Below are 72,089 nucleotides of genomic sequence, written 5' to 3' on the forward strand. Positions count from 1 at the left end.
TCTTTCTGTTAAACCCCCCTTTGTCTTGTTTTTTCCGGATAAAGTGGTGTCGAAAAGCAGGGCGGCTTTCCTGCCAAAAGTTGTCACTCCTTTTCATTTTTCATTTTTTTTTTTTTTTAACTTTGTTTATTGTTTTTTTCTGCATCTGTTAGTAATCATTGGTACATAAATATACTCTTCCATACAGGCTATCGTTAAGGACTCAAGTTAAACATTCCAGTTGCATGTTTTGACAGTGTTATTACTTTATCTGGTTAGTCGTGATGCTATCTACCACGTACGCTTCGTATCTAGTCTCGCATGCAGTTCATGCTCGTGCATTAATTACCCCCATTTGCTCTGTGACCACCTAATCATTAAAATATCTGAACGTTAACTTTGAAGACTCAAAAGAGAAAATATATAAATAAATAAATAAAATAAAATAGAAAGAATAAAACCATGCGCAGGTAGGATAAATGATGGCATTTGAAATCCTATCTTTCCAGTGCATTTAGATCGCTCTACCATTGGGGTCCACTGGGATGTGTTCCTGTCCTTCCCTCCAAATGTAGTTTCTTCCAGCTCTAGTAGGAACCTTCCCGCCTTGTGTAGCAGAGCTCTATCTATCCGGAGGGAATTTCCAGAGTCGTCTTCCCCTCATCCAAGTTACCCTACACAACAAATTAGTGCCCGTCGCTCCTTTCCCCCTCTGCCCTCATGTCTGACCCCCACAGCCTCCTCTCTCCCTTCAACTCTCAACGCGGCCTCCTCACTTAGCATGCTGTTGTGTCCACCTTCCTGAGGTCTTGCGCACCCTCGCCTTCGATCTTCCCAGGCCTCCAGTATTTCCTTCCATAGCGGGGCTATGTGCTTAGTCCTAATCCCCCGTGCCTCCTCCCTCTGAAGCACCTGAAACTCGGCCTGGGCCCATAACGAGACATCCGCTCTCCAATCCTCAAATTTCGGCCCCATCTGGGACTTCCAGGTCAACGCTATCCGCCGCCTGTACAAGACCATTGCAAGATCTATAAACCTGCTACCCACTCTCTTGGATGCTGCACTTCCCTGCAATCCCAAAAGGCACAGGTAGGGGCTTATGTATAGTCTGATGCCAAGGGTCTCCCCCAGGTCCTCCAACACTTTGATCCATCCCCCCTAAATGCTGGTGCAGTCCCAGACCATGTGATGAAAGTCCCTGGGCTCTCCCACATATATCACTCTGAGCCTGTGTGGTGTGAGGTGTGTTTTGTGGATATAATAGTATTGGATATATTGAAACCGTGTGTTTCTAGATACTTTCCGAGGGTATGCTAACACCCTCTGCCACTCCGTATCTGTTAGTTTCCTACCCACTATCTCCTCCCATTTCCCCCTCTGGGTCTGTAAGTGTTTTAAAGTAGCATCAATATAAGCTTTGTAGCGTTTAGTGACCAGATGGCTGTTCGCTCCCCCCGTCAGTAGTAGGTGTAATATGGTATGGATCTCTGGTTCCGCGTTCACTGTTGGCCATAAGCGTCCACCGCTAGAACCAGCATTTGTTATGCCAAGAATTGGCCCGCTGGGATCACCTCCCCTTCCGCCAGTCTCACAAAGGGTCTCAGCACGCCATCCTTGAAGAGATCTCCTATCGTCAGCACCCCCGCCCGGGTCCAAGCCCTGACCTGGCCCCCACTCAGAGTGTCGCCCGACGCATTTAATGGCATCCCTTTCAGTGGTGGCCCGGGGGAATAGGCCACCTTCGCCCCTGTCTGCCTTAGGCACCTCTTCTAGCAGAAAAGTGCCGCCACCAGCAGGACCGACCTCCCGGACTTAAGGTTTCCAGCGCCTAGCAAGTCCTCCAGTAGAGCCTCCAACGATATCTCACCACTGGCCACTCTCAGTCCCGTCCGATTCCCCCCAAGACCCACCTAGCCACCCATGGGAGCTGGCATGCCTGGTAGTAAAGCTCAAAATCCGGAACCGCCAGCCCCCCTCCAGTGCAGGCCGGTGAAGAATAGGGAGCGATGTCCGTTGGCGTCCCCTGTCCCATAGAAGTCTCCTAAGGAACGCATCCAGTTCCCTGAACCAGCTCCCGGGAACTGTCACCGGTAAGTTCATAAAATAATATAGGAGACGTGGTAACATTATCATTTAAGTCAAGGCCACCTGGGCCATCATTGGAAGTCTCAGAGAGCCCCAGGACTGCACCGCAGATCGTAAACAGCGGAGGGCTGCCCCCAGATTCCCATCCCGCAGATCGCTCATATCATGGAAAACCTGGATGCCCAAATACTTAAAAGAGCGTGGTGACTAGAGGAGATCAGCAGGGCATGCGGATGGGCGTCCGGCTCCCTCAGACAGTGGAAAAACGTGTGTCTTCCTCCTATTGACCCTGAGGCCAGAAGTTGCACCGAAGCCCTTCCAGCTGCATCAATGCCCATGAGATCCCGGACTGGCCGTCTCGCAGGTATATCACCAGGTCGTCTGCGTAGAGTAAGATACTATTTTCCTCCCGACCCAGCATCACCCCTGTACCCCGTCCCTCCGTTCGAAACTGCGCTGCTAAGGGCTCAATGGCGATCGCAAACAGCAAGGGTGAATGTGTCTCATACCACAGCCTATGTGAAAAGACTCGGACACCACTCCCCCGACTCTCACCCTAACCACTGGTCAGTGGTGCAGTAACTGCACCCAGCGTATCCATTTCTCTCCCATCCTCATTCTCTTCATCACTGATCGGAGATAGTCCCACCTCACTGAGTCAAATGCTTTTTCTAAGTCTACTGACAGGAGCATGGCCTCAGGTCTTCGCTCTGCTAGGGGCCGATGCAGGATTGTGAACAATCGTCTGAGGTTCAGAGATGTGCTACGTGCGGGCACAAAGCCATTCTGATCCTCATGTACAAAATTGGGAGTGTACTGCAACAACCTGTTGGCCAGCTCCTTGCTGAGGATCTTGAAATCGAAGTCCAGCGTAGACAAGGGGCAAAAGTCAGTCACTGATCTTTCATTTGATTTTGTCTTGGGTAGCGGAACACCAGCGCCTCCCTCACGGTCCCCGGGAGGATACCACTCTCAAAGGCCTCTGCGTATAGGTCAACCATTGATGGGGCCAGTATAACTATTTATGTCTTATAGAACTGCATGGGTAGCCCATCCGTGCCTGGGGTTTTACGCGCAGCCAGCTGTGTAATGGCCGTCTTCACCTCCTCCAGAGAGATCAGCTCTCCCAGACTATCCCTGGCCAACCAAGGGAAGGGACTCCAGTTGCTCGCCCACCATCCGTGGTAATTCGGCCTCTGGGTGTCTATACAAAGTTGTGTAGTAGAATTTGAAAACATCATTGTAAGGAAATGCCTCCTTGGCATGGTTACCCCCTAACTTTTTGCCTTTGCTGATGCTAAGTTTTGATTGAAAGTGTGCTGGGACCCTGCTAACCAGGCCCCAGCACCAGTGTTCTTTCCCTAAACTGTACCTTTGTCTCCGTGATTGGCACAACCCTGGCACTCAGATAAGTCCCATGTAACTGGTACCCCTGGTACCAAGGGCGCTGATGCCAGGGAAGGTCTCTAAGGGCTGCAGAATGTCTTATGCCACCCTGGGGACCTCTCACTCAGCACATGCACACTGCCTCACAGCTTGTGTGTGCTGGTGGGGAGAAAAATGACTAAGTCGACCTGGCACTCCCCTCAGAGTGCCATGCCAACCTCACACTGCCTGGTAAGTCACCCGTCTAGCAGGCCTTACAACCCTAAGGCAGGGTGCACTATACCACAGGTGAGGGCATATGTGCACTATGCCCCTACAGTGTCTAAGCAAAACCTTAGACATTGTAAGTGCAGGGTAGCCATAAGAGTATATGGTCTGGGAGTTTGTCAAACGCGAACTCCACAGTTCAATAAAGGCTACCCTGAAATCTGGGAAGTTTGGTATCAAACTTCCCAGCACAATAAATGCACACTGATGCCAGTGTGCAATTTATTGTAACATACACCCAGAGGGCATCTTAGAGATGCCCCCTGAATACCAATCCGACTTCTGGCGTAGGCTGACCAGTTTCTGCCAGCCTGCCACACACCAGACATGTTGCTGGCCACATGGGGAGAGTACCTTTGTCACTCTGTGGCCAGGAACAAAGCATGTACTGGGTGGAGGTGCTTCTCACCTCCCCCTGCAGGAACTGTAACACCTGGCGGTGAGCCTCAAAGGCTCACCCCTTTTGTTACAGCACCCTAGGGCATCCCAGCTAGTGGAGATGCCCGCCCCTCCAGCCACTGCCCCCACTTTTGGCGGCAAGGCTGGAGGAGATAATGAGAAAAACAAGGAGGAGTCACCCACCAGTCAGGACAGCCCCTAAGGTGTCCTGAGCTGAGGTGACCCTTGCCTTGAGAGATCCTCCATCTTGAGTTTGGAGGATTCCCCCTATAGGATTAGGGATGTGCCCCCCTCCCCACAGGGAGGAGGCACAAAGAGGGTGTAGCCACCCTCAAGGACAATAGCCATTGGCTACTGCCCTCCCAGACCTAAACACAATCCTAAATTCAGTATTTAGGGGAACCCCAGAACCTAGGAAATTAGATTCCTGCAACCTGAAGAAACAAGAAAACCTTCTGACCTACAAGCCTGCAGAGACGGAGGAAGACGACAACTGCTTTGGCCCCAACCCCTGGTCTCCAACTTCGAAAACCTGAAGCCTCAGAAGACTGCCCTGGTCTAAAGCACCAAGACACTCCTGTGAGCAGCGGCCCTGCTCAAAACCAGCTAAATCTTTGCAACAAAGAAGCAACTTCCAAAGACTGCACGTTTCCTGCCGGAAGCGTGAGACTTCTCACTCTGCACCCGACGCACCCGGCTCGTGATTCAGAGAACCAACACCTCAGGGAGGACTCCCCGGGGACTGCGAGCCAGTGAGTAACCAGAGAAGACCCCCCAAGTCCCCAAAGCGACGCCTGCAGAGAGAATCCAGAAGCTCCCCCTAACCGCGACTGCCTGAAACAAGGGACCCGACGCCTGGAACCAGCACTGCACCCGCAGCCCCCAGGACCTGAAGGAACTGAACCTCAGCGCAGGAGTGACCCCCAGGCGACTCTCTGCCTAGCCCATGTGGTGGCTGTCCAGTGAAACCCTAGTGCCTGCCTACACCGCTAGAGTGACCCCCTGATCCCTCCATTGTTTTCTACCTGAAACCCGATGCCTGTTTTGCACACTGCACCCGGCCGCCACTGTGCCGCTGAGGGTGTGTTTTGTGTGCCCACTTGTGTCCCCCCCATTGCTCTACAAAACCCCGCTGGTCTGCTCCCTGAGGACGCAGGTACTTACCTGCTGGCAGACTGGAACCAGAGCACCCCTGATCTCCATAGGTGCCTATATGTTTTTGGGATCTCTTTGACCTCTGCACCTGACCGCCGCTGAGCTGCTGGTGTGGTAACTTTGGGGTTGCCTTGAACCCCCAACGGTGGGCTGCCTATGCCCCAGAACTGAGACTTGTAAGTGTTTTACTCACCTCCTAATCCAACCTTTACTTACCTCCCCCAGGAACTGTTGATTTTTGCACTGTGTCCACTTTGAAAATAGCTTATTACCATTTTTACAAAGACTGTATATGATATTGCTTTTATTCAAAGTTCCTAAAGTATCTAAGTGAAGTACCTTGCATTTAAAGTGTTTACTGCAAATCTTGAACCTGTGGTTCTTAAAATAAACCACGAAAAGATATTTTTCAATATAAAAACCTATTGGTCTGGAGTAAGTCTTTGAGTGTGTGTTCCTCATTTATTGCCTGTGTGTGTACAACAAATGCTTAACTCTACCCTCTGATAAGCCTACTGCTCGACCACACTGCCACAAAATAGAGCATTGTAATTATTTAATTTTGCCACTATCTTACCTCTAAGGGGAACCCTTGGACTCTGTGCACACTATCTCTTACTTTGAGATAGTATATACAGAGCCAAATTCCTACAATCATTAATTTCAGGCGGTGCGTAAACCTGATCCCCGGCCACCCCTCACACACTGGTTATCGGGTCGTTCCCTCCCACGGGTCGTACCAACGAAGCAAGTAGCCTGCCCGCTCTACCCTCCTCGGCCTACATGGACAACATATGCTTCTGATAATCATGGCATCTCAGTCTATCAAGTGTCTCATAAAATGCCTCTCTGGCCTTGGATGGACTGCGGTTGGTTTCCGAGTCCTCTTTCTGCTCAACCTCCCTATCATGCAGGTCCTTTTCTAGCTGAGTCAGTTCGCTAACTATAGCACGTCTGACCCCTACTGACTATCCAAGGCAATGGCCCCTGGTCACTACCTTGAGTGTCTCCCACTCCATACTGCGGGACCCCGTGGAGCCTTTATTGATCCTGATATGTTCCCTGAGGTGGGTCCGTAGCTCCTCTCTGTACGCTGGGTCCTCCAGTGCACACAGCTGGAGTCTCCACATTGGTAATAACTAGAGCACGTCTGACCCCTACTGACTGTCCAAGGCAATGGCCCCTGGTCACTACCTTGAGTGTCTCCCACTCCATACTGCGGGACCCCGTGGAGCCTTTATTGATCCTGATATGGTCCCTGCGGTAGGTCCGTAGCTCCTCTCTGTACGCTGGGTCCTCCAGTTCACACAGCTGGAGTCTCCACATTGGTACTGGGCCCTCGTCTCTGCTCTTTGCCAGGTGACCAGTAATGGGCTATGATCCGATACCGTACAGCCCAAATACTCATAAGAAACTATTTTGTGTGTAATGGAGCCTGAGCATACCACCCAATCTATTCTAGTGTGTAGGTGATGTCATCCCGAATAAAGTGAGTAGTCCCTAGTCTGTGGGTGCTGTAATCTCCATGCATCTTCCACTCCCCAATGCCTCATCCATTCTCTAAGGATCTCCACCATTCTGTGCGCCGCCGCTCCAGGCATGGGAGGGAAGGAACGGTCGAGCCCCAGATGCAATGTGCAATTAAAATCCCCCCAATTAAGAAGCGGTCTCCAGAACACCTAGCCATTCGCCCTGATAATGTGCGCCAGAAGGAGGCCTGGTCCTGATTAGGTGCATATATACAGCTCAGCACCACTAGTCTGCCTTGCAGTCTACCCTCTTACTATTACGTATCTACCTTCTGTGTCCAAGTCCATTGAGAGGGCCTCAAACGGAACTCCAGCCCAGATCCAAATCAGTGCCCCTAAAAGCAGGGTGACATTGCGGAAGATGGGAAGGGGTGCCCAGAGGTGATCAGAGGCTGGAAGCGAGCTACACCGGGGGAGGCGCCCGCCCCACTCCCTGGACCGCACTTGTACAGAGCAGGCTGAGAGGACCGTGGAGATGTGAGCGCCGCGGCTGTTGCTGGCCCCTGGGGAGGGAGCGCCCCACCGCTTGGGGCTCGATGTCGACCCAAAGTCGTAAGAAGAGTAGGCTGCAAAGGAAAGAACAAGTTGGCGGCCAAAGTACTTTGGAAATGGCTGAACCAGTGCCACATTCACTGCAGTTGACACTGGACAAGATTCTGGGGGTAATAGAGGAGTCCAAAACAACTCTTCAGCGAGAAATTTGCCAGGTGTCGGTGGAATTGGGCCTGCTGCGTGCAGACCACCAGAAACTAGCGGACAGGGTCCGCGAAGCGGAGACCACGCTTACAGGAGTGGCACCAGCGCAGCAGGTGATACAGACCACGACCTCTCCACCCTTGCGGGTTCCCTCCGGGGCTCTGTTATTAGCAGAGAATTGGAAGGCCTCAGCAGGGAGGGGCATCTACACGTCTGCCATTGCTGCCAGCCAAGCTGTCACTCCTTTTCATATAGGGCAGATCATTACCCTTCCATCTTTCTACCCTCCTCCTCACCCCTCGAAGGAGGAGGAAAAGCTCCACTGTTTGGACCCTAAAAGGGCACTTAGTTTTTATATTGAAAGGAGGAAAGACTTTTGCCTAGAGGATCAGCTGTTCGTGTGGTATATTGGACAGAGCAGTCCATAAAAGAACAATCTCCAGGTGGGTCATTCTTTGTATCAAGATCTGCTACTCGTAGGCGAAAAAAGTTCCCCCCAAGGGTATCAGAGCCCACTCCACCAGGGCTAAGTCCGCTACTTTGGCCCTGGCAAGGGGGGGTTCCGGTGGTGGATATTTGCAAGGCAGCAACTTGGGCGTCCCTCCACCCCTTCGCAAAGCATTATTGCTTGGACTCTGAGGTTAGGAGGGACGGCCATTTTGCACGATCTGTGTTGCAGGATTTCTGGTGTAATCAGGCAGGCACCCACCTCCGAGTGCGGCACTACTTTGGGACTCTGTTCATAAGGTGAGGAATCCACAGGTAGTTGTATCCATCAGAAGAACAAGTTACTTACCTTCGGTAATGCTTTTTCTGGTGGATACAATAGCTACCTGTGGATTCCTCACAAAAGCAGACTGAGTAAAATTCTACATTCATGCCAAGTATCGTGTAAAATCTATTCAGCGGCTCAGGCTGAAGGCACCCAACAACTTTCACCTTTACGCACCTACCCTCATCCCCTCCTCCCTTGAGCCTTTCTCACCCCGTCGTGCAGATCTTAACAGAACGTGGCATGCCAACATGTCTTGGGACATGCCGAGAAAGTCCCTCCACAATGTCAAAAGTTAAAGGCAAGTAAAAAACATGCAATTTTAGTGGAAAGTGTAGCATAATCCTAACTCCAAGATGGCAACCCCCTCTGTGTAATGTATATAAATATATCCAAAGCAATGACGCATACTAAAGAGACGTAATTTAAGAGCCAATTTAATCTGACATTTTCAGGTTTTTGCCTCACTTTGTGGATTAAATTAGCACTTTGTTCTCATGAGTGTGAGTCGTTGATTCACATGGAATTGCTGCTAAATTGGTGATAAAACAGGGACTTGGGCCCATTGAGGTTGCACCATTGTAGGAAAGTACCATCTTGCCTGGCATGTTACCCCCATTTTTCACTGTATATATGTTGTTTTAGTTGTATGTGTCACTGGGACCCTGGTAACCCAGGGCCCCAGTGCTCATAAGTGTGCCTGAATGTGTTACCTGTGTAGTGACTAACTGTCTCACTGAGGCTCTGCTAATCAGAACCTCAGTGGTTATGCTCTCTCATTTCTTTCCAAATTGTCACTGACAGGCTAGTGACCATTTTTACCAATTTACATTGGCTTACTGGAACACCCTTATAATTCCCTAGTATATGGTACTGAGGTACCCAGGGTATTGGGGTTCCAGGAGATCCCTATGGGCTGCAGCATTTCTTTTGCCACCCATAGGGAGCTCTGACAATTCTTACACAGGCCTGCCACTGCAGCCTGAGTGAAATAACGTCCACGTTATTTCACAGCCATTTTACACTGCACTTAAGTAACTTATAAGTCACCTATATGTCTAACCTTTACCTGGTAAAGGTTAGGTGCAAAGTTACTTAGTTTGAGGGCACCCTGGCACTAGCCAAGGTGCCCCCACATTGTTCAGAGCCAATTCACTGAACTTTGTGAGTGCGGGGACACCATTACACGCGTGCACTACATATAGGTCACTACCTATATGTAGCTTCACCATGGTAACTCCGAATATGGCCATGTAACATGTCTATGATCATGGAATTGCCCCCTCTATGCCATCCTGGCATTGTTGGTACAATTCCATGATCCCAGTGGTCTGTAGCACAGACCCTGGTACTGCCAGACTGCCCTTCCTGGGGTTTCTCTGCAGCTGCTGCTGCTGCCAACCTCTCAGACAGGCAGCTGCCCTCCTGGGGTCCAGCCAGGCCTGGCCCAGGATGGCAGAACAAAGAACTTCCTCTGAGAGAGGGTGTGACACCCTCTCCCTTTGGAAAATGGTGTGAAGGCAGGGGAGGAGTAGCCTCCCCCAGCCTCTGGAAATGCTTTGTTGGGCACAGATGTGCCCAATTCTGCATAAGCCAGTCTACACCGGTTCAGGGACCCCTTAGCCCCTGCTCTGGCGCGAAACTGGACAAAGGAAAGGGGAGTGACCACTCCCCTGACCTGCACCTCCCCTGGGAGGTGTCCAGAGCTCCTCCAGTGTGCTCCAGACCTCTGCCATCTTGGAAACAGAGGTGCTGCTGGCACACTGGACTGCTCTGAGTGGCCAGTGCCACCAGGTGACGTCAGAGACTCCTTGTGATAGGCTCCTTCAGGTGTTAGTAGCCTTTCCTCTCTCCTAGGTAGCCAAACCCTCTTTTCTGGCTATTTAGGGTCTCTGTCTCTGGGGAAACTTTAGATAACGAATGCATGAGCTCAGCCGAGTTCCTCTGCATCTCTCTCTTCACCTTCTGATAAGGAAACGACCGCTGACCGCGCTGGAAGCCTGCAAACCTGCAACATAGTAGCAAAGACGACTACTGCAACTCTGTAACGCTGATCCTGCCGCCTTCTCGACTGTTTTCCTGCTTGTGCATGCTGTGGGGGTAGCCTGCCTCCTCTCTGCACCAGAAGCTCCGAAGAAATCTCCTGTGGGTCGACGGAATCTTCCCCCTGCAACCGCAGGCACCAAAAAGCTGCATTTCCGGTCCCTTGGGTCTCCTCTCAGCACGAGGAGCGAGGTCCCTCGAATCCAGCGACGCTGTCCAAGTGACCCCCACAGTCCAGTGACTCTTCAGCCCAAGTTTGGTGGAGGTAAGTCCTTGCCTCACCTCGCTGGGCTGCATTGCTGGGAACCGCGACTTTGCAAGCTACTCCGGCCCCTGTGCACTTCCGGCGGAAATCCTTCGTGCACAGCCAAGCCTGGGTCCACGGCACTCTAACCTGCATTGCACGACTTTCTAAGTTGGTCTCCGGCGACGTGGGACTCCTTTGTGCAACTTCGGCGAGCACCGTTTCACGCATCCTCGTAGTGCCTGTTTCTGGCACTTCTCCGGGTGCTACCTGCTTCAGTGAGGGCTCTTTGTCTTGCTCGACGTCCCCTCTCTCTGCAGGTCCAATTTGCGACCTCCTGGTCCCTCCTGGGCCCCAGCAGCGTCCAAAAACGCCAAACGCACGATTTGCGTGTAGCAAGGCTTGTTGGCGTCCATCCGGCGGGAAAACACTTCTGCACGACTCTCCAAGGCGTGGGGGATCCATCCTCCAAAGGGGAAGTCTCTAGCCCTTGTCGTTCCTGCAGTATTCACAGTTCTTCAGCCTAGTAAGAGCTTCTTTGCACCAACCGCTGGCATTTCTTGGGCATCTGCCCATCTCCGAGCTGCTTGTGACTTTTGGACTTGGTCCCCTTGTTCCACAGCTACCCTCAGTCAGGAATCCATCGTTGTTGCATTGCTGATTTGTGTTTTCCTTGCATTTTCCCTCTAACACAACTATTTTGTCCTTAGGGAAACTTTAGTGCACTTTGCACTCACTTTTCAGGGTCTTGGGGAGGGTTATTTTTCTAACTCTCACTATTTTCTAATAGTCCCAGCGACCCTCTACAAGGTCACATAGGTTTGGGGTCCATTCGTGGTTCGCATTCCACTTCTGGAGTATATGGTTTGTGTTGCCCCTATCCCTATGTTTCCCCATTGCATCCTATTGTAACTATACATTGTTTGCACTGTTTTCTAAGACTATACTGCATATTTTTGCTATTGTGTATATATATCTTGTGTATATTTCCTATCCTCTCACTGAGGGTACACTCTAAGATACTTTGGCATATTGTCATAAAAATAAAGTACCTTTATTTTTAGTATAACTGTGTATTGTGTTTTCTTATGATATTGTGCATATGACACTAAGTGGTACTGTAGTAGCTTCACACGTCTCCTAGTTCAGCCTGAGCTGCTCTGCTAAGCTACCATTATCTATCAGCCTAAGCTGCTAGACACCCTATACACTAATAAGGGATAACTGGGCCTGGTGCAAGGTGCAAGTACCCCTTGGTACTCACTACAAGCCAGTCCAGCCTCCTACATTGGTTGTGCAGCGGTGGGATAAGTGCTTTGAGACTACTTACCACTCTTGTCATTGTACTTTTCATAAGAGAAAAATATACAAAACAAGGTCAGTGTATATACACATAGCCAAAAAGTTTTGCATTTCCTCTTTTCACTCTTTTCTAAGTGCTGAAAAGTACTTCTAAACTTTCAAAAAGTTCTTAAAAGTTTAAAAAGTTTTTTCTGTCTTTCCAAAAAGTTCTGAAAACTTTTTTCTCTTTGTCTATCACTTTAACTCTCTCTAAAAAATGTCTGGCACAGGCCAAAAAGTTGAACTGTCCAAACTTGCATATGATCACCTTAGCTGGAAAGGAGCAAGGAGTCTCTGCATAGAGAGAGGTTTGAGTGTAGGGAAGAATCCTTCCTTAGAACTGTTAATTAATATGCTTAGAGTACAGGATAAGGCCATAAGTGCCCAATCTGTAGAAAAAGTAGCTAATGGTTCTCAATCTGATCCAGGGACTCCCCCATGAAAAAGGTTCAGGAAAGAAACTTCTCAGCCTGCCCATTACTAGACAGTCTAGCATAGTTGGTACAGAGGTTGAATCACATCATACTGATGATGTGCTCTCACATTATGCTGGTAGCCAAGCTGTTAGGGTGCCCTTGGTAAGGGACAGGTCTCCTTCTGTTCATTCCCATCATACCTCTGTATCTAGAAATGTCCCTCCCACCCACCCTGATGACAGATTGTTAGAAAGGGAGCTCAATAGATTGAGAGTGGAGCAAACCAGACTGAAGCTCAAGAAGCAACAGCTGGATTTGGATAGACAGTCTTTAGAAATAGAGAGGGAAAGACAGAAGATGGGTTTAGATACCCATGGTGGCAGCAGCAGTATTCCCCATAGTCATCCTGCAAAAGAGCATGATTCCAGGAATCTGCATAAGATAGTTCCCCCTTACAAGGAGGGGGATGACATTAACAAGTGGTTTGCTGCACTTGAGAGGGCCTGTGCTGTACAGGATGTCCCTCAAAAGCAGTGGGCTGCTATCTTATGGCTATCATTTACTGGAAAAGGTAGGGATAGGCTCCTTACTGTAAAAGAAAATGATGCTAACAATTTCCAAGTTCTTAAGAATGCACTCCTGGATGGTTATGGCTTAACCACTGAACAGTACAGGATAAAGTTCAGAGATACCAAAAAGGAGTCTTCACAAGACTGGGTTGATTTCATTGACCAGGCAGTGAAGGCCTTGGAGGGGTGGTTACATGGCAGTAAAGTTACTGATTATGACAGCCTGTATAACTTGATCCTGAGAGAGCATATTCTTAATAATTGTGTGTCTGATTTGTTGCACCAGTACTTGGTGGACTCTGATCTGACCTCTCCCCAAGAATTGGGAAAGAAGGCAGACAAATGGGTCAGAACAAGAGTGAACAGAAAAGTTCATACAGGGGGTGACAAAGATGGCAACAAAAAGAAGGATGGTAAGTCTTCTGACAAGGGTGGGGACAAATCTAAAAATGAGTCTTCATCAGGCCCACAAAAACACTCTGGTGGGGGTGGTGGGCCCAAATCCTCCTTTAATCAGAACAAGGAAAAGAAACCATGGTGCTATTTATGTAAAATAAAAGGCCATTGGACAACAGATCCCAGTTGTCCAAAGAAAGGCACCACAGCTCCTACCACTACACCCCCTACTGCTACACCTAGTGTCCCTACTAATAGCAGTGGTGGTGGGAGCAAACCTACTAATAGCCAATCCAAGGGAGTAGCTGGGCTCACTTTTGGTAATTTAGTTGGGGTTGGTCTGATTAGGGAGACCACAGAGGCTACTTTAGTCTCTGAAGGGGCTATTGACTTAGCCACTTTGGTTGCTTGCCCCCATAACTTGGAGAAGTACAAGCAACTAACCCTAATAAATGGTGTTGAGGTCCAGGCCTACAGGGACACAGGTGCCAGTGTCACAATGGTGATTGAGAAACTGGTGCACCCTGAACAACACATACTTGGACACCAGTACCAAGTAACCGATGCTCACAACATAACACAAAGCCACCCCATGGCTGTTGTAAATCTCAACTGGGGGGGGGTATCTGGTCCAAAGAAAGTTGTGGTAGCTTCAGATTTACCTGTAGACTGTCTATTAGGGAATGATTTGGAGACATCAGCTTGGTCAGATGTGGAGTTGGAGGCCCATGCAGCTATGCTGGGCATCCCAGGGCATATTTTTGCTTTGACAAGGGCTCAGGCCAAAAAGCAAAAAGGACAGGGAAGCTTGGATCCTGGAACAATGGACCAAGTGCTCCCTAAAGCTAGGGCTAGTAGAAGCAAACCACTTCCTACTATCCCTCCCTCTACAGTGGATTCTACTTCTGAGGAAGAAGAATTCCCTCCCTGTGCAGAACCTACACCAGAGGAGCTGGAAGCAGACACTGCTGAGCTTTTGGGTGAAGGGGGGCCTGCCAGAGAGGAGCTGAGTGTGGCACAGCAAAACTGTCCCACATTAGAGGGTCTCAGACAGCAAGCTGTCAAACAGGCTAATGGGGATGTCAGTGACTCACACAGAGTTTACTGGGAGGACAACCTCTTGTACACTGAGCATAGGGATCCTAAACCTGGAGCTGCCAGGAGATTAGTGATTCCTCAGGAGTACAGAAAGTTCCTCCTAACACTGTCACATGACATTCCCTTAGCTGGGCACCTGGGTCAAATGAAAACTTGGGACAGATTGGTACCATTGTTTCATTGGCCTAGGATGTCTGAGGACACAAAAGAATTTTGTAAGTCCTGTGAAACCTGTCAAGCCAGTGGCAAGACAGGTGGCACTCCAAAGGCACCCCTTATCCCACTGCCTGTGGTTGGGGTTCCCTTTGAAAGGGTAGGGGTTGACATAGTTGGCCCCCTTGACCCTCCTACTGCTTCAGGCAATAGGTTTATCTTAGTGGTAGTGGACCATGCCACAAGATATCCTGAAGCTATTCCTTTAAGGACCACTACAGCTCCTGCAGTGGCAAAGGCCCTCCTGGGAATATTTTCCAGGGTGGGCTTCCCAAAGGAAGTAGTATCAGACAGAGGAAGCAATTTCATGTCTGCATACTTAAAGGCCATGTGGAAGGAGTGTGGTGTAACTTACAAGTTCACAACACCCTATCATCCACAAACAAATGGACTGGTGGAGAGATTTAATAAAACTCTCAAAGGCATGATTATGGGACTCCCTGAAAAACTCCGCAGGAGATGGGATATCCTTCTACCATGCCTCCTTTTTGCCTACAGGGAGGTACCCCAGAAAGGAGTGGGCTTCAGCCCCTTTGAACTTCTTTTTGGACACCCTGTTAGGGGTCCACTCACACTTGTAAAGGAGGGTTGGGAACAACCTTTAAAAGCTCCTAAGCAGGATATTGTGGATTATGTACTTGGCCTCAGATCAAGGATGGCTGAGTACATGAAAAAGGCCAGTAAAAACCTTCAGGCCAGCCAAGAGCTCCAGAAGCAATGGCATGATCAGAAGGCTGTTTTGGTTCAGTACCAACCAGGGCAGAAAGTGTGGGTCTTGGAGCCTGTGGCCCCAAGAGCACTCCAAGATAAATGGAGTGGACCCCACACAATTGTTGAAAAGAAGGGTGAAGTCACCTACTTGGTTGACTTAGGCACTGCCAGGAGTCCCCTTAGGGTGCTCCATGTCAACCGCCTGAAACCCTACTATGACAGGGCTGATCTCACCCTGCTCATGGCAACAGATGAGGGACAGGAAGAAGACAGTGATCCTCTACCTGATCTCTTCTCTTCCACAGAACAAGATGCTCTTGTGGAAGGTGTAGTTTTGGCTGATTGTCTTACTGCTGAGCAGAAAGATAATTGCATAAATCTCCTAGGACAATTTTCAGAACTCTTCTCCATTGTGCCAGGCACCACTTCTTGGTGTGAGCACACTATAGATACTGGAGACAGTTTACCTGTCAAAAGTAAGATCTATAGGCAGCCTGACCATGTCAGGGACTGCATAAAGCAAGAAGTTCAGAAAATGTTGGAACTAGGAGTGGTTGAGCACTCTGACAGTCCATGGGCTTCTCCTGTGGTACTGGTACCAAAACCCAATTCTAAAGATGGAAAGAAAGAAATGAGGTTTTGTGTAGACTATAGAGGTCTCAACTTGGTAACCAAAACTGATGCTCACCCTATACCCAGGGCAGATGAGCTTATAGATACACTGGCATCTGCCAAGTATCTAAGCACTTTTGATTTGACTGCAGGGTATTGGCAGATCAAATTGTCAGAAGATGCTAAATCTAAGACTGCATTTTCTACCATTGGAGGACATTACCAGTTTACTGTAATGCCTTTTGGTCTGAAAAATGCACCTGCCACTTTTCAGAGGTTGGTGAACACAGTCCTGCAAGGGCTGGAAGCTTTCAGTGCAGCATATTTGGATGATATAGCTGTCTTTAGCTCCAGCTGGGATGATCACCTGGTCCACCTTTGGAAAGTTTTGGAGGCCCTGCAAAAGGCAGGCCTCACTATCAAGGCTTCAAAGTGCCAGATAGGGCAGGGTAAGGTGGTTTATCTGGGACACCTTGTTGGTGGGGAACAGATTGCACCACTTCAGGGGAAAATCCAAACTATTATTGATTGGGTTCCCCCTACCACTCAGACTCAGGTGAGAGCCTTCCTAGGCCTCACTGGGTATTACAGGAGGTTCATTAAGAACTATGGCTCCATTGCAGCCCCTCTTAATGACCTCACATCCAAGAAAATGCCTAAAAAGGTATTATGGACAGCAAACTGTCAGAAAGCTTTTGAGGAGCTGAAGCAGGCCATGTGCTCTGCACCTGTCCTGAAAAGCCCTTGTTACTCTAAAAAATTCTATGTCCAAACTGATGCATCTGAATTAGGAGTAGGGGCAGTCCTATCACAACTTAATTCTGAGGGCCAGGATCAACCTGTTGCTTTTATTAGTAGAAGGTTGACCCCTAGAGAAAAGCGTTGGTCTGCCATTGAGAGGGAGGCCTTTGCTGTGGTCTGGGCTCTGAAGAAGTTGAGGCCATACCTGTTTGGCACTCACTTCATTGTTCAGACAGACCACAAACCTCTACTTTGGCTAAAACAAATGAAAGGTGAAAATCCTAAATTGTTGAGGTGGTCCATATCCCTACAGGGAATGGACTATACAGTGGAACATAGACCTGGGAGTAGCCACTCCAATGCAGATGGACTCTCCAGATATTTCCACTTAGACAATGAAGACTCATCAGGTAATGGCTAGTCTTATTGTCCTTCGTTTGGGGGGGGGTTGTGTAGGAAAGTACCATCTTGCCTGGCATGTTACCCCCATTTTTCACTGTATATATGTTGTTTTAGTTGTATGTGTCACTGGGACCCTGGTAACCCAGGGCCCCAGTGCTCATAAGTGTGCCTGAATGTGTTACCTGTGTAGTGACTAACTGTCTCACTGAGGCTCTGCTAATCAGAACCTCAGTGGTTATGCTCTCTCATTTCTTTCCAAATTGTCACTGACAGGCTAGTGACCATTTTTACCAATTTACATTGGCTTACTGGAACACCCTTATAATTCCCTAGTATATGGTACTGAGGTACCCAGGGTATTGGGGTTCCAGGAGATCCCTATGGGCTGCAGCATTTCTTTTGCCACCCATAGGGAGCTCTGACAATTCTTACACAGGCCTGCCACTGCAGCCTGAGTGAAATAACGTCCACGTTATTTCACAGCCATTTTACACTGCACTTAAGTAACTTATAAGTCACCTATATGTCTAACCTTTACCTGGTAAAGGTTAGGTGCAAAGTTACTTAGTGTGAGGGCACCCTGGCACTAGCCAAGGTGCCCCCACATTGTTCAGAGCCAATTCACTGAACTTTGTGAGTGCGGGGACACCATTACACGCGTGCACTACATATAGGTCACTACCTATATGTAGCTTCACCATGGTAACTCCGAATATGGCCATGTAACATGTCTATGATCATGGAATTGCCCCCTCTATGCCATCCTGGCATTGTTGGTACAATTCCATGATCCCAGTGGTCTGTAGCACAGACCCTGGTACTGCCAGACTGCCCTTCCTGGGGTTTCTCTGCAGCTGCTGCTGCTGCCAACCTCTCAGACAGGCAGCTGCCCTCCTGGGGTCCAGCCAGGCCTGGCCCAGGATGGCAGAACAAAGAACTTCCTCTGAGAGAGGGTGTGACACCCTCTCCCTTTGGAAAATGGTGTGAAGGCAGGGGAGGAGTAGCCTCCCCCAGCCTCTGGAAATGCTTTGTTGGGCACAGATGTGCCCAATTCTGCATAAGCCAGTCTACACCGGTTCAGGGACCCCTTAGCCCCTGCTCTGGCGCGAAACTGGACAAAGGAAAGGGGAGTGACCACTCCCCTGACCTGCACCTCCCCTGGGAGGTGTCCAGAGCTCCTCCAGTGTGCTCCAGACCTCTGCCATCTTGGAAACAGAGGTGCTGCTGGCACACTGGACTGCTCTGAGTGGCCAGTGCCACCAGGTGACGTCAGAGACTCCTTGTGATAGGCTCCTTCAGGTGTTAGTAGCCTTTCCTCTCTCCTAGGTAGCCAAACCCTCTTTTCTGGCTATTTAGGGTCTCTGTCTCTGGGGAAACTTTAGATAACGAATGCATGAGCTCAGCCGAGTTCCTCTGCATCTCTCTCTTCACCTTCTGATAAGGAAACGACCGCTGACCGCGCTGGAAGCCTGCAAACCTGCAACATAGTAGCAAAGACGACTACTGCAACTCTGTAACGCTGATCCTGCCGCCTTCTCGACTGTTTTCCTGCTTGTGCATGCTGTGGGGGTAGCCTGCCTCCTCTCTGCACCAGAAGCTCCGAAGAAATCTCCCGTGGGTCGACGGAATCTTCCCCCTGCAACCGCAGGCACCAAAAAGCTGCATTTCCGGTCCCTTGGGTCTCCTCTCAGCACGACGAGCGAGGTCCCTCGAATCCAGCGACGCTGTCCAAGTGACCCCCACAGTCCAGTGACTCTTCAGCCCAAGTTTGGTGGAGGTAAGTCCTTGCCTCACCTCGCTGGGCTGCATTGCTGGGAACCGCGACTTTGCAAGCTACTCCGGCCCCTGTGCACTTCCGGCGGAAATCCTTCGTGCACAGCCAAGCCTGGGTCCACGGCACTCTAACCTGCATTGCACGACTTTCTAAGTTGGTCTCCGGCGACGTGGGACTCCTTTGTGCAACTTCGGCGAGCACCGTTTCACGCATCCTCGTAGTGCCTGTTTCTGGCACTTCTCCGGGTGCTACCTGCTTCAGTGAGGGCTCTTTGTCTTGCTCGACGTCCCCTCTCTCTGCAGGTCCAATTTGCGACCTCCTGGTCCCTCCTGGGCCCCAGCAGCGTCCAAAAACGCCAAACGCACGATTTGCGTGTAGCAAGGCTTGTTGGCGTCCATCCGGCGGGAAAACACTTCTGCACGACTCTCCAAGGCGTGGGGGATCCATCCTCCAAAGGGGAAGTCTCTAGCCCTTGTCGTTCCTGCAGTATTCACAGTTCTTCAGCCTAGTAAGAGCTTCTTTGCACCAACCGCTGGCATTTCTTGGGCATCTGCCCATCTCCGAGCTGCTTGTGACTTTTGGACTTGGTCCCCTTGTTCCACAGGTACCCTCAGTCAGGAATCCATCGTTGTTGCATTGCTGATTTGTGTTTTCCTTGCATTTTCCCTCTAACACGACTATTTTGTCCTTAGGGAAACTTTAGTGCACTTTGCACTCACTTTTCAGGGTCTTGGGGAGGGTTATTTTTCTAACTCTCACTATTTTCTAATAGTCCCAGCGACCCTCTACAAGGTCACATAGGTTTGGGGTCCATTCGTGGTTCGCATTCCACTTCTGGAGTATATGGTTTGTGTTGCCCCTATCCCTATGTTTCCCCATTGCATCCTATTGTAACTATACATTGTTTGCACTGTTTTCTAAGACTATACTGCATATTTTTGCTATTGTGTATATATATCTTGTGTATATTTCCTATCCTCTCACTGAGGGTACACTCTAAGATACTTTGGCATATTGTCATAAAAATAAAGTACTTTTATTTTTAGTATAACTGTGTATTGTGTTTTCTTATGATATTGTGCATATGACACTAAGTGGTACTGTAGTAGCTTCACACGTCTCCTAGTTCAGCCTGAGCTGCTCTGCTAAGCTACCATTATCTATCAGCCTAAGCTGCTAGACACCCTATACACTAATAAGGGATAACTGGGCCTGGTGCAAGGTGCAAGTACCCCTTGGTACTCACTACAAGCCAGTCCAGCCTCCTACAACCATCATTCCAGGTAGAGATACCCACTCTATACAGCAAGAACTGCAAGTGTTTGCATGTATTCTCATATATGTATATAGGGCTCTGGGATCTGGTGCAGAAGAGGGATTATTCAGTCGTCGTGACTTTAATGTACAATTCTCTGAAGGAGTACAAGGATTACAGACCAATAACGTTTTAAGTTTATATAACTATGGGAACTACATTTCATTTTGTGTTTTCTGATTGTTTAGAGTTTGGAGCCAGTTAGTCAGCTCTACTCTAAGCTCTTTAATGAAGCAGAAAGAATTAGAAGGTGGAAAGGATCTATAGAATCTGAAATACAGAGCAATGAGAAAAAATTGCATGATAACAAAAGAACAATTGATGCACAGCGTAAAGCCATACAGGAGCTACAGGCAAGTTTAAAAATGTCTACAGTGCATTAGAATTTAGATTTTTGTGATTGATTAAAACGTCCGTCTTAACAATTGGTAAATATTATTATGCAGCTGTGATGTAAATGTTGTTTTTAAGAGATTCTGGAATATTCAGTTACATTATTTCAAAGTGAAACATTTTTAAGCGATCCATTGCTATTTCTGATTCATAATATGTTCCCATGGCTTCATAAGAGTAATAGCCATTATTCATCTACTCGCATATGGTGGGGGTATGAGACAACATGCTCAGTGCCTTTTATAAATTCAGAGAATTCTGAAGTGGCTTGACATTTATTTTTTAATGTGCTGCTGGGGATTTGTAATACCTAGTAATATATAGCCACACTGCTTAGCCTATTGTCCAGGTTCCATTTGTGTGGCACCTTCAGATAGTAATGTTTTTTAACCAAGAACATACCGGGATTTCTGAGTCCATATGTACATAATCTAATGATCTAATCTAAGAGTACAAGAATGTAACATTGTTGGCTAAATGCCCTGGTTTAGTTAAGTGTTCGATTTGACATGGGACCCATTATCAACTATAGAACACCAGTTTACAAGCTAGTTATTCCACGTGATACATTGCTAAATGTAATTAAATGCTTTAAATAAAACATATTCCAAAGCACCAGTGCTGAATAGTGACAACTATCTAGCGCAATCAAGTGGGAGTTTTTTACTTTTTTCCAGTCAATATAGAAGCAATATTGTCTTTTTCTATATATGTTTTTAATTTTAAACATCAGTGTATACGCTCTCAACGTGTATTTATTTGTTAATTAAATCTGACAGATAATTTAATGTGTCACACTGCAAATAAGCTCAGAACTGCTGAATAAAAGTCCACAAAATTTCAGCCGTAGGATTGCTTTACCATTCTGTGTTTTAATTTAATAGTTGGTCAACTTAATAGTATATTTCCGGTGGTAAGACAAAGGCCCTCATTATGACATTGGCGGTAAATCCCACTTACCGCCATGCTGACTGCCACCAACATACCGCGCCAGCGACAGATATCCGTTCACCATATTATGACACACACACACCGATCCGTCCCTATTCAGCCACAGACACAAGTCCGCTATTTGGAGCACAGGTGTAGCAGATATCTATAGCTAGGAAGGTGGAGCATCGTGGACAGGGTCAACTCCGTGGGACAGCACCTAAGAACCAGGGATGACATCAGAAAGATGTGGAACGACCTACGGGGGAAGGTACGTTCCATTGCAGCAAGACACCAACTCGCTGTACAGAGGACTGGCTGTGGACCCCTACCTCCTCCCCCACAACTAACAACTTGGGAGGAGTAAGTCTTGCCAATCATGCATTCTGAGGGCCAGGCCGGAGCAGGAGGAGGACTGGACTCTGGTAAGTCAACTCTATACTACTGCTACCCCCTACCTTCATGCCATTACATACCCCCACCCTCACTCCCATCACTCTGCCACTTCCCACACACCCCACCATCACATCTCACTCATTCCAATGCCAAGCCCTGCATACTTTACCAACGCATAGACACCACTCACAGCCCTGCTTGGACACCTATCACAAAAGCATGCACACTAGAGAGAATCAGCTAGCCCACCATATACCAACTTACACAAGTGAAAGCTGCCAGAGCAAATACAACAAAATAGGGCAACCCACTGATGCACAATATGTCACACACAGAAACAATAACACTTCATTTACATCCCCCAGGTATCCCTGTCACCGGAGAAGAGGTGCCAGCACTATCCAGCCCTCAGCTGAAGATGCTCACAGTGATGATAGCAACTTTGGTCTCCTGGATCTGGATGATAAACCTGCCCCATCAGGGACCTCTGGACAGTCAGTTACCCAGGCCCAGTCACACATCACTACAGAGCCTGCCCCGTCTGTAAACACCACCACAGCACCCACCCAGCATACCCACACCTCTGTCCCCAGGACACGTCAATCGGCAGTGTGTCCACCTCTACAGGGACCCCAGGTCACACCTCATACCCAAGACAATCAGGGACCTGGGGTCAGTGGCAATGGTCACACGGTTCAGGTGACAGAGGCACAGGACAACAGAGAAACTGTGAGGAGTGCTTTGTGCCAGGGGGAGGACAGGCCCAGGGAACCGACTCTCCAGGAGGCACTCACCGAGATCCTGGGAGCAGATCAACATTCCCAGGACACAATGGGCCAGATCCTGGATAACGTGCAAGAGAACAGACGGCTGCAGGAGGGACAGTACCAGGTGATCAGGGAGGACTTGCAGGTCATCAACACCACCCTGGTCTCCATTGCAGGGGTGCTGGCAGACATGGCCAACATTATGAGGAAGGCAGTCTCAGAGATGTCTGCCACTAGCCAGACATCTGCACTGCCTTCCACCTTCACTGCAACTAGTGGACAGGAGGCCCCAACACAGGACTCACAGGCCACTAGCACCCCTCTCTCTGCAGATGGAGAACCACCTCGAAAACGTTCCCTGCGTTCCAAGCAGAAGCCAGAGACTATTGCCAAGACCTCGCCAGGAAATGAGATTCCTGATTGCCACCCTTGTGTCCCCTGTCCACCTTGAACTGCCATTTCTCCCCTTCCTGTGTCCCCTTGGACAATGAACCTGTGCTACAAATAGACTGGAACAATACCCTGGACTTTCCTCCGTAATCACCCTAGCCCCTTGCACTTGCCCCTCTTCTTCATAGCACTTCATTGAACATCCTTGGGAAAAAAACAAGTATGGAGTATGTTACATTTTTTAAGTATGTATTCCCTTTAACAGGTTCAAACATTGCAAGTCAACTGTACAGTAATTGTGCACATAGGAAAGACCTGTATTTGGCTGCCCTGATCACACCAGGAGCTATTGTGAGGCACCAACATCTGTCAAATTAATTGCCAAAGGGTACAGTAAGTGGGCATAGAAGTGGGAAATAACAGCATGCCAGTGCCAAAGATATACAAAATATATAGTAACACTGTATTACCTGTGTGTCATTGGAAGCATTGTCGTATCACTGCTGTTCTGTTGTCCTCCTCCTCTGCCTCCTCATCCTCACTGTCCACAGGGTCCACTGCTGCCACACGGCCATCTCCAGCCTCCTCCTCCTGCAGAAAAGGCACATGGCGTGTCAAGGCAAGGTTGTGAAACATGCAGAATGCCACGATTATCTGGCAGACCCTCATGGGTGAGTAGCACAGGGATCCACCTGTTAGATGGAGACACCTGAACCTGGCCTTCAGGAGGCCAAATGTTCTTTTGATTATCCTTCTTGTTCGCCCATGTGCCTCATTGTAATGTTCTTCTGCCCTTGTCCTGGCATTCCTCACAGGGGTCAGTAGCTATGATAGGTTGGGGTAACCAGAGTCACCTGCAGATATCGAGGGACAACATTTAGCCACACACTATCCAATATGACCCACACCATACCCATACACCAACACCTACTGGGTGGGAACCAGGGTTCACCTATTATCCACACCCTGTGCCTCTGTAGTTGGGCCATCACATTTGGGATGCTGCTATTCCTCAGGATAATGGCATCATGCACTGACCCAGGATACGTAGCATTGACATGGGAGATGTACTGGTCCGCCAAGCACACCATCTGTACATTCATGGAGTGGAAACTCTTATGATTTCTGAACACCTGTTCATTGTGACGGGGGGGAACAAATGCAATATGAGCTCCATCAGTCACCCCAATTACGTTGGGGATATGTCCCATTGCATAGAAATCAGCCTTCACTGTGGCCAAATCCTTCACCTGGGAAAACAATGTAGCTGCACATGTATTTAATCAGATCAGACAACACTCTTGTCAGCACTATTGAGAACATTGACTGTGACTTTCTTGCTGCCAAACCCACTGTCACTTGGAAAGAACCAGTTGCCAAGAAATGGAGCACAGATAGAACTTGCACAAGAGGTGGCAATCCCAGTGGGATGACGGATAGCTGTGATCAGGTCAGGCTCCAATTGGGCACACAGCTCAGTGTTAGTGACCCTCTCAAGTCTATAGGTGAGTATTATGTGCCTGTCCTTAGTGTTGCCAAGTCCACCAGGGGTCTGTACATGGGGGTATGTCTCCATCTACTATTAATCATCACCGGTAGCAATAGAAAGGACAAAGGAGTGAGGAGCCGGTCACAAACTGAACATTGGAACCACATCAGTACAATGCATAATGTCAATTTGTAATGGGTAAGTGGGTTTTGTCCTGTATGTCCAAATTTTAACTGTGACGCAGTTATTATCCAGGGCCACCCTCCCCCCACACACACAAAATGGGATTGGCCTGTCCTGTGTGGAGGGACCGATGGAAGTGAGGTAATTCCATTGAAGTTGTGTGCCGTTACAGGAGGTAGTCGGGAACCGCCGTGCAAGTCCTCATTGGTTAACATTGGGCCCAAAGGGGGTACAGTGGCCAATGGTGATCTATGGCGTCGGTGACCGTATGCACCACTGCGGATCTGATCACTCACTTGCTACCTGACCTTAAACAGGAGAGGACCTACACTGCATGTGCTGCTGTAACCTGTGTCTGGAAACTACCATGGCCTGTGTGACTGGGGAAAGGGCCCCTGCCTTCTCCTCAGTGGATTTGGAGCGACTGGTGGATGGGGTCCTACCCCAGTACGGACTGCTGTATAGGCCTCCAGACCAACAGGTGAGTACACTGTGAGCACGATGCTTGTGGCATGAATGCATGGAGTGGTGAAAGACCTGTATTGGCTGCACTGTGTGCTGGGCCATTTGTGTGCAAATGGTGATGTGAAGGGGTATGGTGGGCCATGAGTGTAACAGGCAGGACTGTTGGATATATTTCCTGTGTGTATTACCTCTACAGGTCAGCGCCCATCAAAAGAACGGTATATGGCATGCCATCGCCAAGGACGTGCGGACCCTGGGGCTCTACAGCCGGAGGAGCACCCACTGTCGGAAATGGTGGGGGGACCTGAGACGCTGGACACAGAAGACAGCGGAGGCCCAGCTGGGGATGGTCTACCAATGAGGAAGGGTTGCCCTTCGAACCCTGACCCCCTAATGGCCCGCACACTGGCGGTGGCCGATCCTGAGCTGGATGGCCGCTTGAGAGTATCACAGAAGCCACAAGGGGGTGAGTACAGTGCCCATCATTACAACGTACGCATGGTCATGTAGTATCAGGGTGGGGAATGTGTGTCAGTGGGTGCCGCTAGCCCAGGCCTGACATTGCAGAGTAGGTCCCCTGGTGGCAAGGGTCATGAAAGAATAATCATGCTACCTAGCTCATAGGCATCAACAACTGGTCAGGGCTACGTGGGTCCCAGGTGTCCTGCATTTGGCGGTGTGTGCCACTCCCCATGCCTTGGTGGGTAGCAGAATAACTGGTAGTGCAATGCATAATGCGCAGGGCTGTTCCCTGTGTGTGAGAGTGGTGTGTACGCCAACGTTGGTGTTGGTGCAGCCATTGACCAGGTGTTTCCTTTGTCTCTTCCCCTCCCCTTTTTGTTTTGTCACACTGTCCTTATGTGCATTAGCATCATCTGGCGGAGGAGCTGGAGCACCGACGACGGAGGGAGCTGCATCCCACAGAACCCAAGAGCCAGAGTCCACCGATGGTGAGGGCACCAGTGGGATGGGCGAGGGGAGCACCACGGCGGAGACTGGAATGGACAGTAAAGACGCAGATATCTCCTCTGATGGAAGCTTCCTGGTGGTGGTGGACACCTCTGTGACCACCCCAGCTCCAGGTACAGCTGCCACCCCTGTACCAGCAGCCCCTCATCGAGTTCCCGTGCCCGCTCACCGAGGAGGGTGGGCATCTCTTTCATCCCAGGCACCTCAGTCCCTGCCCCAGTTAGCCCTGCTGCCCTAAGTGAGGAGACTATTGACCTCCTGAGATCCATCTGTGTAGGGCAGTCAGCCATTGTCAATGCCATCCAGGGGCTGGCATCCCAAATGCAACAAACTAATGCATTTCTGGAGAGCATTCACACTGGCTTGGCGGCCCAACAGATTTTGATCTAGGCTCTGGCCTCCTCTCTGATGGAAGCTATTGTTCCCACCCTCCCCCTTCCAACTGTCTCCTCCCAATCCCATTCCCCTCAACCCCAACCTATCCCAAGCACACAGGCAGACGAGCATGCACACAAGACAACATACAAGAGTAGCACTGGCAAACACAAGCACCATACATCATCCCACAGGCACTCACAGAAACACCATCCAGATGCAGGCATACCAACATCCACAATTTCCACTGTCATCCCCCCCTCCTCCTCCTCCACCTCCATCCCAGTTGAGTCTACACTGCATGCAGTACATCCTCATCCACTACCAGCATCACGACCACACCTAGCAGACCACACACCTCACTGGCAGACACCTCCACAACAGCCATGCGCATGTCCCCTGTGTCCTTTCCCACTGTGTCTGCCCCCCGCCAAAGTACACAAACGCAAGCACTCAGACACTCAACAGCCATCCACCTCACAACAGCATCCACCCCATGCACCTGCACCCAAACTCAGCAGAAAGACACCACTCCCTCTTCCTCCACTCCCAAACCTTCTCCCTCTTTCTGCCCCAATGTCCCTAAGAAGCTTTTCCTCTCCACCATTGAACTATTCCCTAGTCCTCCCCACCCCACAAACACTCCCGCCCCCTGTTCTTCGCGTCTGGCCAGGGTGGCAAAAACCTAGCCAAGCCCCTCAGCCACCCAGTTCATGGCCCTGTAGTCTCCACACCCACTCGTGGTGGGAAAGGATCCCGGGCACTTGTGCAGAGGGTGAAGAAGCCTGCACCAGGCTGCCTCAAGGAAAGGGTGCCTGTGCCAGCTGCTGCCCAGAAGGGCAAGGAGCCAGCACAACCTGCTGCCAGGAAGGGCAAGGAGCCAGCCCCAGCTGCTGCAAGGAATGGCAAAGAGCCAGCCCCAGCTGCTGCCAGGAAGGACAAGGAGCCAGCACCAGCAGGCAGGAAGGACAAGGGGCCTGGGGCAGGGGATGGGCTGCAGATTCTCCCACCAGCAGCAGCAGAACCACCACTGAGCAGCCATCCGAGGCTGCAGGGGTTGTGCAGGAGCTTCCCCCCACCAGCAGCAGCAGCACCACCACCACCACCACCACACCACCACTGAGCAGCCGTCCGAGGCTGCAGGGGATGGGCAGGAGCTTCCCCCCACCAGCAGTAGCAGCACCACCACCACTGTGCAGCCGTCCGAGGCTGCAGGGGATGGGCAGGAGCTTCACAAACCCCAGCATCCCAGGATCAAAAGCACAGGGCATGATGCCCCCTCCAGAACCAGTGGGTAAGACACCCACCAACCCCAGGGTAGGAAAGTACCATCTTGTCTGGCATGTTACCCCCATATTTCACTGTATATATGTTGTTTTAGTCTATGTGTCACTGGGACCCTGCCAGGCAGGGCCACAGTGCTCATAAGTATGTGCCCTGTATGTGTTTCCTGTGTGATGACTAACTGTCTCACTGAGGCTCTGCTAACCAGAACCTCAGTGGTTATGCTCTCTCTGCTTTCCAAATTGTCACTGACAGGCTAGTGACCAATTTCACCAATCCACATTGGCATACTGGTACACCCATATAATTCCCTTGTATATGGTACTGAGGTACCCAGGGTATTGGGGTTCAAGGAGATCCCTATGGGCTGCAGTATTTCTTTTGCCACCCATAGGGAGATCTGACAATTCTTACACAGGCCTGCCAGTGCAGCCTGAGTGAAATAACGTCCACGTTATTTCACAGCCATTTACCACTGCACTTAAGTAACTTATAAGTCACCTATATGTCTAACCTTCACTTGGTGAAGGTTGGGTGCAAAGTTACTTAGTGTGTGGGCACCCTGGCACTAGCCAAGGTGCCCCCACATTGTTCAGGGCAAATTCCCCGTACTTTGTGAGTGCGGGGACACCATTACACGCGTGCACTGTACATAGGTCACTACCTATGTATAGCGTCACAATGGTAACTCCGAACATGGTCATGTAACATGTCTAAGATCATGGAATTGTCACCCCAATGCCATTCTGGCATTGGGGAGACAATTCCATGATCCCCCGGGTCTCTAGCACAGAACCCGGGTACTGCCAAACTGCCTTTCCGGGGTCTCCACTGCAGCTGCTGCTGCTGCTGCTGCCAACTCCTCAGACAGGTTTCTGCCCTCCTGGGGTCCAGGCAGCCCTGGCCCAGGAAGGCAGAACAAAGGATTTCCTCTGAGAGAGGGTGTAACACCCTCTCCCTTTGGAAATAGGTGTGATGGCTGGGGAGGAGTAGCCTCCCCCACCCTCTGGAAATGCTTTGATGGGCACAGATGCTGCCCATCTCTGCATAAGCCAGTCTACACCGGTTTAGGGATCCCCCAGCCCTGCTCTACCGCGAAACTGGACAAAGGAAAGGGGAGTGACCACTCCCCTGACCTGCACCTCCCAGGGGAGGTGCCCAGAGCTCCTCCAGTGTGCCCCAGACCTCTGCCATCTTGGAAACAGAGGTTTTGCTGGCACACTGGACTGCTCTGAGTGGGCAGTGCCAGCAGGTGACTTCAGAGACTCCTTCTGATAGGCTCTTACCTCTCTTGGTAGCCAATCCTCCTTCCTAGGTAGCCACACCTCCTTTTCTGGCTATTTAGGGTCTCTGCTTTGGGGCTCTCACCAGATACCGAATGCAAGAGCTCACCAGAGTTCCTCTGCATCTCCCTCTTTACCTTCTGCCAAAGGATCGACCGCTGACTGCTCAGGATGCTTGCAAAACCGCAAAAAAGTAGCCAGACGACTACTAGCAACCTTGTATCGCTTCATCCTGCTGGCTTTCTCGACTGTTTCCAGGTGGTGCATGCTCTGGGGGTAGCCTGCCTCCTTCTTGCACCAGGAGCTCTGAAGAAATCTCCTGTGGGTCAACAGAATCTTCCCCCTGCAACCGCAGGCAACAAAAGACTGCATCACCGGTCCTCTGGGTCCCCTCTCAGCACGACGAGCGTGGTCCCTGGAACTCAGCAACTCTGTCCAAGTGAGTCCCACAGTCCAGTGACTCTTCAGTCCAAGTTTGGTGGAGGTAAGTCCTTGCCTCCCCACGCTAGACTGCACTGCTGGGTACCGCGTGATTTGCAGCTGCTCCAGCTCCTGTGCACTCTTCTAGGATTTCCTTTGTGCACAGCCAAGCCTGGGTCCCCGACACTCTAACCTGCAGTGCACAACCTTCTGAGTTGTCCTCCGGCATCGGGGGACTCCCTTTTGTGACTTCGCGTGGACTCCGGTTCACTTTTCTTCCAAGTGCCTGTTCAGGTACTTCTGCGGGTGCTGCCTGCTCCTGTGAGGGCTCCTTGACTTGCTGGGCGCCCCCTCTGTCTCCTCCTCCAAGTGGCGACATCCTGGTCCCTCCTGGGCCACAGCAGCACCCAAAAACCTATACCGCGACCCTTGCATCTAGCAAGGCTTGTTTGCGGTCTTTCTGCGAGGGAACACCTCTTCAAGCTTCATTGCGACGTGGGACATCCATCCTCCAAAGGAGAAGTTCCTAGTCCTCTTCCTACTTGCAGAACTCCAAGCTTCTTCCAACAGGTGGCAGCTTCCTTGCACCCTCAGCTGCCATTTCCTGGGCTCCTGCCCACTCTCGACACTGTCGCGACTATTGGACTTGGTCCCCTTGTCTTACAGGTACTCCGGTCCGGAAATCCAGTGTTGTTGCATTGCTGGTGTTTGTTCTTCCTGCAGAATCCCCCTATCATGACTTCTGTGCTCTCTGGGGGTTGTAGGTCTTGGGGTGGACTATTTTTCTAACCCTCCCTGTTTTCTTACAGTCCCAGCGACCCTCTACAAGCTCACATAGATTTGGGGTCCATTCGTGGTTCGCATTCCACTTTTGGAGTATATGGTTTGTGTTGCCCCTATACCTATGTGCTCCTATTGCAGTCTATTGTAACTTTACACTGCTTGCATTACTTCCTTTAGCTATTACTGCATAAGTTTGGTAGTGTGTACATATATCTTGTGTATATTTCTCATCCTCATACTGAGGGTACTCACTGAGGTACTTTTGGCATATTGTCATAAAAATAAAGTACCTTTATTTTTAGTATATCTGTGTATTGTGTTTTCTTATGATATTGTGCATATGACACCAGTGGTATAGTAGGATCTTTACATGTCTCCTAGTTCAGCCTTAACTGTTCTTCCATAGCTACCTTCTATCAGTCTAAGCTGCTAGAAACACCTCTTCTACACTAATAAGGGATAACTGGACCTGGCACAGAGTGTAAGTACCTTTGGTACCCACTATAAGCCAGGCCAGCCTCCTACACCCAGCCTCCCCAGGACCAAGAGCACAGGGCACGATGCCCCCTCCAGAGCATGTGGGCATGCCACCCACTTGAGAGTATGTGGCCTTGCACTCCCCAGGACAGAGCACAGGGCATGTTGCCCCCTCCAGAGCATGTGGGCAAGTCACCCACTTGAGAGACTGTGGCCTTGCACTCCCCAGGACCAAGCACAGGGCATGTTGCCCCCTCCAGAACCAGTGGTCTTGTTCCATCAACTGGCTGAGGTGCCCCCTGTTCCCCATTCCCCTGAGGTGCCTGCCTATTATCCAACTGATGCCCCTGCACTGTTCTCTCCGTGTTGGTGCCAGTGACATGTGGGGCCTTGGAATTTGGCCTGTGGGCCTGTGGACCACACACACAGAGGACTGGGCAGTGTCCCTTGAACTGTATATTTGTATGTACCAGTTACATTGCATATTTCTTATTTCTACTGTGTTGATCGTATTACACTCACTTTGGTAAAATCATGTTGTCCTTGCATTATTCATCCGAGGTACGGGTATATATGTTTTATTACTGCAGCTGATTGTGTGGGTGGTGTTAGGGGTGTGGGTGTGTGTTGTGCATGTGTCACACTCTACCCCGCCACCCCCTTGTGCACTAGGCGGCTCTACTCATCGTCATCTTCGCCGTCGTTGGTGTTCGTGTTGGAGCAGCACGTAGAAGAGCATGGGGAAGACATGCAGCTCGGGCTCCATGGCGGCGTGGTTCTTCCCTGTGTCTCCAATGGTGAGTCCTTTCACTTCTGTGCAGTGTTTCCGCCAGGTTTCTGATGTAGTTGGTACCACCCAGGAAAAGGTGACGGATTGCAGGGTCTTAATACGGTGGGCGGAACATTGGCTTCCTGGCTGTAAGCGGCTACTGGCATGGTGGCTGTTGTTTCTACCCTGGAGGTCGGTGTGGTAAAGTGGATGTATATCTGAGTTCACACCGCCATGGTCATAATTTGGAAGTAATTACCGCCAGCCCGTTGGTGGTATTACCGCCACTTTATCACTGACTGCCAGGGTTGTAATGAGGGCCAAAGTCACAAAGACATTTTGAAGTACATATAGTATACTCCTGTAGGTTAAGCATGACTTACAACGTGGTCATTACCACGTAAGGCCTTTATCACACGTAGCCTTTACCATGCAAGACTTCACCACGCATATGCCTTTACCACACATGCCTTTACCAAAAAATTGTAAGTATATATGTCTATATATATATATATATATATATATATATAATATATAATGTATGCATGGGTAAAGGGTTAAGTTTGGGTAAGGGTATTTGGGTGGGTGGCAAAGATATTTTTAGGGTTTGGGGTGGGTAAGGGTATTTGGGTAGTATGGGCATTTTTAGGGTGGGTAAGGGCATTTGTGTAGTAAGGGTGTTTTTAGAGTTTAGAGTTGGTAAGGGTATTTGAGTTGCAAAGGTATTAGGGTTTAGGGTGGTTAAGGGTATTTGGGTGGAATAGGTATTTCAGGGTGTAGGGTGGATAACGGCATTTGGAGGGTAAGGGTATTTTTAGTGTTTGGGGGTAAGGTGATTTGAGTGGTAAGCGTAGCTTTAGGGTTTTGGGTAGGTAAGGGTATTTGGGTGCTAAAGGTATTTTTAGGGTTTAGGGATGGTAGGGTATTTGGGTGCTAAAGGTATTTTTAGAGTTTAGGGGTGGGTAGTGGGATTTGGGTGCTAAGGGTGTTTTAGGATTTTGGGTGGGTAAGGATTTTTGGGTGGTATGGGTGTTTTCGGGTTTAGGCTAGGTAAAGATATTTGGATGGTAAGGGTATATTTAGGTGGGCAAGGGTATTTGGGTGGTAAGAGTTTTTTTAGGGTTTAAGGGTGGGTGAGTTTAGGACTCAATAAGGAATATAAAGATATATATATATATATATATATATATATATATATATATATATATATATATATATATATATATATTTTTTTTTACCTAGTTTGACCAATCTTCATGAAATTTTCCCAAATAATGAGTAATGGTGATTCTTCTTGCGCATGGAAAGTTTTGCAGTGGTCCGTCAAGCGGGGCCGACAAAAACGGGTGTCAAAAAAGTTGCATTTCCCATGTTAATTCCCATAGGACCTTCATACACGACTACAGCTTGAACAGCTGGATGGAATTATACCAAATTTGACAGAAAGCTAGCTTCTTGTACACAGATTGTGCTTTCCCTTATTTGGTGTAAATTTGTTTAGTAGTTTTTGACAAAATTTAGGGAAATCCAAATTTGGATCTATATTGGCGTGGCGACTTTGTGATTATTTCGCAATTATGTCACGAAAATTCATGAATTGTCACAAACGCGTGTGCAAACTGAAGCACTGTAATTGGCTGACCTCCACCTAACTAGAAAGTTGCAGCCGCCATTTTATTTCACAGGACATGGTCCCCAGGGGTGAAAATTCTAATTGAAAGTGGCACCATTTGTCAGGGTGAAGGTACCTTGACCCTAGGGGTGTGATATAGGTGTGTTGTAGAGGACAATAATTGGTTTAAAATAATTTTGCGTCACCATGCACGATATCCCCGAAAAATCGTGAATTTTCAGGAATTATTTGCAAAATATTTGCAAATGTGAAAGAAAAAACACTTATTCACATACTAGTTAATTAACTCTTACATGCACTCACGCAGAGACTCATGCGCCCACTTAAACACTCAGAAATTCATGCTCCCACCCAGACCCACTTATAGACTCACACACTCACTTTCAAACTTACTCAGTCACTCACTCACAGATCCACTGAGAGAGACAGGCCCTGTGGCCAACCTGCGTTGCGCACGGCCAAAAGCCATGCATGGCGCGGGGTTGAGTGGTTAAAAGGTATAGTAATTTAAATGAATTTACATTTAAAAAAACATAGAAATTCACTGAAAAAAACAACGGTTACAGGGACGTTATAGTTAGTTTCTGAATTTACTCATACAAAACCATTAAAATTCTGAATTTATAGTTAGAGTTCTTTCAAGTAACTATAATTTGTGTTGTAAGGTAACTATAAATTGTGCCTGTTTGTGAGTAAATTTAAAACCTACCTATAATGTCCCTGTAACTTTTGATTTTTTAAGTGAATTTCTAAGGTTTTCTGAATTCTATTTCCTAACTATAACGTCCCTGTAACCCTTGTTTTTTTTCAGTTAATTTCTATGTTTTTTTTAACATAAAGTAATTTTCATTACTATATGTTAATCCTGCTGTCGCCTTTGGCTGTAAGGCCTTTGCCCCAGGCCCTGCAGCCAACCCCTTAGGGACACCCCACCCTGTGCCTTGCAGGCCCTTTGGTCATGTGTGGCGGGGGTTGGCCACAGGGTCTGGCCTGTGGCCAGTCCCTGTGGCCAACCCCCCTAACCTCACAACCTCACGCTGCACTCAGCCTTTGGGCATGCGCACCAGGAGTTGGTGTCAGGGCTTGTCTCTCTGTGGGTGTTAGAAAAGGTGTGTTTCTATAGGTGTGAGTGTGAGTGTGGCTATGAGAGTGTCTGTCTGGGTGTGAGAGTGGGTGTGACAGGGTCTATGTCAGTGTGGGTGTGAGATTGTCTGATGCACTCTCCTCAACAAAGGACTTTAGATCGTTTTTGCAATATGGAATTGCGAGTTAAACACACTAGGTTTCCCTTCACCAAGCCCAGGAGTTAGCATCATTTTCCCTTTCTAGAAGTAAAGCTTCAACTGGGGCACCTGCTACATTTATATTTGTAAGTGCTTCCTGTTAAGGTTTCATTTCTATGAAATAAGCATTATCGTCAGAATGGAAGCCCACCTGCTTGCTTATCCCCAGTTCTGCACAAAATGTCTATCCAACTATAGCACTTTCTACTGATTAGGAACTAAGTGCTACCTTGTTGGGTGAATAACCAGTGTGAGGGAGGGTGGACCCTATCCCCCATGGCTCGGTCTTAGCACATTTTGACTTTTTTTTTGGGGGGGGGGAAGGGAGGTACCTCCCGCCCTAGTCCAATTGTAGCCTCGGGGACCCCATCCCCTAGGCCACAGCCATCTTTCCTGGGTGCCCTCCAGGGCACCTAGTGTGGAATGGGACTGTGGTCCCAGCTGACTCCCCGCCTCCTGCGGGAGCCAGCATTGCTGTCACAGACAGGAAACTGCTAAACATGCAGCTCCCTGCCTGTGAGAGCAATCATTTCCTATGTTTCCCTGCCTGCATCCCTGCAGGCAGGGAAACAGAGGGAACCTCCACTTCCAGCAAGCGAGTGCTGTTTGACAGCTGTCACTTGCTGGAACTGGAGTGTTTGCTGTGACTTGGGGAAGCTGTGAAACAGCTATTTCCCGGGGGTGGGAACCCTGGGACATAACAGGAGCCAGCCCTGGGGGTTGGCGGTGCCCAGCGTCATTATTGGCTGCGCCCCCCCACTCCCCCAAACACTTGAATTTGTCCCCGGGGCCAGGTCCACCCCTTATTTTCAAACAATTGCCAAGGGGAGGTGGTGGTCTCCGGGATGCAGGCCCGGGAGGTGGCAGTCCCTTGGGAATAAATAGGCCCAGGAGAGGGGCCCGTGCATCCCCTCCATTATTTTTTACATGCCCAGAACCTGGCGCACCCAGAGGCTTTATTAAAGCAAGCATGGGAGACAATGCTTGTTTTTTTCTTTTTTTTAATCGTCTTCGCGAATTCGCTGTAAAAGAAAAGTGCTTTTTTTTTTTGTTGCTCTGTCAGGTTACTTCTAGGACCCCATCACCAGAGCGTAGGGGTCAGGGTGTCTCTTCCCTGGCCCCTTTTCTTTTTTTTTTTCACTCTTTTTCTACAACTCGCCCAAGTCCCAAGATGGCTGCCAACACTTCCTGGTTGAAGTGTTGGAAGCCAATTAGAACTTTGCAGATCTCTGCACAATCTCTTATTATTCTTGAAGTTGTTGCAGAGGAACTGCAGCCCTAGATATACAAGTTTGGTGTTTTAATTTTTCTTAAACTACTGAATGGATTTATACCAAATAACAAAAAAGCATAATCTGTGGACCAAAATCTACCTTTCTCCCAAATTGGGTGTAAGTCCGTCTAGAGGTTTGAGATGTAGTCGTGTTCAAAACTCCTTTGGTAACTAAAATGGGAAACACACGTTTTTTGACTCCCCCTTTTTCTCAGCCCCGCTTGATGGATCACCCTGAATTTTCCGTGCACAACAAGAATCACCAGCTCACTTTTTTTGGAAAAGTTTGTGATGATTCGTCAACCGATGCCAAAGATATAGGCAAGTCAAAAAACTATATTTCTATGAAAACATGGTCCTAAGTATAACTGGCTATTGGCGACCACCAGTAAGATGAATATATATGTGTATATATATATATATATATATGTGTGTGAGATGTTATAGTTAGATTCATATTGTACACGCACAAAACCATAGAAATTGAATAGTTATAGTTATCTCAAGAAACCATAATATGTGCCCTAAGACAAATATAACTTGCACCGCCGCCACGCACAGTTTTAACAGCACTAATTTTATTGCAAATTTAGCAGTTATATTAGGAAAGATGTCATACAAGATGTCATTAATTATGTAATATGTGTGGCAAGTAGCAGTGCATGGCGAGGGCATGAGTTAAAGTTTCATGACTATCCACTGTCACCTGGAGCCTGGCCACTTGGTCCTGGGTGCCCTGTTCCCGTCCAGGGCATGCAGTGAGCAGTGTTTGGGACAGCAGGGGGAGCCTTAATCCCTTGTTGTACCTGCCGGTTTCTTGCCTCCAGCTGGCATTACTCCTACACACAGGTAGCATTAAAAAATGCTACTCCCAGCGTGCAAGAGCAATTCTTTTGTCTGTTGTCCTTCCCACTTGACAGTGGGCAGGGAAACAGCTGAAAAGTCTACTCCCAGTGGGTGGGAACAGTTTTCCTGCTCCTGGTCGCTGAGAGCAGACTTACTGTTTGCTCTCACTTGGCGAGATCCGTCAAATCTCCCAGCAGCGACAGACAACAACTGTATCCCGAGGGTGGGCACCTCAGGACATAGGGAGCCAGCCCTGGAGGTGGTGGTCCCCTAGACCCTATAATATGTATATATGCCTTACTTACCTGATATTTCCTTAAATTTTGTGGTAAAGGCATTGCATGATAATGGGCGCATGGTAAAGGCATGCGTTGTAATGACATTTGTTGTATTGTCATACAACCCTCCTGTAGTACTCTTTCACATACTTTTACATTATGAACTGGTACCAAAAAATCTAGAATTGCACTACTTATATACCAGAAGTACAAATAGAAAGGACTGCGCCCACTTTGCACTTTTACTAATTGGGAGTTGAATATTTGTGGCTCAGTGACAAACACATTAAGGGGGTCATTCTAACTCTGGCGGGCGGCGGAGGCCGCCCGCCAGAGTTCCCCCGCCAGAACACCGCTCCGCGGTCCGAAGACCGCCGCAGTGATTCCGTGTTTCCCGCTGGGCTGGCGGGCGACCGCCAGAAGGCCGCCCGCAAGCCCAGCGGGAAACCCCTTCCCACGAGGAAGCCGGCTCCGAATGGAGCCGGCGGAGTGGGAAGGGTGCGACGGGTGCAGTTGCACCCGTCGCGAATTTCAGTGTCTGCTAAGCAGATTCCTGAGGGCAGCGGAAAACAGGCGGGAGACCGCCGGTTTTCCCTTTCTGACCGCGGCCAAACCGCCGCGGTCAGAATGCCCTTGAGAGCACCGCCAGCCTGTTGGCAGTGCTCTCGCGGTCGTTGACCCTGGCGGTCAATGAATACCAGGGTCAGAATGACCCCCTAAGATACCTAAGAGTACTGATGTAGTTATACTTACTGTACTCACATGCTTTTCTGAATCGGTCCCGATTCAGAATGTGCACTGTCAACAATTTTTTTTTTTTAAATGACATTTGATATGTTGTGGACAACTGCTCTGCTTTTGCACACTGTTTGACTATATAAATCACCAAGTTTGAAATAAGCACATACTAGAACTTATTGTATTATCTATCTACATAAAAGACTTTAGGTCAGGCACAGTACAGTGTGGGTGTTAGCAAGCTTATGCACAAAGAATGTGGCACATATAAACGAGCTGATCATCCTAGGAGAAGCCCTCTACTTGGAAAGGACATTAGTATTGAACATTAGTACAGGGAGTGCAGAATTATTAGGCAAGTTGTATTTTTGAGGATTAATTTTATTATTGAACAACAACCATGTTCTCAATGAACCCAAAAAACTAATTAATATCAAAGCTGAATATTTTTGGAAGTAGTTTTTAGTTTGTGTTTAGTTTTAGCTATGTTAGGGGGATATCTGTGTGTGCAGGTGACTATCACTGTGCATAATTATTAGGCAACTTAACAAAAAAAAATATATACCCATTTCAATTATTTATTATTACCAGTGAAACCAATATAACATCTCAAAATTCACAAATATACATTTCTGACATTCAAAAACAAAACAAAAACAAATCAGTGACCAATATAGCCACCTTTCTTTGCAAGGACACTCAAAAGCCTGCCATCTATGGATTCTGTCAGTGTTTTGATCTGTTCACCATCAACATTGCGTGCAGCAGCAACCACAGCCTCCCAGACACTGTTCAGAGAGGTGTACTGTTTTCCCTCCTTGTAAATCTCACATTTGATGATGGACCACAGGTTCTCAATGGGGTTCAGATCAGGTGAACAAGGAGGCCATGTCATTAGATTTCCTTCTTTTATACCCTTTCTTGCCAGCCACGCTGTGGAGTACTTGGACGCGTGTGATGGAGCATTGTCCTGCATGAAAATCATGTTTTTCTTGAAGGATGCAGACTTCTTCCTGTACCACTGCTTGAAGAAGGTGTCTTCCAGGAACTGGCAGTAGGACTGGGAGTTGAGCTTGACTCCATCCTCAACCCGAAAAGGCCCCACAAGCTCATCTTTGATGATACCAGCCCAAATCAGTACTCCACCTCCACCTTGCTGGCGTCTGAGTCGGACTGGAGCTCTCTGCCCTTTACCAATCCAGCCACGGGCCCATCCATCTGGCCCATCAAGACTCACTCTCATTTCATCAGTCCATAAAACCTTCAGTGGTGGTCGTCTTTCAGCCTTTCTTACCTTGGCCATGTCTCTGAGTATTGCACACCTTGTGCTTTTGGGCACTCCAGTGATGTTGCAGCTCTGAAATATGGCCAAACTGGTGGCAAGTGGCATCGTGGCAGCTGCACGCTTGACTTTTCTCAGTTCATGGGCAGTTATTTTGCGCCTTGGTTTTTCCACACGCTTCTTGCGACCCTGTTGACTATTTTGAATGAAACGCTTGATTGTTCGATGATCACGCTTCAGAAGCTTTGCGATTTTAAGAGTGCTGCATCCCTCTGCAAGATATCTCACTATTTTTGACTTTTCTGAGCCTGTCAAGTCCTTCTTTTGACCCATTTTGCCAAAGGAAAGGAAGTTGCCTAATAATTATGCACACCTGATATGGGGTGTTGATGTCATTAGACCACACCCCTTCTCATTACAGAGATGCACATCACCTAATATGCTTAATTGGTAGTAGGCTTTCGAGCCTATACAGCTTGGAGTAAGACAACATGCATAAAGAGGATGATGTGGTCAAAATACTCATTTGCCTAATAATTCTGCACTCCCTGTATTCTAATTAGCGTGTGTATAAGCCAATTTGCTTTTGTGCTAATTGGAAAATTTAGCCTATTCAAGTCTTAAAAGTGAACATTTATTAAAAAGATAATCACATTGATTTCCATAACCAAAATCTGTCTGCCTTGGTACATGTGTGTGGATCCTGCAAACTTGGATATGCAACAGTAAAAAAAAAAAAAACTTCTGAGTTGATCATTTGCCTTTGAATGGGCCAATGCTTGTTTGCTGAGACCAGTGCTTGTTGGAACTAATGCTTGTAAGAGACCGATGCTTGTTTGGGAAGGTGTTGCACAAGCCTTCACCATCCCTGTGACTTAGACTGGGTGTGGCTCCCTATGACTCAGATTGGGTGTGGCTGGAAGCAGCATGTATTTAAACCACACCTGGTCTGAGTGAATTGTTTGCTGTAACGGTCACCGGCTGTAGAGAAGGAATGTCCCCTCCACTTTTGATCTTCACGTTCTGTCCAGCATCTTGGAGGCCGCATCTGGAAAAAGAAGAGACTGAGGGAATTAACCCTTAAAAAGGCAGTAATACGTTGCACGCAATTTAAGAACATTTATTGCTAAAACTTGATACTTGCTCACTTGAAACTTGATAAGTGAATATTCCAGGATCAGATACGACAAAAAGGGTACATCTTTGGTTTTTAAGGTCATTGGGATGTTCGCCGCTTGTCATGCTATAACGCTTATTGTAGTTGCTTCATTATACCACAGAAAAGAGCTTCTATTGAACAATTATTATGAAAACAAGATACTATGAATACGTTTATTATTGCTGAGTTTAATGTGGCATTACTCTTGTTGTTAGCAATATGATGTTCTGTGAATATGTTTATTATCACTGAGTTCAAAGAGGCATTTGCATTATTTCAAATTGTTGCTGGAGATGCGGAGCATTCTGTGTTTGGCGCTTGAAGGAAGTTGAAGCTTATCTTTGCCATGCTCAAAATTGCGCTGTGATGTAACTGTAATAAGCCGGTTGTCCATGAAGTTGAACACTGTTGATTAACCCTATATTTTCATAGTAATACAACGTGAACCTTAATCCTTGATATTAACCCTGTGTTTTCAGTGTGATATAAACACTGAATTGCATTCCTCGCAATACTAGCACAGTACAATGATTAATCCATGAATATCTGTAGAAACTAATTCCCTGACAGTTTGTTGTTATTATTGTTGCCTATGTAAATATCTTTGAGTCGAGTCAGTCTGCATCTTGGGAAATGTTATCACGGAGAAATACACAAGATATCCACTGAACGTCAAGGAACATCTAGGTAGTCTTAATTGAGGTGACAAGGGACTAATCTGGGATGATACTGGGAGTAGTTATAGACAGTATAGGAGATTCAGGGCTCTTATTTAATTACAGGTATTCCATTTTGTTTCCAATTCCTAGAAAGAGGGAGAGCCATAAAAAGTGGGAAAGGGGACCCCGTTAGGTACATCTAGCTTGCACATCGTTAAGATGGGGCCACTCACCTGAAAATCAGGATGTCTGCATGGGTGATGGTATGGCCCGACCTCCTGGAACACATCTCAGCACTTCCTGCTGGACACAGAAACCCCAGCAGGTGTCCCAAAAGGAAAGGGGGAGTGGAAGAGAAAGAGACAAAACACTGCCATGTCTTGCCGGTCCAGCCTGGCACCCTGTATCTTTGGGAGGGCAGGTTGTTGTTGACAGAGTGATGATAGAGTTAGTGCACTCAGCTTCCTTGAAACTGAATCTCTCTTTCTGATATGGGCATGGGAGCGGAAGAATAATACCGGGATGCTCCAGCACTTTTCTTGGATAATAACTGTTGGCACAATTACTAACACTGTATTATCAAAAACCCGAACTGAGTACCATAACAATAAGTACTGTGACACTAGGGCTGGCTTCAAAGACATTCACTGTTGCACCCTACAATTTGAACTGTGGTTGCAGTTATCATGCACAAGAATGGCAAACAAGGGCATTAATTATATCACATATAACTTTCCTGCATACATAGGGTTATACTAAAAGGAGCAAAAACAATCCAAGAAATACAAATGTCCTATCTTGGTTCAAACAGTTTGATTTCACTGTGTGTGAAAACCCCTTCGAAAAGCAAATTCCTCAAACCTGAAACACAGGCATGAATGACACAATTTAAATCCAAGAGTTATGTTATTAGAGAAAGAAAAGTCATGTAAATGCTCTCTTAAAATTGCACTGTCACTTTTTGTAGTACTTGAGCTAGTATACTTTGAGGCCCTGATTTCCTGAAGCACATTTAGGCAAGTAACTACAATAATAATATAGAATGTTCAGAAACGCATTTGTCTCTTCAAGATAAGCACTCTGCCAAAATACGAGGTCTGAAATACACCAGCTGTTCTAGGAAAGTGCGGCGCTCAAAGAACAAACTCCCTGGAGAATACTAGTCACTTAGCTGCAGTCTTTTCCGGAGTGCTGGAGGAATGCCTGGTGTCAGCTGGTACAGGAACGAAGAAAAGAATTGCCTCAAAAGTCATGAATACGAGGATGACAGCAGGGGCTGGACTGCCAAGTCAGATACTGAGATCAGGACGCAAAACACAGTCAAGCAGGGAGGCATGCTACACTCTGCTATTTATAGCCAATCAGGAAAGCAGTTGAGTTTCCACATGTGGATGAGTCACCATACCCAATCAGAAGCACATGTCTATACCACACCCAATTAAAAGCACATGTCTACACCTGCTCACATTAGCAAACAAGCATTAGTAAAACAAGCATTGATAAAAACCAATTGTGTGACACAGCACATTATGTTTTCTTAGAAACATGAAGGTTTTAACCAAGAACAGAGATATGATTTAACCCTAATGCATGGGGATGCTGACAGATAACGCAGGAGGCACCTTGGGGATTCCTGACACACATTATAGTTTGACAGTAGGGTATACATGGGTTGTGAGATATTAGTTATTTGACTGATGGTTAATTTATCATAGGAAAAGCCAGCTCTCCATGAACCATCACTAGGCGTCCGGATCCAGCCCTGCGACTCCAGTGTCTCTTTCCTTCTCTCATCCATCCCCCTTCCGCCAGGACGTTGTGGTGCTGATCATGTGTATTTCGGTGTGAGGTACGCAACGTTTAGGTGGAATTGGTAACAAGGAGCTTGGTATACTTTGAGGCCCTGATTATGACTTGGGCAGTCTTTTACAAAGACCGCCGAAGCCGCAGGCACCAGAAAACCGCCAGTGCTGGTGGTCTTCCGACCATCATATTACAAGTACTGAAGGATTTCCATCACAATTTGAGCGGAAATCCTTCAGCAGTCGTGCTGGCGGTTGGCGGCACAGAGGCAATTCCACCGCCGTCACCGCCACGCCAAAAGAACTCCATTTAGGAGGCTGGCCTGGCTTGTAGTGGGTACCAAGGGGTACTTACACCTTGCACCAGGTCCAGGTATCTCTTATTAGTGTAGAGGGGTGTCTAGCAGCTTAGGCTGATAGAAAAGGTAGCTTAGCAGAGCAGCTTAGGCTGAACTAGGAGGCGTGCAAAGCTCCTACTATACCACTGGTGTCATATGCACAATATCATAAGAAAACACAATACACAGATATACTAAAAATAAAGGTACTTTATTTTTATGACAATATGCCAAAGTATCTCAGTGAGTACCCTCAGTATGAGGATAGCAAATATACACAAGATATATGTACACAATACCAAAATATGCAGTAATAGCAATAGAAAACAGTGCAAACAATGTATAGTCACAATAGAATGCAATGGGAACACATAGGTACAGGGGCAACACAAACCATATACTCTAGAAGTGGAATGCGAACCACGAATGGACCCCAACCCTATGTGACCTTGTAGAGGGTCGCTGGGACTGTAAGAAAACAGTGAGGGTTAGAAAAATAGCCCACCCCAAGACCCTGAAAAGTGGGTGCAAAGTGCACCTAAGTTCCCCAGAGAGCACAGAAGTTGTGATAGGGGAATTCTGCCAGGAAGACCAACACCAGCAATGCAACAACGATGGATTTCCGGACGAGAGTACCTGTGGAACAAGGGGGACCAAGTCCAAGAGTCACGATCAAGTCGGGAGTGGGCAGATGCCCAGGAAATGCCAGCTATGGGTGCAAAGAAGCTGCCACCGGATGGTAGAAGCTGTGGATTCTGCAAGAACGAAGAGGGCTAGAAACTTCCCCTTTGGAGGATAGATGTCTCACGTCGTGAAGAAGCTTGCAGAGGTGTTTCCGTGCAGAAAGACCACAAACAAGCCTTGCTAGCTGCAAGGGTCGCAGTTAGGGTTTTTGGATGCTGCTGTGACCCAGGAGGGACCAGGATGTCTCCAATTGCGTGAGGAGACAGAGGGGGCGTCCAGCAAGACAAAGAGCCCACTCAGAAGCAAGCAGCACCCGCAGAAGTGCCGGAAAAGGCACTACGAAGTGGAGTGAACCAGAGCTCACCCGAAGTCACAAAGGAGGGTCCCACGACGCCGTAGGACAACTCAGGAGGTCGTGCACTGCAGGTTAGAGTGCCGGGGACCCAGCCTTGGCTGTGCACAAAGGAAATCCTGGAAGAGTGCACAGGCGCCGGAGCAGCTGCAAATCACGCGGTTCCCAGCAATGCAGTCTAGCGTGGGGAGGCAAGGACTTACCTCCACCAAACTTGGACTGAAGAGTCACTGGACTGTGGGAGTCACTTGGACAGAGTTGCTGAGTTCAAGGGACCTCGCTCGTCGTGCTGAGAGGAGACCCAGAGGACCGGTGATGCAGTCTTTTGGTGCCTGCGGTTGCAGTGGGAAGATTCCGTCGACCCACAGGAGATTTCTTCGGAGCTTCTAGTGCAGGGAGGAGGCAGACTACCCCCACAGCATGCACCACCAGGAAAACAGTCGAGAGGGCGGCCGGATCAGCGTTACAAGGTCGCAGTAGTCGTCTTTGCTACTTTGTTGCAGTTTTGCAGGCTTCCAGAGCAGTCAGCGGTCGATTCCTTGGCAGAAGGTGAAGAGAGAGATGCAGAGGAACTCTGATGAGCTCTTGCATTCGTTATCTAAAGAATTCCCCAAAGCAGAAACCCTAAATAGCCAGAAAAGGAGGTTTGGCTACTTAGGAGAGAGGATAGGCTAGCAACACCTGAAGGAGCCTATCAGAAGGAGTCTCTGACGTCACCTGCTGGCCCTGGCCACTCAGAGCAGTCCAGTGTGCCAGCAGCACCTCTGTTTCCAAGATGGCAGAGGTCTGGAGCACACTGGAGGAGCTCTGGGCACCTCCCAGGGGAGGTGCAGGTCAGGGGAGTGGTCACTCCCCTTTCCTTTGTCCAGTTTTGCGCCAGAGCAGGGCTGGGGGATCCCTGAACCGGTGTAGACTGGCTTATGCAGAAATGGGCACCATCTGTGCCCATGAAAGCATTTCCAGAGGCTGGGGGAGGCTACTCCTCCCCAGCCCTAACACCTTTTTCCAAAGGGAGGGGGTGTAACACCCTCTCTCAGAGGAAGTCCTTTGTTCTGCCTTTCTGGGCCAATCCTGGCTGGACCCCAGGAGGGCAGAAACCTGTCTGAGGGGTTGGCGGCAGCAGCAGCAGCTGCAGTGAAAACCCAGGAAAGGTAGTTTGGCAGTACCCGGGTCTGAGCTAGAGACTCGGGGGATCATGGAATTGTCTCCCCAATGCCAGAATGGCATTGGGGTGACAATTCCATGATCTTAGACATGTTACATGGCCATGTTACCATTGTGGCACTATACATATGTTGTGACAAAAGTATAGTGTACGCGTGTAATGGTGTCCCCGCACTCACAAAGTCCGGGGAATTTGCCCTGAACAATGTGGGAGCACCTTGGCTAGTGCCAGGGTGCCCACACACTAAGTAACTTAGCACCCAACCTTTACCAGGTAAAGGTTAGACATATAGGTGACTTATAAGTTACTTAAGTGCAGTGGTAAATGGTTGTGAAATAACGTGGACGTTATTTCACTCAGGCTGCAAGGGCAGGCCTGTGTAAGAATTGTCAGAGCTCCTTATGGGTGGCAAAAGAAATGCTGCAGCCCATAGGGATCTCCTGGAACCCCAATACCCTAGGTACCTCAGTACCATACACTAGGGAATTATAAGGGTGTTCCAGTATGCCAATGTAAATTGGTGAAATTTGTCACTAGCCTGTTAGTGACAATTTGGAAAGAAATGAGAGAGCATAACCACTGAGGTTCTGGATAGGAGAGCCTCAGTGAGACAGTTAGTCATAACACAGGTAACACATACAGGGCACACCTATGAGCACTGGGACCCTGGCTGGCAGGGTCCCAGTGACACATACAACTAAAACAACATATATACAGTGAAATATGGGGGTAACATGCCAGGCAAGATGGTACTTTCCTACACTCCGTCTGCCGTATTACGGCCGTGTCCTGATGGGAGGGCGCTGCTGGCGGTGGAAGCGCCTCTTCCCATTCCCTGGCGGACGACCTTGCCAGACAAGGTAAGTCGATTGCCAGACAGAGGAGGGTGGTGGGAGGATGGGGTGTGTTGTGTGTGATTGGGTGTATGTCTGCGTGTGTGAATGTAAGTGTGTGTATACATGTTTGAATGCATGTGTGTATATGTGTGTGAATGTTGAAGTGAATGCATGTTGGAATGTTTGTGAATGCGTGTATGTAAATGTTGGTGAATGCGTGTATCCGGGGTGTGTGTAGGTATATGTGTGCGTGTATGCGGGGAAGGTGGGGTAGAGAGGTGCTGTCACGGAAGAGGGTATGCTGTCACAGAAGGGGGATAGGGGGTATTGTATGTGCAGGGGGGGTTGGAGTAGTTCTCAGCCCGCAACAGGAAAGGAACTTCCTGTCGCCGGTAGCCTTTCTGCCAGGGTGTTTGTGGAAGTGCTACTGCAGTGAAAACCCTGGCGGTCTGCAGTGGACAGCTGGCCCAGAGGTGCTGTCCTCTGGCCCGGCTGTTCAACCACCCTGGAGGTACCAGCGGAGATGTGGTTGTTTAGCAGAGGCCAAACCACCACACTCGCAATATAGCGATTTTTACCACCATGCCGTTGGCAGTAAGACTGCCACCGCGGCGCTGGCAGTCCTCGGACTGCCAGGGTCGTAATGAGGGCCTAAGTCTCCGTGAGACAAACAGGTTAGTGCTTGACAATGTGTTTATATGAAATTACCCAACACTTTGCTTACAGACCACAAATATAAGGTTCAAGGTTGACATAGCAACTTGGCAAGACTGGAAAAACCAAACCTTACAAACTGCTGAGGCTTTTCCACCCCAGCGCTGAATGTTTTTTGGCTATTAGGGGTGTTTGTGCTTAGGGCTCCATCACTTTTTTTTCCACAGAAGCTGTCCTAACTAAGTTTGTGTGCGTCTTTTTCCCCCCAAAATCATGAGAATTCTAAGGGTATCTACTGTGTGTGGATCCTCCTGGAGGCAACCAAGAAGATAACCAAAATATTGCTAAATTTTAGGCTTACATTGCCAAAAAATGGGGGAAAGTGCTACACTAGAAAGTGTCAGTTTTCTCCCCAAAAATGGCATCAGCAAAAGGTTTGTGGTGCTAAAATAACTATCTTGCTAGGTATCAGGAACAAGCAGAGCCATATAACAAAACCATTTTTTTACCACAGTTTCAGCATTTTTCTCAATGGTAGCCAATTTTTCCTAATTTTTGTTTTTTAAACTTGCTTCTAGTTTCTGGCAAAAACAGGTGTGAAAGCCATGGTTGATCCTAGAAAGCTTTAAATTTCTGAAAAGTTTACAAAATTCTAAATTCAGCGAGGGGTAATTTGTGTAGGTCTTTCAAGGTTTTCTCAAAGAAAGTAACTGTTGAAATAAAACAAATGAAAATGAGCAGGAAAAAAACAGCCATTTATGATAACATTTTCACCTGTTACTTCTTGCCACAACGCCTAGTGCCTGTAATGTAATGTAAGGAGGATTTGTATAGCGCTGCTTCTCACCCGAGAAAGTATCCAGGTGCTGAGTAGGTGAATGTAGGCGTGTGATGAGATTGGGCCTGAATACAGGCAGTCTCAGTTGCTGCACAAGAAGACTAATTGAATAGCCAGGTCTTCAGTTTCTTGTGAAATTCAAGATGTGAGGAGGAGGCCCTGATGTTTTAGGGGAGGTTGATGAAGGATTTGGTGGCTACATAGGGGAACAATCAACCTCTTGTTCTGCTTCTCTGGATGTGGGGTGTGTGTGTGTGTCTGTGTATGTGCGAATGAGAGTGATGCTGAGTGAAGTTGTCTGATGGGTTGGTGTAGGAAAGTGCCCCTTTTGGCATGGTTACCCCACCACAAACCTTTTGCCTAATATTGATGCTGACTTGTTTAACAATGTGCTGGAATCCTGCTAACCAGGCTCCAGCACCAGTTTTCTTTCCCAAAAACTGTACCAGTGCTCCCACAATTGGCACACCCCTGGCGCACAGTTAAGTCCCTTATATAAGGTACTCAATGGTACAAAGGGCCCTGTGGCCAGGGAAGGTCCCCAGGGGCTGCAGCATGTATTATCCCACCCTGTGGAACCCCTCACCAAGCACATGCACACTGCCATTGCAGCTTGTGTGTGTTGGTGGGGAGAAAAAGGCAAATTCGACATGGCACCCCTCTCAGTGTGCCATGACCACAAACCACTGCCTGTGGCATAGGTAGGTTTCCCCTCTAGCAGGCCTTAGAGCCTTAAAGGAGGTGCACTATACCACATATGAGGGCATAGCTGCATGAGCAATATACCCCTACAGTGTCTAACTCCATTCTTACACATTGTAAGTGCAGTACATGGGCTGGGAGTTTGTCATTACGAACTCCACAGCTCCATGATGACTTCACTGAAGTCCGGGAAGTTTGGTATCAAACTTCTCAGCACAACAAACACACACTGATGCCAATGTTGAATTTATTGAAAAGTGCACCCACAGGGCATCTTAGAGATGCCCCCTGTATTTTAGCTAAACTTCTAGGGCAGGATTGACTGGTCTGTGCCAGCCTGCCACTTCCACACAAGCTACTGACCGCATGGGGTGAGAGCCTTTGTGCTCTCTGTGGCCAGAAACAAAGCCTGTACTGGGTAAAGGTGCTTTACACCCTCCCCCCCTCACAGAACTGTAACACCTGGTGGTGAGCCTCAAAGACTCAGGCCTCTTGTTACAGTGCCCCAGGGCCTGATTATCCTTGCCATCTCTCCCCTCTCCTTCCTATCTTTTCCTTCCCTTCTCCCCTCAAGAGTGTGACTACAAGGGAAAACCCCTCCCCTGGCGTTACCCAGACCAGAGGCCATTCGTCCCTATTTACGGGGTAAGTCATCACTGCAGGTGTGTTTGAGATATGTGTGTTTGAGTGTTTTCTCTCACTGTTTATCGTGTATGTTACCACCATATTTTGCTGTGTGCAGTGGTGTGCCACCTTTTTCTCACCGTATCATAACCTATAGTTTATTTATTATACCTTACAGACCTACCTTATTATGAACCACCTGTTCAGGTAGGCTTTTATACTTCACTTAACGAGCACACCCCTTAGTAGTAGTGCTCGGGGATCCTAGACCCTGACGAATGCCCCTGACCTTCCAGCACATCGAGAGGGCAGAAACGTGTTGGTCATACATATATATATTTTTTTTAGACTTTAAGAGACATTAATCTCTAGTGAGTTTTTTTCTCCCCCATTTTTAACCTTACCAACATGCACCTCCATTAAAGTTTAATTAATTGATATAGGTGACATGTATGGTAATTTTATTCTCACCCTATCTGGATCCCTGTTATTTATCCAGTAAGTTTAATTTCAGCACTCCCTCTTGTTCTTTTAACAAAGAGGTTGAGTCCGCCCAAGTAGTATCATCTTACTTGGGTGGGGCTAGGTGGTCAAATGATGAAGCAAGACACTATTATGTGTGTGAGACCACCTAGTCCGTAAAGGAACTCCCCCCCCCCTTATTCAACGCAGCCATCCATTCTAGAGACACTCTCTCCACACACGCTCTCTTTCCATCACAAACCCATGACCCAACCGGTACTGGCAACTGAGGGAACACTGGTCCAATTCCACCCTCAACCTCAACTATCCCAAACCTTTAGTGGTTAAAGAGTATACAAGGGAACACCCTGCTGAGTAGGAAGTCCTCCTGTCAGATAGTGAAAATGTTAGAGATGAGAAGGATGAACTCCCCCCTCCTCACCTAACTAGGGAGAACAGGGCCCCAAGGCCCCTAATCGCAAGGATAGTCCTGACAGGACCTGGATCTTCCACAAGGGAGTCCAGTTACTCTGGGAACATTGAGGGCAGCCTCAATGAAGAGGACCTCCTTTTAACAAGGATGGCTAAAAGAATAGCTTTGGAGCAACAACTCCTAGGTACGGAGAGGGAGAGAGCAGAAATGGATGTAGAACCCATTAATGGTAGCAGCTATGGAAATAGGGTCAGAGCATTCTGATGTCCTAAAAATCCCCAAAGGGGTTGTCTCTAAATATGAAGGAGTGAAGACATCACCAAATAGTTCACAGTTTTTGAGAGGGCTTGTGCCCTCCTTTGGGAACTGTTTACTGGTAAGTGTTGGGATAGGCTCCTCACACTCACTGGTGCAGATGGTGAATTCTATGACCACATGAAGGCTATCCTGATAGTGGGCTTTGGATTCACCATTGAGGAGTATAGAATTAGGTTCAGGGGGTTCACATTCGAGCCAGTTCTGGGTTGATTTTGTAGACTACTCAGTGAAAACACTAGATGATTGGATAACTTGCAGTGGAGTGCATGACTATGATGGGCTTTATAATTTGTTTATGGAAGAAAATCTTTTAAGTTATTGCTTTAATGACAAGTTGCATCAATATCTGGTAGACCTACGTCCACTATCTCCCTGAGAATTGAGAAAGAAGGTAGACCATTGGTTCAAGTGAAGGATGACTAATACTTCCACTGAGGGTGACCAAAAGAAAGGGTTACAAATCCTCCCCAGGGAAAGGGTGGTGACACACCGAATGATAAAAGTAAAGAGGCTGTGCATGGGCCCCAAAAATCTGCACAGGAGGGTGAGCCAGAGCCTCTTCACAATTCTCACATGGGTTCAAGGATAAAAAAATTGATCCCAAAATGGCCTGGTATTACAACTGTAAATAGAATGGACACTTAACTGGAGACTTGGCCTGTCCAAAAAGGAATCCACCTAGCACTGCTCCAGTTAATACTGGTATAGCCAGTCTCCAGGTGGGAACAACAGTGTGCCCAGAGCAAATCAGGGTTCACACTGAAGCTACTTTAGTCTCTGAGGGTGGGGTACATTTTGCCACTTTTGCTATCTGGCCCCCTAACATGCAAAAATACAGACAGCATCCCTTGTTTAGCGGGATAAAGGTAGAAGCCCTGAGGGATACAGGTGCCATTGTCACCATGGTGACTGAGAAACTGGTTTCCCTAGGACAGTATTTGAATGGACAAACATATCCAGTTACCAATGCTGACCATGTAACTAGGTTCCCTCATATGGCTATAGTGACCTGAGAATGGGGAGGGGTACGTTGCCTGAAACAGGTAGTGGTCTCTTTTGCAATCCCAGTGGAATGCTTGCTAGGGAATGATCTGGACTCCTCAGTTTGGACTGAGGTAGAACTCAAAACCTATGCAGCCATGATGGGAATCCCTGAGATGGGATGAGTAAAAACAAGAGCAGAAAGCCGATTGCAGGGTGAAAAAGAAGTGTTGGAGCCTGGAAAAATGGCCCAACCTTCCAAGGGAAAGGGCAAGAAGACGGGGGCAGCTTCTTAACAGCAAAAGAAACAAGACTTCTCTTCTCAGGTAGAAGTCTTATCCTCTGAGGGAACTGAGTCCATGGAACTGGATCCTTATCAGGTAGTACTCTTGGGCCCTGGGGGTCCTCAAGGGAACTGCTGTTTTAGGGACAGAAGACCTGTCCCACTCTTGAAGACCCAAGGCAGCAAGCAGCTGCACAGGAAAAGGAAGATGTCACAGGGTCTACTGGGAAGATGGGCTCCCATACACTGAGGCCAGAGACCTCAAACCTTGGTGCATCCAGCAGAGTGGAAGTGCCTCAGCGGTTTAGGGAGTTTATCTTAACTTTGGCCCATGAGAACCCCCTAGCTGGACATCTGGGACAGACAAAAACTTGAAATAGGCTTGTCAGCCATTTCTACTGGCCCAACATGTCTCAGAAGGTGAAGGAGTTTTGTAACTCCTGTGTCACCTGCCAAGCCAGTGGTAAGGCAGGTGGCTACCCAAAGTCCCCCCTTGTCCCACTTCCTGTGGTCGGGGTTCCCTTCGAAAGGGTTGGTGTGGACATTGTCCACTTGAGCCACCCACAGCCTCAAGAAACCAATACATACTGGTAGTAGTGGATCATCTTACCAGATATTCTGAAGCTATTCCCATTAGGTCTGCTACAGCTCCTGTAGTAGCTAAGGCCCTGATTGGTATCTTTACCAGATTAGAGTTTCCTAAGGAGGTGGTTTCTGCAGAGATACAAACTTCATGTCAGCTTACCTAAAACACATGTGAAGTGAGTATGGGGTGACTTGTACGTTCACCACACCATACCATCCACAACCCAATGGACTTGTTGAGACATTCAACAAGACATTGAAGGGCATGATCATGGGGCTCCCTGAAAAATTCATAAGGAGATGGGATGTCCTCTGGCCATGCTTGTTTTTCGCCTATAGAGAGGTGTCTCAGAAGGGAGTAGGGTTTTCCCCCTTTGAGCTTTTATTTGGCCACCCTGTCAGGGGAGCACTTGTACTTGTAAAAGAAGGCTGGGAGAGACCCCTCCGTGAGCCCTAAACAAGATGTGGTGGACTGTGTGCTTGGCCTCCGGTCAAGGATGGCTGAGTACATGGAAAATGCATCCAAAAACCTTGAGTCCAGCCAACTGCTTCAGAAGCAGTGGTATGACCAAAAGGCTTCACTGGTGGAATTCAAACGAGGGCAGAAGGTATGGGTTCCGGAGCCTACGTCTCACAGGGCACTCTAGGACAGATGGAGTGGCCCTTACCCTATCCTAGAAAAGAAGAGTGAGGGCACCTACTTGGTAGACCTGGGCACCAGCAGGACACATCAAGAGGGTGATTCATGTAAACCACCTGAAATTCTACTGTGGCAGGCCAGATGTAACCATGCTGATGGTTACTAATGAGGAGCAGGAAGCAGAGAGTGAACTTTTCCCTGACCTCCTCTCACATGACCCTAAAGATGGGTCAGTTGATGGAGTGGTCTATTCTGACTGCAGGCAAGTCCTACAACAGTTTGCTGAGGTCTTCTCTTTGACCCCTGGACAGACCCACCTGTGTACCGATGATGTGGACACAGGAGACAGTTTACCTGTCAAAACAAAAATCTCTAGACAGTCTGACCAAGTGAAAGAGAGCATCAAAGTGGAAGTCCACATCATGCTGAATTTAGGGGTTATTGAACCCTCTGACAGTCCCTGGGCTAGCCCAGTGGTCTTGATCCCCAAACTTAATTTCAAAGGTAGGAAGAGAGGGATGAGTTTTTGTGTGTACTTCAAAGGTTTCAACTCTGTCACCAGGACAGATGTTTACTCTATACAAAGAGCAGATGAGCTAATAGACAAATTGGGTGCTGCTAAATTCCTTAGTACCTTTGACCTGACTGCAGGGTACTGGCAAATCAGAATGGCACCTGGAGTAAAAGAAAATAAAGCATTCTCTACACCTGATGGCGATTGTTATTCTACTGTTATGCCCTTTGGCTTAAAGAATGCCCCTGCCACCTTCCAAAGGTTGGGGAATCAAGTCCTTACTGGTTTGGCGTCCTTTAGTGTAGCATATCTGGATGATATTGCTGTGTTTAAATCCTACTGGCAGGATCACCTGGTCCACCTTGAGAAGGTTTTTCAGGCTCTGCAATCAACAGGCCCCACTATCAAAGCATCAAAATGCCAGAAAGGGCAGGGCACTGTTGTATACTTGTGCCACCTTGTAGGTGGAGGCCAAGTGCAACCCTTACAGCCCAAGACCCAAACCATTCTGGATTGGGAAGCTCCAAAGAACCAGACCAACTCACTGTGTTCCTTGCCTTGACAGGGTATTACAGGAGGTTTGTGAAGGAGTATGTATCTATTATGACCCTCCTCACAGAACTGGCCTAAAAGAAAATGCCCAGAAAAGTAAACTGGACTCTTGACTGTCAAAAGACCTTCGACTCCCTGAAGGAGGCAAAGTGCTCAGCACCAGTTCTCAAAGTTTCAGATTATTCTAAGCACTTCATTGTGCAGGCAGATGCCTCTTACCATGGGATAGGAGTAGTCCTGTTGCATACCAATAATGATGGCCATGACCAGCCTGTTGCTTTTATTAGCAGGAGATACTGACCTGAGAGCAGTGTTGGCGTGCCATTGAGATGGAGGCCTTTGCTGTGGTTTGGTCCCTGAAAAAGCTGATAGAAGTAAAAAGTGAAACTACTAAACATTTGAGGTGGTCCATAACCCTACGAGGAATGGACTTTACAGTGGAACATAGGCCTGGGACTGCCCATGCCAATGCAGATGGCCTTTCTAGGTTCTTCAACTTAGACAATGAAGACTTTCTTCGGAAAGGTTAGTCTCATCCTCTTTCGTTTGGGACGGGGCTGTGTAGAACACTGCCCCCCTTGGCATGGTTATCCCATGACTTTTTGCCTGATATTGATGCTCACTTGACTGAGAGTGCGCTGGGATCCTGGAAACCAGGCCCTAGCACCAATGGTCTTTCCTAAAAACTGTACCATTGCTCCCACAATTGGCACATCCCTGGTGCACAGTTAAGTCCCTTGTAAATGGTGCCCAGTGTACCAAGGGCACTGTGGCCAGGGAAGATCACCAAAGGCTGCAGCATGTATTATGGCACCCTGGTGAACCCTTTACCAATCAAATGCACACTGCCATTGCAGCTTGTGTGTGTTGGTGGGATGAAATAGACAAAGTCGACATTGCACCCGTCTCAGGGTACCATGCCCACAAACCACTGCCTGTGGCATAGGTAAGTCACCCCTCTAGCAGGTCTTACAGCCCTAAGGCATGTGCACCATGCCACAGGTGAGAGCATAGCTGCATGAGCAAAGTGCCCCTGCAGTGTCTAAGTCCATTCTTAGACATTGTAAGTGCAGGGTGGCCATACTGAGTGCACGGGCTGGGAGTTTGTCTCCAGCTTCTGAAGCCCCTGCTATTAATAGGCGATGCATCCTGCAGCACCAGCGACCTCCTAAAAGCCCAAAGAGGACTTCCTTCCCATCAAATGACCAAGATCTCTAGGGGACAACGGCCCTGTCCAGAAAGGACCTCCAACAAAAGAATCCAAAAACGCCCCGGATCCGCGAGTCCTGCCCACTCTGCACCCGATGCCCACAGCCTGTGTCTAGCTGGCCACTCTGGATTGACCCCTCCTGACCAACCCAACAACGCCTGCAGACTAAATCCAGAGGCCTCCCTGCCCGTGAAGGATCTGGACCTAGATACCCAATGCCAAAAGGTACCCTGCACCCGCAGTCCCCTGGCCCTGGGGAACCCATCGGATGTGGTAACGTGCAGCAGGGGACCCTCCGCTTTGTCCAGCCTGTGGTTTTCCTAAACCGACCTCCTGGACCCAGTCTGCCACCTACTTTTGACCCCAAGGGTCCCACTATTCATAAGCATTGGGAGCCCGATGTTGAGTTTGCACCCTGTACCCGGCAACCTCTGTGCTGCTGAGGGTGTGGGTCTGGTGCTGACCTGTGGCCACCCCACAGTGCTCTCCTAAACTCCCCAGGTCTGCTCTCTGAAGACGCGGGTACTTAGCTGCAGGACAACCTAATTCCGAGTGCCCCTCAGTCTCCATAGGAGCCCATTCTAAAGCTTGCAACTACTTTGACCTCTGCACTTGGATGGCCCCATGTAGCTGGTGATAGGTGGGTACAACAAATGTTTTGCACTACCCTCTAATAAGCATAACTGCTCGTTCACACTACTGCAAAAGAGAGAGTTAGTATTATGTACTTTAGCCTCTGTTAATCCTCTGGGGAACCCCTTGACTCTGTGCACACTATGGCCCTCATTATGTCTTTGGCGGTCTTTTGGCAAAACCGCCGTGGTGGCTGCTGCCAAAAGACCACCAGTGTTGGTGGTACTCCACCTGCCGTAAAGAGTCCACAAAGTATGATGCCTAAAAACAGCCACAAATCCAACACCACCAGGACAAAAGAGGGCAGGAAAGAGACAGTTGCACCACTTGCACCGCCATCACCCACCAGATTATGATCCACAAATCAGCACAGCGGTCCTTCCATGGTGGAAAACCATTGGCGGACCACCACCACCAGTGGGCAGCCGTCCGAGGCTGCAGGGTATGGGCATGAGCTTCCCCCCACCAGCGGCTGCAGCAGCGCCACTCCCACCACTGAGCAGCTGTCACCGCCGGCAGACGGAATGTAGTCCTGCCTCCATGGGCTGCTGTGCGGCCTGGCCTCTGCTTATCCAGTGTGTATGACACCCACCTGAGAGACTGTGACCTTGCACGCCCCAGGATCAAGAGCACAGGGCACGATGCCCCCTCCAGAACCAGTGGGTAAGACACCCACCAATTCCAGCCTCCCCAGGACCAAGAACACAAGGCACGATGCCCCCTCCAGAGCATGTGGGCTTGTCACCCACTTGAGAGACTGTGGCCTTGAACTCCCCAGGACAGAGCACAGAGCATGTTGCCCCGTCCAGAGCATGTGGGCAAGTCACCCACTTGAGAGACTGTGGCCTTGCACTCCTCAGGACCAAGCACAGGGCATTTTGCCCCCTCCAGAACCAGTGGTCTTGTTCCATCTGCCGGCTGAGTTGCCCCCCGTTACCCATCCCCCTGAGGTGCCTGCCTATTTTCCAACTTATGCCCCTGCACTGTTCTCTCTGTGTTGGTGCCGGTGACATGTGGGATCTTGGAATTTGGCCTGTTCACCTGTGGCCCCGACACACAGAGGACTGGGCAGTGTCCCTTGAACTGTACATCTGTATGTACCAGTTACATTGCATATTTCCTATTTCTACTGTGTTGATCGTATTACACTCACTTTGGTAAATTCTTGTTGTCCTTGCATTATTCATCCGAGGTACGGGGTATATATGTTTTATTGCTGCAGCTGATTGTGTGGATGGTGTTGGGGGTGGGGGTGTGTGTTGTGCGTGTGTGTGTGACACTCTCTTTCCCCCCCTCCCTTGTGTGCTAGGTGGCTCTACTGACTGTCGTCTTCGCCGTCGTTGGTGTTTGTGTTGGAGCAGCACGTAGAGGAGCATGGTGAAGACATGCAGCTCGGGCTCCATGGCGGCGTGGTTCTTCCCTGTGTTTCAAATGGTGAGTCCTTTCACTTCTGTGCAGTGTTTCCGGCAGGTTTTTGATGTAGTTGGTACCGCCCCGGAAAAGGTGGTGGATTGCAGGGTCTTAATACGGTGGGCAGGACATTGGCTTCCACCTGGCTGTATGTAGGCGGCTACTGCCGTGGGGTCTATTGTTTCTACCCTGGCGGTCGGTGTGGTAAAGTAGATGTCTATCTGAGTTCGCACCGCCACGGTCATAATTTGGAAGTAATTACCGCCACTTTATCACCGACTGCCAGGGTTGTAATGAAGTACATATAGTATACTCCTGTAGGGTAAGCATCACTTACAACATGGTCATTACCACGTAAGGCCTTTATCACACGTAGCCTTTACCATTCAAGACTTCACCACGCATATACCTTTATACCTTTACCACACATGCCTTTACAACAAAATTGTAAGTATATATGTGTGTCTATATATATATATACATAAATATCAAAAACGAAGTTGTCCTCATGTGAAAGCGCACTCCCAACAGGTTATATAAACGGGAAGAAAAAGCAAAGCCAGCAACTCACAGTGAATTCTTTAAGCAGTTTCATTATTCCAGGCCTTAAGTTAAAAAAATCATCTCTGGACACGTGTTTCAAGGTCAATCCTTTCTTCAGCAGAGAAAAATATAAAAGTGTTTCACCCTCGTAGGTGCAGCCAGTGCTGCTTTCTTACTGAAAAGACCGGCATGGCTTCAGCTTGTCTAATTACAGGCACCTGATTTGTTTCTTTGAATACCAGTCCGCCCCAGTGGGCCTCTCAAGTGAGTAACAGTGCATGCTGGTTGTGGTGGGCCTACAATTTTATCATTTTGCCCCAAGTGGGTTGCTGGAGCCAAACGAAATAATGAACCAAAGTGCAAAACCTTTATATATACATAAATATCAAAAACGAAGTTGTCCTCATGTGAAAGCGCACTCCCAACAGGTTATATAAATGGGAAGAAAAAGCAAAGCCAGCAACTCACAGTGAATTCTTTAAGCAGTTTCATTATTCCAGGCCTTAAGTTAAAAAAATCATCTCTGGACACGTGTTTCAAGGTCAATCCTTTCTTCAGCAGAGAAAAATATAAAAGTGTTTCACCCTCTTAGGTGCAGCCAGTGCTGCTTTCTCACTGAAAAGACCGGCATGGATTCAGCTTGTCTAATTACAGGCACCTGATTAGTCTCTTTGAATACCAGTCCGCCCCAGTGGGCCTCTCAAGTGAGTAACAGTGCATGCTGGTTGTGGTGGTCCTGCAATTTTATCATTTTGCCCCAAGTGGGTTGCTGGAGCCAAACAAAATAATGAACCAAAGTGCAAAACCTTTGTAGGCAAATCCAAAGTAAAATTGTCAGATTTGCTGTGAATATCCCAACCTGACTGCTCTTATGTGACAATCCATTTTTAGTCACACAGACCTGCTTCAATGTGCAGTGGTGCTGCTTTCCCGACTGGACAGGCTGGTTAATTATCAAAAACGAAGTTGTACTCATGTGAAAGCGCACTCCCAACAGGTTATATAAACGGGAAGAAAAAGCAAAGCCAGCAACTCACAGTGAATTCTTTAAGCAGTTTCATTATTCCAGGCCTTAAGTTAAAAAAATCATCTCTGGACACGTGTTTCAAGGTCAATCCTTTCTTCAGCAGAGAAAAATATAAAAGTGTTTCACCCTCATAGGTGCAGCCAGTGCTGCTTTCTTACTGAAAAGACCGGCATGGCTTCAGCTTGTCTAATTACAGGCACCTGATTAGTCTCTTTGAATACCAGTCCGCCCCAGTAGGCCTCTCAAGTGAGTAACAGTGCATGCATGGGTAAAGGGTTAAGGGTGGGTAAGGGTATTTGGGTGGGTGGCAAAGATATTTTTAGGGTTTGGGGTGGGCATTCGGGTAGTATGGGTATTTTTACGGTGGGTAAGGACATTTGTGTAGTAAGGGTGTTTTTAGAGTTTAGGGTTGGTAAGGGTATTTGAGTGGCACAGGTATTCTTAGAGTTTAGGGTGGTTAAGGGTATTTGGGTGGAATAGGTATTTTAGGGTCTAGGGTGGGTAACGGCATTTGGAGGGTAAGGGTATTTTTAGTGTTTTAAGGTGGTAAGGTCATTTTGGTGGTAAGTGAAGGAAGTGGCACCATAGGTTAGGGTGAAGGTACCTTGACTCCAGGGGTGTGATATAGGTGTATCTTAGAGGACAATTATGGGTTGAAAAATTTTTTGCGTCACTATGCACGATATTTGCAAAAAATCGTGAATTATTTGCAAAATATTTGCAAATGTGAAAGAAAAATCACTTACTTATTCACATACTAGTTAATTAACTCTTACATGCACTCACTCAGAGACTCATACGCCCACTTACACACCCACTCAGAAACTCATGCTCCTACCCAGACCACTCATAGACTCACACACCCACTTTCAGACCCACTCAGTCACTCACCACTCACTCACAGATCCAGTGAGAGAGACAGGCCCTGTGGCCAACCTGCGTTGCGCACAGCCAAAGGCCATGCATGGCGTGGGGTTGAGTGATTATAAGGGCTTGGTTGCAAGGCCTGGCTGCAGGCGAGGGCTTGCGACCAACCCCCACTGTGCACAGCAGAATAATGTATAGTAATTAAAATGACTTTGCATTAAAAAAACATAGAAATTCACTGGAAAAAACAACGATTACAGGGACGTTATAGTTAGGTTCTGAATGTACTCATAGTAAACCATAGAAATTCAGAAGTTAGAGTTAGAGTTCTTTCAAATAACTATAATTCGTGTCATAAGGTAGCTATAAATTGCGCCTGTGTTTGAGTAAATTTAGAACCTTCCTATAACGTCCCTGTAACTTTTGATTTTTTTAAGTGACTTTCTAAGGTGGTTTTATAAGTGGTTTTCTAAATTCTGTTTCCTAACTATAACGTCCCTGCAACCCTTACTTTATTTCAGTTAATTTCTGTGGTTTTTTTTTTACATGAAGTAATTTTCATTAGTATATGTTAATCTTGCTGCCTCCTTTGGCCGCAGGGCCTTTGCCCCAAGCCCTGCAGCCAACCCCTTAGGGACACTCAACCCTGTGCCTTGCAGGCCCTATGGTCATGCGTGGCAGGGGTTGGCCACAGGGTCTTTTTTTTTTTTGCTCTGTCAGGGTACTTCTGGGACCCCATCACCAGAGCTTAGGAGTCAGGGTGTCCCTTCTCTGCCCCTTTTCTATTTTTTTTTCACTCTTTTTCTAGGACTCGGCCAAGTCCCAAGATGGCTGCCAACACTTCCTGGTTGAATTGTTGGGAGCCAATTAGAACAAATAACAAAAAAGCATAATCTGTCGACCAACATCTACCTTTCTGCCAAATTCGGTGTAAGTCCATCTAGAGGTTCGAGATGATGTTGTGTTCAAAACTTCTCTGGTAACTAAAATGAGAAACACACGTTTTTTGACTCCCCCTTTTTCTCGGTCCCGCTTGAGGGATCACCCTGAACTTTGCGTGCACAACAAGAATCACCAGCTCACTTTTTTAAAAAACTTTTATGAAAATTTGTCAACCGATGCCAAAGGCAAGTCAAAAAACAATTTTTCTATGAAAACATGGTCCTAAGTATAACTGCCTATTGGCGACCGCCAGTAAGATGAATACATATATGTGTGTGTGTGTATATATGTATATATTTGGGATGTTCTCGTTAGATTCACATTGTACACGCACAAAACCATAGAAATTGAATAGTTATAGTTATCTCAAGGAACTATAATATGTGCCCTAAGATAAATATGACTTGTGCTGCCGCCATGCTCAGTTTTAACATCACTAATTTTATTGCAAATTTTGCAGTTACATTAGGAAATATGTCATACAAGATGTAATTACTGATGTAATATGTGTGGCAAGTAGCAGTGCATGGCGAGGGCATGAGTTAAAGTTTTGTGACTATCCCCTATCACCCGGAGCCTGGCCACTTGGTCCTGGGTGCCCTGGTCCCATCCAGGGCATGCAGTGTGCAGTGTTTGGGACAGCAGGGGAGCCTTAATCCCTTGCGGTCCCTGCCGGTTTCTTGCCTCCAGCTGGCATTTCTCCCGTACACAGGGAGCATAAAAAAATGCTACTCCCAGCGTGCAAGAGCAATTCTTTTCTCTGTTTTCCTGCCCACCTGAAAGTGAGCAGGGAAAAAGCTGGAAAGTCTACTCCCAGTGGGGTGGGAGCAGTTTTCCTGCTCCTGGAAGCTTAGAGCAGACTTAGGCCCTCATTACAACCGTGGCGGTTGGAGATAAAGCGGCGATAAGACCGCAAATAGGCTGGCGGACAAAAAAATGGAATCACGACCACTGCGGAAAGCGCCATCATAGACAGCCACTTTAACACTCCGACCGACAGGGCGGTAGAAACAAACACTGCGGCAGTCACCGCCAACAGACTAGCGGAAGACAATGCACCACCCACTGTATTATGACAGGCGAATCCGCCAGCTTTTCAGGGGCGGTACCAATGACATCAAAAGCACGGCGGAAACATTACATTAAAGGGGAACCACTCACCTTTCGCCACTCAACGATGAGCAGGTTGCCATGGAGCCCAACCACTCACCTTTCGCCACTCAACGATGAGCAGGTTGCCATGGAGCCCAAACTGCAGGTCCTATCTATGCTGGTGTATCTACTAATATACCAGGAATTTGAAAGAAAGCGGTGGCGACGATGACGGTGAGTACTGCAACTAGCACACAGGGGAGGGGGGAGGAAAAAGAGAGTGACACACACATGCAGTCCGCCCCAGTGGGCCTCTCAAGTGAGTAACAGTGCATGCTGGTTGTGGTGGGCCTACAATTTTATCATTTTGCCCCAAGTGGGTTGCTGGAGCCAAACGAAATAATGAACCAAAGTGCAAAACCTTTATATATACATAAATATCAAAAACGAAGTTGTCCTCATGTGAAAGCGCACTCCCAACAGGTTATATAAACGGGAAGAAAAAGCAAAGCCAGCAACTCACAGTGAATTCTTTAAGCAGTTTCATTATTCCAGGCCTTAAGTTAAAAAAATCATCTCTGGACACGTGTTTCAAGGTCAATCCTTTCTTCAGCAGAGAAAAATATAAAAGTGTTTCACCCTCCTAGGTGCAGCCAGTGCTGCTTTCTTACTGAAAAGACCGGCATGGATTCAGCTTGTCTAATTACAGGCACCTGATTAGTCTCTTTGAATACCAGTCCGCCCCAGTGGGCCTCTCAAGTGAGTAACAGTGCATGCTGGTTGTGGTGGTCCTGCAATTTTATCATTTTGCCCCAAGTGGGTTGCTGGAGCCAAACGAAATAATGAACCAAAGTGCAAAACCTTTGTAGGCAAATCCAAAGTAAAATTGTCAGATTTGCTGTGAATATCCCAACCTGACTGCTCTTATGTGACAATCCATTTTTAGTCACACAGACCTGCTTCAATGTGCAGTGGTGCTGCTTTCCCGACTGGACAGGCTGGTTAATTATCAAAAACGAAGTTGTACTCATGTGAAAGCGCACTCCCAACAGGTTATATAAACGGGAAGAAAAAGCAAAGCCAGCAACTCACAGTGAATTCTTTAAGCAGTTTCATTATTCCAGGCCTTAAGTTAAAAAAATCATCTCTGGACACGTGTTTCAAGGTCAATCCTTTCTTCAGCAGAGAAAAATATAAAAGTGTTTCACCCTCATAGATGCAGCCAGTGCTGCTTTCTTACTGAAAAGACCGGCATGGCTTCAGCTTGTCTAATTACAGGCACCTGATTAGTCTCTTTGAATACCAGTCCGCCCCAGTGGGCCTCTCAAGTGAGTAACAGTGCATGCATGGGTAAAGGGTTAAGGGTGGGTAAGGGTATTTGGGTGGGTGGCAAAGATATTTTTAGGGTTTGGGGTGGGCATTCGGGTAGTATGGGTATTTTTACGGTGGGTAAGGACATTTGTGTAGTAAGGGTGTTTTTTGAGTTTAGGGTTGGTAAGGGTATTTGAGTGGCACAGGTATTCTTAGGGTTTAGGGTGGTTAAGGGTATTTGGGTGGAATAGGTATTTTAGGGTCTAGGGTGGGTAACGGCATTTGGAGGGTAAGGGTATTTTTAGTGTTTTAAGGTGGTAAGGTCATTTGGGTGGTAAGTGAAGGAAGTGGCACCATAGGTTAGGGTGAAGGTACCTTGACTCCAGGGGTGTGATATAGGTGTATCTTAGAGGACAATTATGGGTTGAAAAAAATTTTGCGTCACTATGCACGATATTTGCAAAAAATCGTGAATTATTTGCAAAATATTTGCAAATGTGAAAGAAAAATCACTTACTTATTCACATACTAGTTAATTAACTCTTACATGCACTCACTCAGAGACTCATGCGCCCAGTTACACACCCACTCAGAAACTCATGCTCCTACCCAGACCACTCATAGACTCACACACCCACTTTCAGACCCACTCAGTCACTCACCACTCACTCACAGATCCAGTGAGAGAGACAGGCCCTGTGGCCAACCTGCGTTGCGCACAGCCAAAGGCCATGCATGGTGCGGGGTTGAGTGGTTATAAGGGCTTGGTTGCAAGGCCTGGCTGCAGGCGAGGGCTTGCGACCAACCCCCACTGTGCACAGCAGAATAATGTATAGTAATTAAAATGACTTTGCATTAAAAAAACATAGAAATTCACTGAAAAAAACAACGTTTACAGGGACGTTATAGTTAGGTTCTGAATGTACTCATAGTAAACCATAGAAATTCAGAAGTTAGAGTTAGAGTTCTTTCAAATAACTATAATTCGTGTCATAAGGTAGCTATAAATTGCGCCTGTGTTTGAGTAAATTTAGAACCTTCCTATAACGTCCCTGTAACTTTTGATTTTTTTAAGTGACTTTCTAAGGTGGTTTTATAAGTGGTTTTCTAAATTCTGTTTCCTAACTATAACGTCCCTGCAACCCTTACTTTATTTCAGTTAATTTCTGTGTTTTTTTTTTACATAAAGTAATTTTCATTACTATATGTTAATCTTGCTGCCGCCTTTGGCCGCAGGGCCTTTGCCCCAAGCCCTGCAGCCAACCCCTTAGGGACACTCAACCCTGTGCCTTGCAGGCCCTATGGTCATGCGTGGCAGGGGTTGGCCACAGGGCCTTTTTTTTTTTTGCTCTGTCAGGGTACTTCTGGGACCCCATCACCAGAGCTTAGGAGTCAGGGTGTCCCTTCTCTGCCCCTTTTCTATTTTTTTTTCACTCTTTTTCTAGGACTCAGCCAAGTCCCAAGATGGCTGCCAACACTTCCTGGTTGAATTGTTGGGAGCCAATTAGAACAAATAACAAAAAAGCATAATCTGTCGACCAACATCTACCTTTCTGCCAAATTCGGTGTAAGTCCATCTAGAGGTTCGAGATGATGTTGTGTTCAAAACTTCTCTGGTAACTAAAATGAGAAACACACGTTTTTTGACTCCCCCTTTTTCTCGGTCCCGCTTGAGGGATCACCCTGAACTTTGCGTGCACAACAAGAATCACCAGCTCACTTTTTAAAAAAACTTTTATGAAAATTTGTCAACCGATGCCAAAGGCAAGTCAAAAAACAATTTTTCCATGAAAACATGGTCCTAAGTATAACTGCCTATTGGCGACCGCCAGTAAGATGAATACATATATGTGTGTGTGTGTATATATGTATATATTTGGGATGTTCTCGTTAGATTCACATTGTACACGCACAAAACCATAGAAATTGAATAGTTATAGTTATCTCAAGGAACTATAATATGTGCCCTAAGATAAATATGACTTGTGCTGCCGCCACGCTCAGGTTTAACATCACTAATTTTATTGCAAATTTTGCAGTTACATTAGGAAATATGTCATACAAGATGTAATTACTGATGTAATATGTGTGGCAAGTAGCAGTGCATGGCGAGGGCATGAGTTAAAGTTTTGTGACTATCCCCTATCACCCGGAGCCTGGCCACTTGGTCCTGGGTGCCCTGGTCCCATCCAGGGCATGCAGTGTGCAGTGTTTGGGACAGCAGGGGAGCCTTAATCCCTTGCGGTCCCTGCCGGTTTCTTGCCTCCAGCTGGCATTGCTCCCGTACACAGGGAGCATAAAAAAATGCTACTACCAGCGTGCAAGAGCAATTCTTTTCTCTGTTTTCCTGCCCACCTGAAAGTGAGCAGGGAAAAAGCTGGAAAGTCTACTCCCAGTGGGGTGGGAGCAGTTTTCCTGCTCCTGGAAGCTTAGAGCAGACTTAGGCCCTCATTACAACCGTGGCGGTTGGAGATAAAGCGGCGATAAGACCGCAAATAGGCTGGCGGACAAAAAAATGGAATCACGACCACTGCGGAAAGCGCCATCATAGACAGCCACTTTAACACTCCGACCGACAGGGCGGTAGAAACAAACACTGCGGCAGTCACCGCCAACAGACTGGCGGAAGACAATGCACCACCCACTGTATTATGACAGGCGAATCCGCCAGCTTTTCAGGGGCGGTACCAATGACATCAAAAGCACGGCGGAAACATTACATTAAAGGGGAACCACTCACCTTTCGCCACTCAACGATGAAGCAGGTTGCCATGGAGCCCAAACTGCAGGTCCTATCTATGCTGGTGTATCTACTAATATACCAGGAATTTGAAAGAAAGCGGTGGCGACGATGACGGTGAGTACTGCAACTAGCACACAGGGGAGGGGGGAGGAAAAATAGAGTGACACACACTCGCAACACCCCCACACTTACCCACAACACCATACAGACAAACACATGCAACAACAGTACATTTATCCCCCGTAACCCTCTGGAAGAGCGCAAGGACAAAACGAATTGAGTCAAATCTTTCATATATTAGAAATAGGCAGATAAAGTAAACTATTTGAAAAAACAGTATATACAAATATTTACAATATGTACAGAAGGCTGTACACAGTCCTTTGCAAATGTCCATAGCCCAGTGGGCAAAAAAATCATGGGTGAAGCCCACACTTGACTCCTGCCTCAAAACGGAGAGAACACTGCAGTGGCATCAGGACGAAAACACACAGGCACCTCAGGGGTAAGGGGAGGGGGGACACCTCAGCCAGAAGATGGTACTATGCCACTGCTCCTCGAGGGGGCAACATGCCCAAAGCAATGTCCCGGGGAGTGCAAAGCCACAGTCTCTCAAGTGGGTGGTTTGCCCACTTCTTGGTCCTGGGGAGTGCAAAGCCACAGTCTCTCAAGTCTCTCAAGTGGGTGGATTGCCCACTGCTTGGTCCTGGGGAGTGCAAAGCCACAGTCTCTCAAGTGGGTGGTTTTCCCACTGCTTGCTCCTGGGGAGTGCAAAGCCGCAGTCTCTCAAGTCGGTGACATGTTCCACTGGTTCTGGAGGGGGCCTTGTGCCCAGTCTGCTTCATCCTGCCAAGGATTGGGTGAGCGGATGCATATCTCCACTGGTTCTGGAGGGGGCACTGTGCCCAGTCTGCTTCATCCTGCCAAGGATTGGGTGAGTGGATGCATTTCTCCACTGGTTCTGGAGGGGGCGGCGTTGTGCCCAGTCTGCTTCATCCTGCCAAGGATTGGGTGAGTGGATGCATATCTCCACTGGTTCTGGAGGGGGCGTTGTGCCCTGTCTGCTTCATCCTGCCAAGGACTGGGTGAGTGGATGCATTTATCCACTGGTTCTGGAGGGGGCGTTGTGCCCAGTCTGCTTCATCCTGCCAAGCATTGGGTGAGTGGATGCATATCTCCACTGGTTCTGGAGGGGGCATTGTGCCCAGTCTGCTTCATCCTGCCAAGGATTGGGTGAGTGGATGCATATCTCCACTGGTTCTAGAGGGGGCATTGTGCCCAGTGAAGCTGCACGTGGAGTGTGGCAGTTCACATTACCTCACCTGCGTGTCTGAGGCACGATATGTGCAGGGAACAGGTAGCATGATACTCCATGGAGGCAAAGCCACACTCCATCCTGCGGCGACTTAGGTTGCAAACTGCTGGTAGTGCCAGTGCTGGTGGTGGTGCCTCAAGTGGTGGGTGCAGGGTCCAGGACGTCTCCTGCAGCCTCAGACGGCTGCCCACTGGGGATGCTGCTGATGTCCGATGTAGTGGCACCGGATGGGCATGTGGCAGTGCAGGTGGCGGTGTCTGTGGCGGAGATGCTGCCCGTGGTGCAGGTGCTTGCAGTAGTGGAGGGAGACACCAGGCCATCTCCAGCAGCCTCAGACGGCTGTCCACTGGGGAGGATGCTGGTGACTGTTGTTGTAGCAGCGGCGGGGCAGGGGGCGGTGCAGATGGCGGGACAGGTGGTGGTCGTTGTGGCGGTGCTCACTGTGGTACAGGGTGCTGGCCTGTGAGGACAAATGGTGGTCACCAGTCCCTCACCTGGAGGCTCCGAGCCCTGAAGTGACATGCCCTTGCCTTTGTGTCCCTTCCCCACCTTGGTAGACGCTGCTGGGACTTTGGCACTGTCTTCTTTTGTTTTGAATGAGGCCTTGCTGGGTGGGTGGTGTGTCTTGTCCATACTGAATGACGGCCCCTTCTTAACCATGGCAGGTGGCGGAATCAGGTGGTCTTTAGCATCTGTATGTGGCACACTGCCAGCCCTGATGGGTGCTCCCTTCAATCCTCTTGGATTTGCAGGGACCACAGAGAACGGCGACTTGGTGGCTGAGGTGCTGGCCTGGGATCTAGACATCCTGGCACTAGGGGAAGGAAGGGGAGGCGTAGTGAAGAGGTCTACGTTAGCCATAAAAAGGTTTTTTGACACACTGGGACGGGAAGATGGAGGGGGTGTGGGAGTGGAGGAAGAGGTAGTGGTTGTAGGAGGTGTACGTCTGTTGACTTTGGGTGAAGGTGCATGGGCTGGAGGCTGTTGTGAGGTGGATGGCTGTTGAGTGGGTGTGTGCCTGCATTTGTGTACTTTGGGAGAAGGGCTCACAGACGCACTGGGAGAGGACACAGGGGACATGTGCATGGTTGTGGGGGTGGTGATTGCTTGTGAGGGGTGTGTTGTGATGGGCGTTCTGGTGATGGAGGCAGTGGCTGATGATGTAGTGAGTGGAGGTGTGAGTGGAGATGCTACTGGGAGGGAGGTGGACGAAGAGGAGGAGGGGACACAGTGGAGGAAGTGGATGTTGGTATGTGTGCATGGGTATGGAGCTTGTGTGAGTGCCTGTGTGATGATGTGTGGTGCTTGTGTTTTCCTGAGCCACTCCTGTGTGTTGATGTGTGTGCATGCTGGTCTGAAGGTGTGCTTGGGATAGGGTGAGGTAGAGGGGATTGGGGCTGGGTAGTGGAAGTTGGAGGGGGGAGGCTGGACACAGGGACAGGGGCTGCCATCAGTGCTGAGGCCAGAGCCTGAAATGCTCTCTGTTGGGCCGCCATGCTAGAATGAATGCCCTCCAGGTATACATTTGTTTGTTGCAAATGCCTCTCAACAGCCTGGATGGCATTCAGAATGGTTGACTGCCCAACAGTGAGGGATCTCAGTAGGTCAAAAGCCTCCTCACTGAGGGCAGCAGGACTGACTGGGGCAGGGCCTGAGGTGCCTGGGGCAAAGGAGATACCCACTCTCCTGGGTGAGCAGGCACGGGAAACACACTGAGGGGCTGCTGGGATGGCGGTGCTGGTAGGGGTGGTGGCGGCTGTACCTGTTGTTGGGGTGGGCACAGAGGTGTCTGCCACCGCCAGGGAGCTTCCATCAGAAGAGGAGTCGCTGTCACTGGTATCCCCTCCTGTTCCTGTCGTGGAGCTCCCCTTGCCCTTCGTCCCACTGCTGCCGTCACCCTCAGTTGATTCGTCCTCATGGGCCATGTGGGATGCAGCTTCCTCCGTCGCTGGTGCTTCTGCTCCTCCGCCAGATGATGCTAATGCACATAAGGATAGGGTGACAAAACAAGAAGGGGGGATAGACAGAGGATACACCTGGTCAATGTAGGAAAGTACCATCTTGCCTGGCATGTTACCCCCATATTTCACTGTATATATGTTGTTTTAGTTGTATGTGTCACTAGGACCCTGCCAGCCAGGGCCCCAGTGCTCATAAGTGTGCCCTGTATGTGTTACCTGTGTTATGACTAACTGTCTCACTGAGGCTCTGCTATCCAGAACCTCAGTGGTTATGCTCTCTCATTTCTTTCCAAATTGTCACTAACACGCTAGTGACCAAATTCACCAATTTACATTGGCATACTGGAACACCCTTATAATTCCCTAGTATATGGTACTGAGGTACCCAGGGTATTGGGGTTCCAGGAGATTCCTATGGGCTGCAGCATTTCTTGTGCCACCCATAGGGAGATCTGACAATTCTTACACAGGCCTGCCAGTGCAGCCTGAGTGAAATAATGTCCACGTTATTTCACAGCCATTTACCACTGCACTTAAGTAACTTATAAGTCACCAATATGTCTAACCTTTACCTGGTAAAGGTTGGGTGCTAAGTTACTTACTGTATGGGCACCCTGGCACTAGCCAAGGTGCTCCCACATTGTTCAGGGCGAATTCCACGGACTTTGTGAGTGCGGGGACACCATTACACGTGCACTATACATATGTCGCGACATATGTATAGCGTCACAATGGTAACTCCGAACATGGCCATGTAACATGTCTAGGATCATGGAATTGTCATCAGACAATTCCATGATCCCCCGAGTCTCTAGCTCAGACCTGGGTACTGCCAAACTACCTTTCCCGCGGTTTCACTGCAGCTGCTGCTGCTGCCAACCCCTCAGACAGGTTTCTGCCCTCCTGGGGTCCAGCGAGGCCTGGCCCAGGAAGGCAGAACAAAGGACTTCATCAGAGAGAGGGTGTTACACCCTCTCCCTTTGGAAAAAGGTGTCAGGGCTGGGGAGGAGTAGCCTTCCCCAGCCTCTGGAAATGCTTTGATGGGCACAGATGGTGCCCATCTCTGCATAAGCCAGTCTGCACCGGTTCAGGGATCCCTCAGCCCTGCTCTGGCGCGAAACTGGACAAAAGAAAGGGGAGTGACCACTCCCCTGACCTGCACCTCCCCTGGGAGGTGCCCAGAGCTCCTCCAGTGTGCTCCAGACCTCTGCCATCTTGGAAACAGAGGTGCTGCTGGCACACTGGACTGCTCTGAGTGGCCAGTGCCAGCAGGTGACGTCAGAGACTCCTTCTGATAGGCTCCTTCAGGTGTTACTAGCCTATCCTCTCTCCTAAGTAGTCAAACCTCCTTTTCTGGCTATTTAGGGTCTCTGCTTTGGGGAATTCGTTAGATAACGAATGCAAGAGCTCATCAGAGTTCCTCTGCATCTCTCTCTTCACCTTCTGCCAAGGAATCGACTGCTGACTGCTCTGGAAGCCTGCAAAACTGCAACAAAGTAGCAAAGACGACTACTGCGACCTTGTAACGCTGATCCGGCCGCCTTCTCGACTGTTTTCCTGGTGGTGCATGCTGTGGGGGTAGTCTGCCTCCTCTCTGCACTAGAAGCTCCGAAGAAATCTCCCGTGGGTCGACGGAATCTTCCCCCTGCAACCGCAGGCACCAAAGAACTGCATCACCGGTCCTCTGGGTCTCCTCTCAGCACGACGAGCAAGGTCCCTTGAACTCAGCAACTCTGTCCAAGTGACTCCCACAGTCCAGTGACTCTTTAGTCCAAGTTTGGTGGAGGTAAGTCCTTGCCTCCCCACGCTAGACTGCATTGCTGGGAACCGCGTGTTTTGCAGCTACTCCGGCTCCTGTGCACTCTTCCAGGATTTCCTTTGTGCACAGCCAAGCCTGGGTCCCCGGCACTCTAACCTGCAGTGCACGACCTCCTGAGTTGTCCTCCGGCGTCGTGCGACCTTCCTTTGTGACTTCGGGTGAGCTCCGGTTCACTTCACTTCGTAGTGGCTGTTCTGGCACTTCTGCGGGTGCTGCTTGCTTCTGAGTGGGCTCTTTGTCTTGCTGGACGCCCCCTCTGTCTTCTCACGCAATTGGCGACATCCTGGTCCCTCCTGGGCCACAGCAGCATCCAAAAACCCTAACCGCGACCCTTGCAGCTAGCAAGGCTTGTTTGCGGTCTTTCTGCACGGAAACACCTCTGCACGACTCTTCACGACGTGGGACATCCATCCTCCAAAGAGGAAGTTTCTAGCCCTTGTTGTTCTTGCAGAATCCACAGCTTCTACCATCTGGTGGCAGCTTCTTTGCACCCACAGCTGGCATTTCCTGGGCATCTGCCCACTCCCGACTTGATCGTGACTCTTGGACTTGGTCCTCTTGTTCCACAGGTACTCTCGTCAGGAAATCCATTGTTGTTGCATTGCTGGTGTTGGTCTTCCTTGCAGAATTCCCCTATCACGACTTCTGTGCTCTTTGGGGAACTTAGGTGCACTTTGCACCCACTTTTCAGGGTCTTGGGGTGGGCTATTTTTCTAACCCTCACTGTTTTCTTACAGTCCCAGCGACCCTCTACAAGGTCACATAGGTTTCAGGTCCATTTGTGGTTCGCATTCCACTTCTAGAGTATATGGTTTGTGTTGCCCCTATCCCTATGTGCCCCCATGGCATTCTCATGTGACTATACATTGTTTGCACTGTTTTCTATTGCTATTACTGCATCTTTTGGTATTGTGTACATATATCTTGTGTATATTTGCTATCATCATACTGAGGGTACTCACTGAGATACTTTTGGCATATTGTCATAAAAATAAAGTACCTTTATTTTTAGTATATCTGTGTATTGTGTTTTCTTATGATATTGTGCATATGACACTAGTGGTACTGTAGGAGCTTCACTCGTCTCCTAGTTCAGCCTAAGCTGCTCTGCTAAGCTACCTTTTCTATCAGCCTATGCTGCTAGACACCCATCTACACTAATAAGGGATTTCTGGGCCTGGTGCAAGGTGTAAGTACCTCTTGGTACCCACTACAAGCCAGTCTAGCCTCCTACAGTCAATGCCAGCAACAACACTATGGTTGGCGTACACAACACACACTGAGCTGCCCTTTGCACTAGGCCATGCCCAACCACTCACTAAGGTAGTCACCAGCCCATGGGGTACAATGCCAGCATCTGCACACGTGACACCCACAGGACCCTGCCCAGTCGTAGTTGGCCACTTGTACCATAGGAGTAGGGGTGCTTCAGAGCCTGCGAACAAGGGACCTACCCTGCTATGATCGCCCTGGCCTATGGGCACTCACAGCCTACATCCCCCACCCAGCTAGCTTTCTGAAACTGTACTCACCTTCTTTTGGCTGATGTGATGCCCTCAAGCGCCCATCCAACTCCGGATAGGCCACCGCCAGGATGCGGAACATCGGGGGGGGGGGGTCCTGGTGCGACGGGCATCCCTTCCACGTTGGGAGGCCAGCCCCAGCTAGGCCTCCGCCATCTTCTTGGTCCAGCGGCACAGGTCCTCCCATCTCTCGCGGCAGTGGGTGCTCCGTCTGTGATAGACCCCCAGGGTCCGCACCTCTTAGGCGATGGCACGCTAAATAC

Source organism: Pleurodeles waltl, chromosome 6 (genome assembly GCF_031143425.1).
Source record: "Pleurodeles waltl isolate 20211129_DDA chromosome 6, aPleWal1.hap1.20221129, whole genome shotgun sequence".
Classification (NCBI taxonomy): Eukaryota; Metazoa; Chordata; class Amphibia; order Caudata; family Salamandridae; genus Pleurodeles; species Pleurodeles waltl.